Source organism: Amphibalanus amphitrite, unplaced genomic scaffold (assembly GCF_019059575.1).
Source record: "Amphibalanus amphitrite isolate SeventyFive unplaced genomic scaffold, NRLGWU_Aamphi_draft 002220F_arrow, whole genome shotgun sequence".
In the NCBI taxonomy this organism is placed as follows: domain Eukaryota; kingdom Metazoa; phylum Arthropoda; class Thecostraca; order Balanomorpha; family Balanidae; genus Amphibalanus; species Amphibalanus amphitrite.
Window position 1 is genome coordinate 1 of NW_024883710.1, and position 52,178 is coordinate 52,178.

Below are 52,178 nucleotides of genomic sequence, written 5' to 3' on the forward strand. Positions count from 1 at the left end.
GTGCACTTTGGAGCACTCTCATCTCTCTCTCTCTCTCTCTCTCTCTCTCTCTCTCTCTCTCTCTCTCTCTCCTCTCTCTCTCTCTCTCCTCTCTCTCTCTCCTCTCTCTCTCTCCTCTCTCTCTTTCCTCTCTCTCCCTCTCTCTCTCTCCCTCTCTCTCTTCTCTCTATCTCTCTCCCTCTCTTCTTCTCTCTTCTCTCTCTCTCTCTCTCTCTCTCTCTCTCTTTCTTTTTCTCTCTATCTTTATCTACCACCGTCCATCGCCGTCTAGCTGACCTCGCACCGGCAGCCATGCAGGCGGCAGAGGTGGCAAGTACCGTCCGTCCCGCCCAGGGGCAGCAGCAGCGGCCGACCCACCCCGCCCCAGGCGGACCGTGCCCTGCCGAGCGGGGTTCAAGGTGCCCTCTGCTGCCGGTATATACAGCGTGGCTGCCGAGTCCCTAGCGCGGCAGAACCGTCTGTTCCCGTGCACAGGTCAGGGTGGCGGCTCAACTCGTTACATAGACCGGAAACAGTGCAGATGTAATGTCTCTGGTATGGGAGCGGGCGTTTTTACCACCGCTGCAGCGAGGCTTGTTAGTTCAATGCCAGGTGATAAGTCAGACAACAGCGTGTGAAAACGGCACGGTAGTGCTGAGGAGGCTGTTCTGGAGTCTACTGAAGCGAGATAGGTGGGGATTACGGTCTTTTTAGGCGTCTGGGATCTGTTTAGAGCGTGATATAGGCTCTGAAAGTACATGTAAGCAAAGATCCTGGCTTCGAGATGAGGGATGACACCATCAATGTGTTACTTGACTCATGCACATAACACAGCTAGCAGGATTTTGCAAGAAAAAAAAATGCATGCCTTTTGATAGTGTGATAAAGGGCTTCCATTGTCTCTGCTCTTTGTTTCATCACGATCTAAACATGCTGCCTAAGTGAATGGAGATGTGTCCAAATTGTAGATAAGTAAAAATTATGTGACATTCCCTCTCTGATCGGCGTATGACGTGTAATCATTCGAGGCTCGCTCATTTTTATGATACTAACTAGTCGACATTACCTCAGTCAAAAGTTTACAGTCCCTTCTCAGCGTCCCTTGTGCATGTGCAGCTTTTTGCAACGAACTGTTTCAACAGAAGTCGGTTGCGTTTTTTGACGCATATACTATGTCACTATCGGTCAGATTGCACCACCGCCAATCTCTGGCCGTTCCCATCACACCCATCGGCATTGCCAGACCTGTTCTCCGGTCAAATTACCGAGACGTATTTCAAAACCCGCTCCCTGGGAACTCTAACAAGTCCCAATCGTCCCGATTGGCGAGGTACACGACAGTCGACTTGGCGTCGTTCACAGCCAAATCCCACCGGGTCTGTTTAGTATGAAGTCATTGATCAGGCGGGACGCAGCCGGAACGGTCCCTCCCGGCCCGTCTCGGTCCGCCGAACTTCCGCACCGTCTCGACTCACCGCGCCGGTCGTCTCCGCGAGAGTCGGACTCACCCAATGACTCGCGACTCACGCCCGGCCCCGCGGCGGACTGACTCAACTCACCGTGACCTTTGCCGGTCAGCCGCAGGGGGGCGCCTCAGGAGGAGAATGGCTCCGAGACGGGGGTGCAGACACCGCCCGTAACGAGTGCCGACGGTATTTCGGGCAGGGCACTTTCACTTGGAGCGAACGGACACGCCTACCCCGCCTACCGGCGCGGCGCGGGCGGCGGTGATGGCCAGGGCACGGCGACAGGGGCGACGGTGACTGGTGGCGATGGTGACTGCAAGCGATGGTGGCGGTGGGGGTGGGCGGTGGTAGTGGCGGTGGAGACGATGGATATCACAGCGGCAAGGTCGAGCACTGCTAATTAACGGCGTTCAATTAATGTTCCTACGTCACTCTCATTCGCATCAACTAGTTATGATCGCTAGAGAAGCACCGCTCTCAAGGCTTCCCACTCTCTCTGGAGAGAGGAGCTGCGCACGACTCGGTCATTAGCTGACCTTTGTGACCCGGCTGACCCTCTGTGACCTTTGGCTGACACCCACGCTGCCGCCACTCTCCCTTTCGCATTCGATCGTTAGGTGCCGGCGCCTGTGATGACAGTGTGGGCTCGACTGGCGATAGCTTGATGAAACGGAGATATCGTGAAAGCGAAACGGGCGATCGATAGTTTTCGCCGATGCTCACATGCTGGTAGCATCTGGATGAGCAAATATATTAGTCATGCAGCAAATTAAACTGCCCATGAGCTGATGATGAACGGACGTGCGATATGTAACTCCGAAAAGAAAAGAGGCGAGTCTATTTCCTGTTGAGGCTGGTCTTTTGGAAGATATTCGCGTTTTCTAAAGTGTTATTTCTATATTTTTTTTTATTGCATTTAAGCAAAAACATGCAGACAGCTGGCAAACTGTCTTCAGGTTTCAGTGAGTGCTTTGAGATGTCAAATAAAACAGCATTGGAAGAAAACATGTATTCAAAAGTCGACAACGTATGTACAACTCTATGTACAACTTCAGCGCTGCTCGGCATGTAATCTAGACATGAATGCATGCTTTCCTAAACTGTGTACATCTCAGGGCATACCGGATGACATATGAGTATTACAAACACAAACATTGCTTCATCTCTGCACCGACTCTTGCCATAAATGGAAAGACTTGGCAGCTCTACATGACGATTGCAATACTCACAACGGGTCAATTTAGAGGAACGGGGGATATCAAATTTTCCAGCTAAAGAGCGCGCACAAATATCATCTTTGTTCGGCTGCCTTGTTGTCGGTACCACCATTTGTGAGCACACACACACAGAGTCCACTTAGACAATGACTAGTAGTCGGGACACTCAGTGGTACAACAATGCAGAAAATCCTCGTCTAGACGCGCTAGTCCTACATCTGGCCAAGCTATACAATAACAACAGCGTCTGGGCGACGTATCGCCCCGTGTCAGCACCGCGGGTGGACGTTCAGTGTGACGTCATGGTGGCGTCACGTGAAGTCGCCGCTCCTCTAGCCCTGGCCCTGTCCGAAGAAGTTGATGGGCGCCGGCGGGCGGAACTGGCCCTGCTGCTGGGGCGGGGCGGGCGATCCGCTGAACTGGCCGAACGGCTGCGGAACGCCGAACCGCGAGAACACCGGGTTGGCCACCTGGGTGCCGAAGCTGACCTGCTGCACGGGCCGCGCGCCGCTCGAGCTCGGCGACGAGTCCGACTCCTGCTGCTGCGGCTGCGGCTGCGGCTGCGGGGACGGCTGCGGGCCCAGGAAGATGGGGCGCGGCTGCGGCTGGCCCGGCTGCGGGCGCGGCTGGTTGAACACGGAGAACACGGGCCGCTGCTGCTGCTGCTGCTGAGGCGGCTGCGGGCGGTTGTTGAACACCGAGAAGGGCTGGCGGGTCTGCTGAGGCTGCGGAGGCCTGAACTGCTGCGGCTGGCCGAACTGCTGAGGGGGACGGAACGGCTGGGGCGGCTGGTTGAAGGCCGTGAACGGAGGACGGGAGGACGGCTGAGGGGGCGGGAACGAGGCCAGCGACGGCCGCGGCGGAGGGGGACGAGTGGTGGGCGGGGGAGGAGGGGGACGGGTGGTGGGCGGCGGGGTGGGGCGCGGCGTCGGGGGCCGGGTCGGCAGGTTGGCGAACACGTTGTTCTGGAACGGACGCGGGGTGGTGGTGGTGGTCGGTCCCGTGCCGAAGGAGTTGATGTTCTCTCCTATGCGGATCTCGGTGCCCTCCGGCAGAGTCTGGACCAGGTCAGTGCGATGCTTGCCCGTGGTCGGGTCGAAGACGAGCTGGTGGTCGAAGTTGCCGCTGACAGCTGCCTTGGGCCGGCCCAGGGCAAAGTCCTCGTCTCCCTCGTCCAGGGGACGCGGGGCCGGCGCCGTGGTCGGCCGAGACTGGATCTCACTCAGGGCCTCGTCGAAGTTGAAGACGCCACTGATGGCGGGGCGCGGGGACTGCGGGGAGAAGGGACGCGGCTGCGGGGTGAACGGACGCGGCTGAGGCGTGAACGGACGCGGCTGAGGGGTCACAAAGGTCGGCTGGGTCGGCTCCGGACGGCGCTCGGGCTCGACACGGATGGTGGGCCGGAAGGTGACCGGGGGTCGCGGCGCGGGCCTCTGCGGCTCCTCCTGTGACTCCTGCTGGAAGGAGAACGTGGGCCGCGGCCGGAAGGTGACCGGCTCGGGACGCTCGAACTGCGCCTCGGTGGGCTGCGGGGCGGGCGCGGGCGCGGGCGTGGTGCGCCGGCGGCTCGGCTCGGGGCGCCGGCTGCGCACCGGCTGCCGGAACTGACGCAGCTCCTCCTCAGGCAGTCGCTCCTCCTTGGTCTGCGAGATGAACTGGGTGTTGGTCGGGATGCGGATCGGCTGGTCGTCGAGCGGGTCCACGCCGCCGGCCAGGCTGCCGTCCTCCTCCAGGATCGGGAAGCCCTGCTCGTCGAACAGAGCCTCCTCAGTGGCGGTCTCGTCGCACGGGTTGCCAGACTCGTAGGTGAACTCGCGCTTCACGCCCTCGGGGTCGATGTAGCCGTACTTTCCGCGCACCACGCAGTCCGTGCCGCGCGTCTCCTCCTTGAACGAGCCGTCCTCGGCCTCATAGCCGAACGTGAACGAGCCGTCCTCGTTGTAGTAGGAGTAGTTGCGGATCGTGCCGACCACCTCCTCCTTGCGGTTCAGCTGGCGGCCGCCGGACGAGCTGACGGGCTCGGCCGGACGCTGGCGGCGCGGCGCCGACGTCGGCGCGGCCACGGAGGGCGCCGCCGGGCGCCGCGCGGACACCAGACGCTGGCGGACCTCGGGCTCGGGCTCGGCGGGCCGCTGCAGGAACACGGGCTCGGGCAGCGTCGGCTCCGGCTCCGGGCTGAACCGGGCCGGCGCGCTGGTGGCCGCGAACGAGGGGAACGTGCGCGGCGCGAACGTGGTCACCGGCGGCTCGGTGGTGGGCGCCTCGGTGGCCGGCGCCGCCGTGGTGGCCGGCTCGGGCCGCGGCCGTCGGATCACCTTCACTCGCCGGCGAGCGCTGCCCGGCCGGCGCACCAGTATGCGCTTGCGGCCGTCCTCTCCGCTGTCCTCGATGGAGACGGCGCCGTCAATGACATCGGCCAGCCTCTCGCGGGAGATGAGCCGTGCCCTGGTGCGGCCACGGCCCCGCAGAGGGGCGTCATCCTGGGCCAGCGCCGCGCAGAGCAGCGCGCCCACCAAAACCTGCCGGGATGGAGGGGGTTGTCAGTCCTGGCAGCCTGCGGCGAGTGGATACCTAAATGCAGCTGTTGGAAATTTACAGGAGATAATGCAAATTGGTTTACAAATTATCTGCAGCACAGGTAGCAGTTACGCTGGGCAGTCCCTCATGCAGGAAAGCTTGGAGGAACTGAATTACGTTGTCGCGCTGCTCGTAGCTCGCAACATGACAGGTACTTGCAGGTCAAGCGTGGCGAAGAGGAAAGCTATGAAGCCAAGCGTGACGAGACCAGTGAGGAAGTGGTTGTACGCGGGCGAGACAAACGCTCAGGGAAGCGGAACAAGAGATCGATGATGGCAAGCCTGTCAGAAAGCCAGCTGCTACGCCTGGGATTGAAAATAACGACAGATATGATCACTCTCTCGTTAGAAGTTGCGTCACTGCTTCTCACCATCAAGGAGATACATTCAGCAAGTCAGGCTGACTGGCCGAGAACAACGACGAAATGGCCATTCACGGCCGCAAAGCGTCCCGTATTTCGTGGATGCAATTTGTGCGGCTGTTGCGCCGTCGTCGGGCGCTAGCCACCCTTAATTACTGACCATATCGGCGTGTGGTAACCTCGCGCCGGCGCCGTCACCTCGAGAAGTGGACCGGTCAGCCGGCTCTGTTTTTCTCAGGTGCACCGCTTCGGGAAACGCACAAGGTCGCGCCGGCACAAAGCCGCAGCCGGCAGCGGGCCCGCCGAGCGGCGCACACTTGCACTACATATTGCCGAAATTGCGCAACGGAAATTGTCAAAGGTGGCTGCGGACCTGCGCCCATGCCTCTGAGATGTATAGATAGGGTCCGTGTCGAAACTGGGAGCTGAGTGACCCTTGCGGCGCCGGGGCGGCCGATTACGTCACAGGTCACCGCGGGCCGCCGGCCGAGGCCTGCAGCGGCCCTGCCGGCCGAGCCCTGTTTACTCGGGGGTGCTCCAGTAACCTTGGGCGGGGCGCCCGAGCCGTCGCGACAGCACCAGCAGCTCGGGACCGGCCCGCCGGCTCCTCAGGGGTTGAGAAACGGGACTGAGAAACTGGGGCAGCGGCGGCGGGCGGCGGCCCCCGGCGCTCGGTCAGCGAGTGAGCCGCGGGCGCCCAGTTACACAAGACGCCCCACCGCCGTCGGCATCGGGTGTTTACGACCGGTGATCGGCCTTGACGGAACGGTAACACACACCTTCGCCGGACGCTGCCGCCAGCGCTTTTATGACGGCTCGTCAATGGTTTCGCCCGCAGGTGTAATCAGTGGCTGACACGTGCTGGCGTATCTGATTTTATGGTCGTAACTCGAGTTGACAAAAAGAGTTCTTCAGTCACATTGCGAGCTTTAAGAGAGCAGTCTAACGATTGAATGAGTCGAACATAGAATAGGATTGCAATGTCACATTACAGTCGTTCGAGTAGTTTCGGCACCCGACATTTGATGCTCCTGACGGGGATCGTTTCAACGATTTGTCTAGACTTCCATAGCCTGAAGACGTCTTTGCGTAAAATGTTATGCTATAATTGGGTGCGCTTAACAATGGGTTCTAAATTGACCGTGGTTGACTAACTACCATCAATTTTTTTGATCGGTTCGTAGTGTCAGATTGTTCACAAAGCTCTGTTTAGTGCGAGCTCGGAGTTTATCACGCAGTTCGTTTAAAGCATTTGATCTGAATTTAGGTTTAATCAAGGGCAGTTAAAATTGTTCGTTTTAGAACACTCTAAAGGTCTTATTTCAAGCTTAAGTAAGAATGTACCACGGCAATTTTGCTCACTGCATTAGCATTTTGATTACATAACACGGATGCTATCTAGATCCGCTCTAAAAAAAAAAAAAAACATTACGAAAGGTCCATAAACTGATCTTTCTTAATGAACGCTAAACATACAGCATTGTTGCCTTTTTTGTTAGTGGCTGACCACAATTATAAGCAACACAAGATTGCATCAATTTTATGACCATGGCAGACCGCATTTTATGAACTGGATGTCAACTAATCCCCGCCGACTATATGACTGTCAGCATGCAAATCAGCCCTTAAATTAGTAAAAATCGAGCTACCAGTGACGTTGATCGGCCACATGATTTGTGATCGGTCTCATGAGATTTCCAGAGGCAAACAATTTTGTCCCGAGCCAGATAATTTTCTATTGTGAACTACATATGGCGGAGCGAGCACGTCAAAGTCAGCCTGTCATTTGATAAGGCAGCTGAAATAATGATCTGTCGAGCCGTTTGGGTTAGTAGCATGACTTTGTTCAATATGCTAAGAAGTGAAGAACGGAATAAATAAGACACTTATTATCACGACACTTCTGTTACCCAATGCCTCACAATTCAATGTTCAAAACTTTTAATGCCAAATGAAGGAGAAAACTACAAGAAATGAGTAACAATTAGGAAATATATCTACACTCTGCGGTCTAAAATAAGATATTCTTAGCATATGATTTTGAATAGATGATGATTTATCTATAAATTTACGGTATCACTGTACCTATATTATAGCTATTTCCCTATATAGGTAGTTAGTGTAAGTAAAACAGGCCACATTAAAGGATCAGAACTGCGAAGGATGTCATCAGGGCCTCTTAAGATGCGTAATTCGCCACTAATCAAATGATATGAATAAAACAGCTCAATCGTTACATTTTGAAAGCAATATTCTTACTTTATGAAAGGGCTATTTTTGATACATAAACACCAGCACATAAAAGTTTAGCTGAAAACACTGGCAATTACTGAAAACATTTTAAATGTACCTATCAAATACAACACTGAAACTCTATGTTAATTATAACCCTTTTAAATTCAATACCTACTGTCCCTCAAACTTTCTACGTTATCCCAGATCAATCCCTCGGGTCATCCCAATTCCCAGGTCACTCCCTCGGGTCATCCCAGGTCACTCCCTTGGGTCATCCCAGGTCACCCCTCCGACTCACCAGTGCCAGGGGCCTCATGGCGCTGCCTCTCTGTCTCTCCGGTTAGGTGTCCGCTCTGTACCGGCTCTCCTGGGAGACCGTCCGCCGGCCGGTTGCCACTACAACTGGCACTGAAGGTCGCCGCTCGCCTTTATAGCGATACGGGCAGCCGCGCACGCCGGCTCACTCGCTCTCTTTCGACGACGCCGGTAGCAAGGCCGGCCGGCCGGCGTACGCGCGCGCTGCCGATGCGGCCACCACGCAGCCGCCGCCGGCGGTGCCCTGCCCGGCCCGGCGGCCATCGACGACCGCCGCGTGCCGACGGTGACGATGTTACCGCCACCGACAGTGGACGGGGACACGTCAGGGGGCTGACGCATGGGTGAGGCGGTGGGGCCCGGCGGGGTAGACGGAGGGGAACGGTGATCGTCGGTAGCGGCACACGTGGGACAAGCTGGAGGGATGGGTTCGCTTAGGATGAATGGAAGAAGTTACTGGCTCGTTCATTCATTCACTGAAAATACGAGTATACTTATTGGATTGGGATTGACGGATGTTACCACGGTATTTTGAGAAAGAGTCTCAATGCAAAACTTCCAATAAAATTTATCATATGAGATCGGTTTACCCAGAAAACGTTATTTGAAACTACGAGTTTATTTCATTGTAAATGAAATGCAAGCATTGATCAAAGTATTGCTCATAAAGTAGATCATGCTGTTCCTCTCTAAATGCTAACTCATTTAAAAAAATATCAATAAACAAAATAATTTACCGGCTGAATGACCGGTCACCGGTCCAACTGTTCGGACAGAATCTGACAAATAAACTAGGCTGCTCTATGTAGATTTTAGGCGCACAGTAGCATTAGATTGAAAATATTAACCCTATTCCTGGCGGGGGGGGGGCCTCAGGAGCCCCCCCCTGAGGTTTTTTGGTTATATCTCCCAAACGCGTTGAGCTAGGAAGCTGAAATTTTCTGACTTTTCCTAAAAGGCTTCTACGCAACATGTCTGAAAATTTTGAGTTGATCTGACCTCAGGTCAGGTCACCAGAGGCGGTTTGGTGACCCTACCTCAGAAAAGTTTGCAATCACGCCAGAGCTAGAGTTTTTGACCGATCAATTTCTTCTCTTCAGGGCTTAGTTAGGGTACCAGTATGTGCAATTTGTATATCTCGGAATTTTGATATCGGTGACCTAAGGTCAGGTCAATTTCGCGACCTCCCCATTATAAGTCAATGGGGGAAAAATCAACTCCCTGTTTTTACCATTAAAACGGGTCGGAATGGCCCCATATACCATACATGACTTCATATACGATCAACCTTCACTACCTTGAGGTCTGTTTTGCTGTTGGGCAGCTGTGAGGTCATGTGACGTCATCAAAGGTCACCAAAGGTTTTTGGCCAATAACTCCGTACAGGAACAAGATACAGACGCGTGGATTGTCTCATTGTGTTCAGCTCGTCAAGACGCATCGAATGATATACATGATGACCTCGAGGTCACGTGACCTGAGGTCAACCTTTGACCTTGACCTTTCGAGGTCAACATATATATCATTCGATGCGGATTGACGAGAGGATCACGATGATGCCCTTAGTTTGTTCCTATCTTGACTAATTCGAAAGTTATTCGAGAAAAACTCTCTCCATATCTAGTGCCGCCATTTTGACTTTTTCGACCCCTGTGACGTCATCTTTGACCTGACCTGAAAATGACCTTAGTAAAAATTGTAGATCTTGGCCGTGCGTATCCGATGCCGTTTACCGCTTGTCGCTATCTTGCTTCGTTCTCGAGATCTCAGGGGGGGGGGCCGAATCGGCCCCCCCCCCCGCCAGTTTCTTGTCCCGGCGGAGCCCGCCAGGAATAGGGTTAATGCTTCTGACTTTTGCAAGTTTACATTAGCCGTTTTCACGTTGGTTATCTGGCACACATTTGGTCACATTCTGTGATTTGATCAAATTAGGTTCATAGTTGATCCTCAGTAGTTTTCAGCTTGGGTTGCACTAAAAAACTACTGCGCCATTTAAAGTTACTTTTGTACCTTAATAATCAAATTATCAGACATAAACATTGAAATGAATTCATGATATGAAATGTATTTGCTGTAGGCAAAAGAGATTTGATTAGGTTTGGTCAAGTTTGGTGCATTTGCTAGATAACCAGTCGTGAAAACGGCTATTGTTTATCGGCGCACCTATAGCAGCATGTTTACGGTAAGATATAAATAGACTCACCGTCAGCGCCAGTCCCCGACCAGTCCTGAACAAACTGCACAGTTGTCGTTCCGAACTCGCGTGCCGTATTCACGAGTTCACACGTGAGCGTGTAGCCAACAACAGTGCAGTTCCACGACAGCTGCGTCATGAAGGTCAGTTTCATTAGCTTCAAGTGCACACTCATCGTTACTTTACCGTAGCAGTGGCAATGGTGTTATGAAAAATGAGCTAAATCATTGAAATTATCATTAACCCGCGCCGTGCTGGTGGCCTGAACTTTCCGCCGAGTGCTGGGGGGGGGGGGGGGGCGTTTTCACGCCCCCCCCCGTCTAACTCGGCTCCTGGGCCACGTATCGACATGCGGTAAGCGGCAATCGAAAGAGCGTCAAAAATAAGGACGAAAACACTTCGGTCATTTTTTGGGTCAGGTCAAAGGTCAGGTCACCAGAGGTCACCAAAGGTAAAATGTTGACTATTTCAACATTTTGGAAACTGCCAACGGCTATCTCGGGAACCGATAGAGCTACAGCGCCGCGGAAAAGCGCATTCGATAGCCCGTTTACAGACCTTTCTGAGTAATGTTCTCAGATTTGACCTCAGGTCAACGGTTTAGCCTCCAGAGGGCAAAAACTCCAAAAATAGCCGTTTTTACGAAAAACGTTTTTTCGTCAATAACTTTTGACTCATAAGCGCCATGACATTATTTTTGCCAGCATCGTGTTCCTCTCGTCGAGACGCGTCGAATGAACTATTTGTTGACCTTGAAAGGTCATTTTGAAAATTTGACCTCAGGTCAAGGTCATGACCTGACCGAAAAGGGTCATGTTGCATATCAGTCGATCCGTATCGTCGAGCTGAACACATCTGACGTGTTTTCACCGCTCTAGCACGTCTCTATCAAAAGTTATAGCCAAAAAACTGCTGGCGACCGTTCATGACCTGAGATGACCTCAGGGGCACACAGAGGGGTCACAGGTGCATTTTTCCTATTCAGTGTGTCATGTTTACCTATGAACCGATGTTTGAGAGCGTTTTGAACGATATTCGTCCAAAAGAGGCGCATTTCAATTTTCTCCCGTTGACTTATAATGGAGAGGTCGCAAAATTGACCTGACCTTAGGTCACAGATATCAAAAATCCGAGATATACATTTTATACATACTATTACTCATATCAATCGCTAAAAGTTTCAAAGTGATCGTTCAGTCGGTGTAGCTATAGCGAGCCTTTGAACTTTTTCTGAGGTAAGGTCACTTGACGTGACCTGGTGACCTGACCTTGAACGGCCTAGGTCTGAAATTTTCACAACATGTGCGGAAATGATGTAGAAACACGTGTACCAAAAACGGCGGCGCTGCGCGCCGCCGTTTTTGAGATATTCGCGAAAAACCTGAGGGGGGGGGGCGTAAAAACGCCCCCCCCAGCACGGCGCGGGTTAATTGGATAAACAATGGAGTGGAGGTATCTGTGAAGATCGTTTGAAAAAGAAATACACATATTTTATAAAGGCAAACGCTCTTCTCGAACACAGAAACAGTATTGGTTTCTTGCGACTAGCCCTCTAAAACTATCGAATAGGATATTGCAGCGGCCAAACATTATAGCAAATCAGGAGAGCTCCTGTTTGTTCCGACATGAATTCGAGATCTTCAGATCTAAAGTTTGTTATCCGCTATCCAAAACTGTATCGGAACATATCCCGGAGGTTATGGCCTTTATGATTTTCACTTTGAGCTGATTTACAAATGTGAAGAATTTAGTCAAAATACTACTTTCATTATTTAAACCACATAGTACTAGCGTGAGCACTACATGAGCAATGCTGTGCCAGGCTATCCACCCACACAGGTATGCAACCGTCGTCCCGTGAGAAGCTAGCCACAAATTCACATGGGTTTTCTCATCAAGACGTCTGAAATGGCAGTACTGAATTACGACGCACTGCACTAAAACACGGGTGTTGCCTCTAAGCTCTCTGAAGGTATTGGAAGCCGTGGGGTGAGTCTATGAGACTTGACATAACGCTACTGAGATGTTAGAAGCGTTATCCTGCAGGAAAAAGACGCTCAAAGAGCGGGGCCGTGGTCCGCGCAATCGCACGTCGTTCTCCGGCGCGCCAGGATATAGGGCTTTGCGGCACAGCATACCTGCAGGCGCTCTGCTCCTGCCATCTAGCGACAGAAACGGAAGGCTGCGTGCATTGTGGTGTGGTTCGCCTACACGTTCCACATAGTGTAAGTAAATCTATGCCAATTTTGTTTGTATCATCAACATCTTATCGTTATCACCAACATCACTTTCTTCCTCAGTTCGAGAGCTGCAGCGGTGGTGACCACATAAATGTTGCTAACTCTTGTCGCCCGGCCTCTCTATATTTAGGTATTTGTTAGATAACCCGGGACGAAGCCCAGCAGGCAGCGAATACCTATAGCGCCGGTGATGGACAAGAATAAAGTGGAGCGAAACACCAGATTTGTTGTAAGTGACCAGAAGTGCGTCTGGTCTGGTTGCTGGCACATCTACGAGTATGTATGCACATGTATGCCTCTCTGACTCTCAGCAGACCACGCTGCGTGTTGGTGCTGCGGTGGTTGGCACATTTGCCCCATTAAAGTCACCAACGAACGACACACGGAGCGGTACACAGGGCAGCATTGCGCCGCCAATCGGTGAGTTTCGTTCCCCGTGTTGAGTGGATAGGTGATGATCTTTCGACATTTACTGTTCAGCTTTGCTGAGGAAGCTGAGGCTCGGTCCAGTCACCAGTGGCTGTGCCGTCCACCTTCAGCGGCAGGCGAGGAAGAAGTGGACAGGGTATCACCGTAACTCAGCCCGGTCGGTATATACCCACAGGCGGCTCCAGCACGCTGCAGCGTGAGGTCTAGCAATCTAGCGATGCACAGCTCTCAGTTCACTTACACGGAGGTCAACGTTCCTTGCAGCAGCCTGGCATGGGAACCGAGCTGAAACAATCAATACCGCGTGACGGGCCCATATATAGGATTAGTTGAAATTCGCATGAGCGAGAGGTCAATGATTCGATACGACATGAACTCAACATATGTTTTCTTCTCTATTCCGGGTGAACTATAAGGGAACTTGGCGGAACCCACAGTTAACATTGGAATGGCATTTACTGTCACATGCCGCCTTCAAAAACATCAGCTTAGTGCCGCACCATGATGTAATTACTAATCAGTCGTGAGAGCGCTGCTATGCTCTTTGCGGATAATGAGTTTACTACAGGTTTACTCTTTGCATTACAATTTATGACAGGAAAATAGATAAAAGACGTCGTGCCTTGCCTTGCATCTGGATGAGTACAGCATTCATGCTGTGCTCTGGAGAGCTTTTGTCAATGCCTAACTAAACTAAGACCCGTTTATTTCATTGAGTAAGTATCATAACAAAATTGCTTATAACTTTTTTTTTGCCTGGTATTTTCAATCTATCAATGAACATTCGCTTGCAAAAACGGGTTGGTGCACCGTTTTTACTTTTCCATTAGTAGGTACAGATACTTTTAATAAGCATTCTATAAAAAGTTATACCTTCAACACATTTCCACATGTTTTTATTTTCTATTCAAAGTTTGTCTAGCGAACCGGATGTCTGAGACGGTCGGAAGCGGGCGCACCGCGCTGTCGGAAGGTCTGCAGAGCGCGGGTCACGACCCTTCCCACGCGGCCCGATCAGCGAATCACGCGACGGCGCCCAGTCGTGAGTGGAGGATGCGCCGCCATGGGACGACCGCGAACGAGAGCCGCGAGGAAGCAATCAGCCCGTGTCGCAACGGCCCCGGCACACAGGCGCTGGGGAGGAACAGACAGGCGGCAGGCATGTCCAACACTCGCTGCGAGAAATTCTAGTGAGAACATCGGGGTCATGCACACGATGGTAGGCTGAAAAATAAATCGTTGAATTGATCTTATTCTATTCTTAGCGCCTTATGATGAAAGTGTTGTATGGGAATCGTGCAGAGGCAACAGTCGATTCCTGAGCTGTTAGTGTCCGTTTCGGTTGCGAACATATTTCCAATTATTTGTTCTCAGTGAAGGTTTCCCGCCGGTGGCTGCAATTACGCCCACCTTCATCCGGCCTTGTCATTCGTTCTGCACTGCTTATGCAACTGATCAGCGCTGTAGCACCTGTCATCGTGAAGGCACGCCCCACCCTCCCCCATGCGCCACCCCTGATACAAATCACCGCATTCCAGCCTTCAGTCTGGCCTGAGTCAGAGCGGAGCCGAGCGGCCGCTCTCAGGGGCAGGTGGCCCCCCAGAGCGGGCCGGCCGCTCAGAGCGCGATGCGAGCCACGGTGTTCCCCGGACCCCTGGTCAGCCGCGGCGCGCCCATCTCGGCCGCCGTTTGCGTAAGGGGAGCAGGGTGTCGGTTAGAAAGGCCCGCGGTGCAGGCCGCCCAGCGGTGGCGGCGGACCGAGCCGTCCTTTCATGGCCCCCGGACGTGGCCCCGCGCGGCCGCCGCGGCCGTCGCTCCGTATACCGCGGCGGCTGCCATCGGCGCAGCTCTGCTCAGTTTGCGACACGGGCGGGGCCGGTTGGCCCACCGCGCCGCTGGACGATCAAGGTCAGAGTGGCCGTAGGAGCCGCGCCTTTCGCACGGCCCCGGCGCTGGCGGCGAGCCTCGAACGGAACGTGACGAGATGGACGGCTGGCGGCCAGCGAGCGGCGCGATAGTCCTGACGATTTCGCCACGCCCGATCCGCCCACCGGCACCGGGACACAGACAATAGTCCTTCGGCACAAGGCAGGACGGCAAGCTGCTTTGTGATCGTCTACGCACACTGAAATGCTTTCGTGGTAGGTCACACTCGTGAGAATATTGAGCTTACCAAGGAAAATATGACCAATCTTTATCAAAAACGAGGTAAGAGAGATAGGTACTGTCGAAAATGGCAAATAGTGTCATGGGTTTGTTGGAACGCTTGTTGAATAACGATGGTGTCATGGTTTGGGGCTGAGACCTTTCCGCATCCAGTTGAGACTTGAGTGATGAGTCGGCCAATGCTGATAGATCGTAACTGGTTAGAGCTAACAAGCCATAACTGAGCTGAATTAGAAATTAGGCGGTCATCCCAAACATATAAGTCTCATAACACCGAAACTAGCCTTTTCAGACACAACGAAAAGCATTGTTTTGGCTGCATTTATGCGGAGGACAAGCAAGTTCACCAAACCGTTTAGGCTTTTTATCAAGGCTCTAAAACTATGACTTTTGGCTTTTTACATCGGCATTATGATGTCGAGCTTGGAGGTGTGATATTTATACGTCCCGTGCGGTGTTGACATATTTTGCAAGTTCTTTTTCAAGAGCATGTTTCTTTTCATTTCGCTAGAATGACGAGTACAAGGCGTATGACTAGGAAATTATGGCAAATTGTAAATTTAAATGATCGAACGGTTTGTGACAAAAGGGGTCGATGACATGAGTCAATGCATAGCTACATTATTTACAACAAGTTAGCTTCATTGTACGTTTGCTTTGCAATGCTGCACATAACGCTTCATAATGAGACTGAAATCATTAACGCTATGCTTCAAAACATTGAACAGCCGAATGGTTGGAATTTTACTAAAGGAAACAGCTTTCGCGACGAAGTCAATAATTTCCAAATTTATCGGAATAATGAAGAAAAAGAAGTGAAAATATTTGATATGATTTTACCACAACGTGACGAAGAAATTCTGCTGTGGCAAAAGGCAGGGAACTATGTGGTACGTATCAATTTTATATTCAAACATATGCCATGCATTGCATAAACCATCGGCCAATGCCCAATGGCCAGATGTTTTTCACCAAACTGCGGTCGGTACACATTGGTCCCATTAATAAAAAAGCTTGCACGCATTTCATCAATGCTAAGGCATATATATGATGGAGTCTCACTTTCAAAGGTTACATTCCTTTTGTGGTATAATGGTATCGCTCCTTACGCAGATAAATTCAAGGGTTTTTAATTATATGTATAGGTCTAGGTACAGGGTGACACAAAAAAAACGGTCATCACCAAATTTCGAATAACTTCGGAAGTTTTATTCAGATCATCACCAAACTTCGGCCACTTAAGGTCACACCTATGTAGCATACATCCACCAAGTTTCAAGTCTTCACTACGAATACTTTTAGTACAGTGTGTGTTTTACTGACGCTCCACAATGTGCTCCAGGTGAGCGCCACGGCGCTGCAGGGCGTAGGCACACTTGCATCCGGCGGGCAAAGTTGTCGATAACCCGATAGCTGTGCACTTTACAGAGTGCAATGGCCTCTGGAGACAGTGCTCAGGGGGTGTGCTACCCCTGAAACGTTATTCTTATCGGGTTATCGGCAACTTTGCCCGCCGGATGCAGGTGTGCCTACGCCCTGCAGCGCCGGGGCGCTCACCTGGAGCACATTGTGGAGCGTCTGTAAAACACACACTGTACTAAAAGTATTCGTAGTGAAGACTTGAAACTTGGTGGATGTCTGCTACATAGGTGTGACCTAAAGTGGCCGAAGTTTGGTGATGATCTGAATAAAACTTCCGAAGTTATTCGAATTTTGGTGAAGACCGCTTTTTTTGTGTCACCCTGTATTATCTATACAAACGGCGAACACACCTTGTTGAGCTAACTGTAGGTAATAAGACAAATTAATTAAATTGCAAAATGAAACGTATGTCAAGTAGTGCACCTTAAAAGGATCTATGTGTTCCGCTATTCCTTCTAAGTCCAGAGTGATAAAGAGTGCCCTTCGCGTCAATACGGCAGTCCGTTTCGTTGCGTCTCGCTGCACTACCGTTTCTCACCACGGTCGCTGCCGCCGCCACCACAAATCATGACACTGTGCAAGGTCAGATGGTCGGCACCGAAGAGGAAGCGAAACTTCCAGAAAAGTTTATCTAATTGTTCCCTCTAGACATGAGCATTAAGCAGTGCTTGAGAAGTGTGTGTTTTAGTTGAAGCTACACCTATACCTGCATTATCCATTACATCTTTCAACGGCCCACAGGGACGGGATACGAGCTCCACAGATTCGGCAACTTATTGATCGAGAGGTTAACTAAGGGAACGGGCTATTCTCCACAAGCGAAATTCAATGGCACCCGATATAAAGGTCTATGTTCAATCCTTGACTCCGTAGCTAGGCATGTAGAATCAATGTCCCAAAGTCGTATTTTTGCGGACAATTTCCGAACAATAATCGCAGATGAAATGCAACAGTAACATACAGGACAAGCACGCTTGTCTTGTAGGACCTGTAAGATATTTTCTAACAGGTGCCCAAACGATACCTAAATACAACGCGTGCCCTGGCCCGATTCGTTGGTGCGTTTTGGAGACATCACCAAAGCGCTTGGGATTTGGGGCAGCCTGTCCGTCGTCAAACGGTATAGTGCTTGTACGCTCGTGAGTTTAACGAGTATCGTGATATCCGCTTCACACATTGAAGCCATTGCCAGCGCAAGGTGGCAGCACGGCCATGGGAGCCACAAAGTCCGCTTCGGTTCGACGCCATGTGTGACCTTACAGAATTGGAATGGGTCACGGCCGCTTCAGGTGACATTAGGACGAAGGTTGTGTCTGAATTAGCAGCTGTTGAGCAGTCATGCAGAAAGGTAGCATTGTAGGCTGTTAGTGGAATCTGCAATTGCAACGCAAAATCTGTTTTTACGGATTTATCCATCTAAATCATCACCTGCGATCTAGTTGTAACATACCTACTGTAACAGACTGGTAAGGAATGGAAGCAAAAATAAAAACAATTATTTTATTAGACATCATTACCCAGCCACACCGACAGAGAAAGCCGATTAAGTGGGAGGGTCTCACATCGAACATGATCAAAAAGCTTTCCCCGACTCATAGCCATCAAGATGAATGGAAGTAGGAAGTTCCACTAAACGTCCTGTCTTTACAGCAGCTTTTGCCCACATGCAATAATTAGCGCACAAGCTTATCATTGCAGAAGATATCATATTGTACCTGTCTAACCTGTCTACCTGACCCTATTATCGCCCAGAAGTCACCGGTATACCTATTGCCTTTTGATCAGAAGTCGGTGCACTCCCGATCGGCCTCAGTCTTGTGTAAGTGCGTCCTTGGCTGGCAGCGCCCCTCAGTGGCCGGCCCGCCTGCTCCAGTTCCCTGACCGTGTGTGAGGGAACATGGGATGACGGAAGAGCTGACTGGACTAGTTTGTACAGCGACGGATGCCAACCGGTGGCGCAAAGATAGTGACATTGGCCGGTACACCGTCAACGTGAGAATTGTCCTGACCGGACGTCAGTATAGTAAAGATTGGTCACAGAAACCTGACCGGATTGGTGACTGTGACGACTTGCTAGTTAGCGTAATCGCAACAATGGAACGGAAGCGCAATGCAGCTGTTGCGTCCAGCTACGCTGGCGAGGAGAGTGGTGTCAGATGTCTTTGTCACCAAGACATGGCGAAAATGATTTCGGTTTTTATTGGTGCCTTGGCAATGTCAATGACAGCATTATCTACCCATATTATATATGTAGGTTTACATGACTACCGATTCATCGGAAGGGAAGGGAAACTGAATAGCATCGAAAGCTGGCAAAGGAAGACAAATGGGCTGTACCAATTATCATGGATGTGAGACACAGGTTATAGCGCAGTCATGACGCTGTTTTCATACATACGTCTTACGAAACTATTCGCATTACAGCAATGACAAGAATACTTGTACCGAATACCTACTTAATTTAAATACTTCTTACGACCTAGAAACTTTTCTTCTCGCACAGAGTGCACGGAGCAGAATGTCCAGTATAACCCATAAGCCAACCAAATACTGATAGTGAAGTGAGCACGGACGTTCCGATCGCCTATGTCTCGCCTGTCGGTTACGGTTACGCACGCCTGCCGATCTCCCGGGTGATCAGCAGGCAGGTAGCTCCCGATTCTCCGCCCATCAGTCACACCTATCTCGCCGTTCCAGGCGATCCCGTACACGTTGGAGCCCTCTCTGAGCGCCGCACAGCGCCGGGCCATCCCTGACGTCCTCCGCTCCATCGAGGTCGGCACGTGCATCCGCTTCACGGCCCAGCCCGGCCCCTGCGACCGTGGCGGCGCCAGCGGCGGCGGCGCGAAACTCTGCTTCCGCTCCGGTCCTGAGAGGGCAGCACACCTGGGTCGGCGGCCGGGCGGACCCCAGGCGGTGACCCTGGCGCCTGAAGATGGGCCCTACTGGGTGCTCCACCTGGTGGGCCATGTGCTGGGTCTGCCGCACCCACACACCTGTCTGAGACCTCAGCAAGACGCCCAGAACACTACCAGGTAGGCATGAATGAAACGGGGCTTCATCATTGGTCAAAGCTAGTTTCGTGAATAGGAAGGGTTCCCTTTCCCCATTCAACCTGTCGACGCATTTCAGATACAAACTTGAAACGGTACGGTGCCCTCAGAGACCGAGTCCTCGAACTCTCGCTAATGAGAGCTAAGAGCTAGCTGGGTGTAGCGAAACGGGTGGGGTACCTACAGCCGGCTCAAGAAACGAGGCCGTAAGGACTATTCTAAGTGTGAAAGCAAAGGACACTAACACGATCTTTACATTTTAGATAAGCGATAAGTGAAAACTCGGGCGACTGTGGAAGTTTCCAGCGCGTAAACAACTATGAGCGAGATAAGTCACACTTAGGAAAGACGACCTCTTCCGGTTTAAAACACATGAATGGAACGGAACGCAATGCTTCTACAAGCGGAGAGAGGGAGCGAGAGAGAGAGAGAGAGAGAGAGAGAGAGAGAGAGAGAGAGAGAGAGCTCCTCTCCTCTCTCTTTATCTTTTTTCCCTCCATAGTTCCTCTCTTCCCTCTCTCTCTCTCTCTCTCTCTCTCTCTCTCTCTCTCTCTCTCTCTCTCTCTCTCTCTCTCTCTCTCTCTCTCTCTCTCTCTCTTTCCTTCTCCTTTATTACTTATTCTCATCGAATATGGCAGAATTCGATTAAGAAATCACTGACAGGTCATGCGCTAGAGGCAGCTTTCGTATTCCGTGCGTCTCGATAATCTAGTATTGATCTGAGTCAGGTAAATGGTAATGGACAGTAGACGGACAGTGGACGGACCAATATTCCACAATAGGCCCACCGACATCGCCACCAATACCTATACCTACCAGTGGCCTTCAAACCGCCGCGCTCCGACAAAATGTGATACGGTCCTTTCACTTTTGTCTGTAATAATATCACTTGTGAACGACTGACAAAACGTTATCGACGTTGTACCAATAGGTTCTGGTGCATTTCTATATTTAACTTATCGATCATTCTGGGCACGTCCGGTCCAGCATAGATCGATCAAAAGACTCTCGATGTCTTCCTCCGACCGTGACAGTGCAGATATCAGTGATGAATGGACGCCCTGGAATCTCACGAGCAGGGGCGCCGCCACGGATTTTTGACTGGGGGGGGGGGGACGGACTGACCGACTGAAAACCCAAAAGTAGACATTCTTACCGTGGCTTTTTCGGTCGGATGCATTCAACGTTTAAAGCAAATATGCCACTTTTAACATAGGGTTTTAAACTGAACTAACAGTTTTGTAGCTTGAGCTGAGAAAATCCTTTTGCAAATATTCATTATTATTTATTTCCTGCTCATTTTAAGTCTAAAAACTCAAAACTGTGGCAGAACAACTGGTTCGAGGAAAGTAGTTTAGGTTAAGGCATTTCCTTAAAGTGGTGGCTATTGGCTATATACCGCATTCCCACCGAGTACCTACCTATATACACATCTGATGTCCGATTCAGTTTGACACGGCAAAGCCTCGTGTTCTATCACGGTATAATTGCTGATGTATGCCACTAATATGATCGATAATGCATATTGCATAGGTAATGCATATTGCATACCCGCGTGGGGGAGGGGGCGTTGTATAGTCACAAATCTCTCTTTTTGGTTTGTGCACGAATCGGCGCGAAGCGCCGCGAAAATTGGCAAAAAAAAAAAACATTAGGCAAAACTGCTCCAAAATACGAATTTTGCAGCCCATGTAACAAGCTTGATACCAGAAAACCTTAGGTCAGGAAAACCAAGTCAAGTAGTCAAGTCGCCTCAAAGTTTTGTGGTCCTGTCAACCGTATAGCTTATTTCTTAGAAGCTGGAAATTTAGTGTAGCGTGACTGCAGAAGTGTGGGGTCGGAGCCGGAATCAGTCGGAGTTGACTGTTTTGGCCAGAGTCGGAGTTGAAGTCTTCGAAAATGTTCGGATTTTGACTTCGAGGTCGGATTGGTGTAAAGTCATGCTCTTGGCTGGTTAGACGAAATATATTAGGCCCGTGTTCGGCCAGTCGTGTTATACGACACACGTTGATCACGATATCAAAAATCGGCAGTTCCGCGATGACAGGTCGGATAAGAGCTGGAGATTTTGTTGGTTTTGTTTTTGTTTTGTTGGGTTAGGCCCTTTCGGTCGACAAGACCATTGCAGAGCCGGAAGGTTGATAGGAATTAGGGGGAGACATTGGTCTGGGCAGGCATCCTAGTGAGTCGCCGGGGCTGAGCCCGTCCAGAAGACAGGCCACCCAGCCCCAAGGCACTCACTGCACCCGGCTACGGGGTGCGCTCCCTCGGGAGCAGCGGTGCCGCTCCAAGGGAGCAGCCCGCATGAGATAAAGTTGCCTGTCCAGCCCGGAGGGGGGTTGTGGCGTGGAGGAGAAGGATTTCAGTATCCTGAAGATAGAAGCACGGATAGGTGATTTTGTTGGCCGAAGTGGCAGGGGTCAGACCAATACATGTAGGCCCACACCCCGAGTATCTAAACCTCCTGGACCCTCTCAGATTCGGCACCGGCCGTTCCATCTCTTCCATCCTCAGGACAGTCAAATCCTTCTCCTCCACGCCGCAACCCCCTGCTCCGGGCTGGACGGGCAACTCTATCCCATGCGGGAATGGCTCCACTGGAGCTATAGTCCTTTGCCGGGTGCAGTGAGTGCCAGTGGGCTGGGCTGCCTGTTCAGTTGGTCGGGTTCATCCCAAGTGGCTCACTGGGGTAGCTGCCCCGACTAATGTCTCCCACTCCCACTAATTCTTTCATACTTGCGGCTCTGAAATGGTCTCATTGGACCGAAGGGCCTAATCAAATTTCGAGTAGGATAACAACCAGTAAAACGCCTTTTGGGGCGACCAACGGAGCGAGCGAAAGGGTGGGGTGGGCCTTACACGTGCGAAATTGCGAGGGGATACCTCCAACTAACTTGTGCACTGCACCCTTCTAACCGGTCCCTAACGATGTGCCAAATTTGAGCGCAATCGGCCTAGCCGTTCTCGAGATCTGGAAGCGGCACCCTGCACGTGCGCACGTGCAAAATGGGTCCCAACTGACTTTTGCACGGCGCCCTACTAACCGGTCGCTAACCATGTATCAGATTTCAGCACAATCGGTTCAGCCGTTCTCGAGATCTGGAATCGACCCCTGGATGTGCGCACGTGCAGCAGCACCCCAACTGTGGCACACGGTCCACGGATATGCATTGCCTAGTGGGTATACCTATTACCTACCTACATGCCAACTTTCAGCGCAATCGGCCCAGTAGTTGCCGAGATAGGTATTGAAATTGTTACAAAACTGACACCTCTTCGTTTTTCACGTGGCACGTGCATATGGGGTCACTCACATGCATCGGGAATAGTCCGATGCTCGTTAGAAGGAATGAATCTAGTGCTACCCTACAAAAATTACCGCATGTAAATCGGTCAAGTGGTTGCTGAGATATAAGCCTAGCAAAAGCGTAACCACGGCATGCTCAGAAATTTCCGTTAACCCGCGCCCCACTGGGGTCTGCGTATAACACGCCCTACTGGGGGGGGGGGGCTATTCATAGCCCCCCCCCTCCTAACTCCGAAACTACTGGGCCGATCGTCAAAATTCAAACGGCGTCTGATAGCCCCGGAAAAACTGTCGAGCTAAACCTAATTTCATTGACCTCAAGGTCACCGATGACGTCACAGGTCAGGTCAAAGTAAAAATTATTAGCATTTTGCTTGTTCACGTTTTGGGCTCTGGCCGCCGTCTTACAAGTCAGATCAGGCTCATTTTTGGATCACACACTCGTGAACAGATGCTCTAGATACCCCGAGGGTACCAAACTTGTACTTTGATTTTCAGGTCAAGGTCAGGTCATCACAGGTCACGAAAATATTATATCATGCGTCGGTCACGTGACACATGTTTTATGGTCCATTTAGGCCAGAGATTTCGAATGTGATGTCGTCTGTGTCATTTGAGGTCATTTTGAGTCGAATTTAGCTTAGGTCAGGTCACTTTCAGGTCAAAAAAGGTCAAATTTTGAAGTTGAAATTTTTCAACAAAAAAGGTGTCTATTGGATGCAGTTTGAGCTCAGGAACACGATGGTGCTATTTATATTGGCGTACGATGTCAAATACGTGCTGAAAAATTGATTTCAAAAATTAATAATTGTGAATTTTTTGCAATAATGCGTAAAACTTGACCATTTTTGAAGATATTTAGCTAAAACTTGCTAGAGTTAGTCATAATAATGCGTTCTATCACATATATTCCGGTTTTTTTTCGAAAAGTCAAAAACTTTTTGAAAAAAATGGAAAAATATAAATTTTGGATTTTATTATATCAAATTTTCGAAATTTTCAAAATTTCGAAAAACCGAGATAGCAGTTTGATAGCGCAGTCTATTCTGAGTCCTCTCATGCAAAGAAATTGGATCTAGCTTAAAAACTGAGCTCTTGGGAGCGATTGCCGTGGTTCAATGTTTTGCGTCGAAATCGGCCGAACATGACGTCACTCTGACGTCATTTCCGGCCGACCTATGGTAGCTACGAAGTTTAAATTTTGACACAAGGTGTCAAATTGATGCAGCCGAAGGTACTGAAAGTTTGGCGTCGATACGTCAAGCGGTTTGGAAGTTATTGCAGAAAAACGGGAGGGGGGGCTATAAATAGCCCCCCCCCCCAGTGGGGCGCGGGTTAACCTACGAAAGACTACGCTCGCTTCGCTCGCTCCGTAATAAGTTTGGGGGGGACGTCCCCCTTCCATTCTGAGAGTGGGGGGGACGCGTCCCCCCGTCCCCCCCGGTGGCGGCGCCCATGCTCACGAGCCTGGCACACAGGCGGGTCTCCTCCCGGTCACGACACGCGGCTACTATACATAGTACATACCCCGTTGCACGGCGAGCGACTCCGCCTGACTCACTGTGAGCCAAGGCCGCGTCACTCAGAGTACGCAGCGGCCGAGAGTGGAAGGGTGAGCAGCTGGGTCGTTTCACGTCACGGCGTGACACGCCGGTCAAAGTGCAAAGACGTAGCGCCGAACCCAGATGACAGAGCCGAGACGGTGTCCCTGACGGTGTCCCCGCTAATGGAGGAGCCAACGAGCGCCCGCTGCACGCTCTGTGACGCTCAGTCACGCGGTGCATGATTGCCGCTTTTGATGAACCAGAAAAAATAACACTGTGACATGTGAGCGTTGTCTGCAGACTGCAGAGCACGCGCTGGTCAGTCCGTCCTGGTTCATTACATGTCCAGCTGATGTAGAGCACAAAGAGCACAAGTTTTCTACAGGACCTTCTAGGCAGAAGCGAGGCATTGTATACGACGGTAGTCGTACAATATCGACATCGGGTGGTTGAATAAGAAACATGCGAGAGTGACGTGCACTTAGCAAGAACCCGTAGGTACATGCAGCTGTGGTCGCCTGTGTTGGAGATCCTGTGGCTGTACAAAAAAAAAAAAAAAAAAAAACACGCTGATTCAGGGACGTAAGGCACCGATCGATCAGAAGGCATCGATCGAGCAAATGTTCGTGCACGGCTGGTTATCAGCAAAATAGGAGCAGATAAAGACATCCACTTTACATATCTAGCCAAACGAAGGGTGGATATTGGGATAGTCAAATCGAGGATAGATATCATTCGTTTCGACGGGCGACAATCCCCCTCAACAGTCAACCATAACATATACAGATGGTGAAATACTTTTACTTGTCTCAAACATAATTAAGTTCTTTTGTAAGTGCAAATATGATAAAGAAATTACGGAACGTGGTCGTGCACCTTTGTTACAAACGCTATGACTCGAATCACGTCAAAAGTCTCCTAAGTCATTTTATCGCTGACTCGTGTGTACCCGCAGGAAAGGCTGCCGCTCACGCCAGTGTCCCTGGCGACAGTTCGACCCCGGCTCGGCGCTGCACCTGACACCTGAGGAGCTCGGCCTCTGGGCACCGCCTCACACCACGCGCCTGAGCTCGGCGTCCGCTCTGCTGGCGCTGTGGCGGACCCGGCGTGCGGCCCGACCCTCGCACTGGGACCTGCTGGCGCTGCACGAGCTGTACCGGTGCTGGGAGGGACGCCCCCGCTGCCCGCCGCGGCCCTGCCGGCACGGAGGGTTCGCGGACCTCCGCTGCCGCTGCATCTGTCCCCCGGGGTTCAGCGGTGACGACTGCAGTGTCGGGATCGGGCCGGCGCAGGACTGTGTGCGCTATGTGGAGGTGGAAGAGGATCTAAACCTGTCGCCGATCGGACTGCCCGCACAGGGAGCTGCCGGACCGGCGGACCAGTGCGTGGTTCGAGTGAGGACTTCCTCCCAGCGGCTGCGGGTCCTGGTGAGGGTTACGGGGGAGTCCAGGATGCCGCCAAAGCAAAGTGTAATGCTCTTCGCCGACGCGTTGTTGTGCAGTGTTAAGATGTATGTGTTTTACAACGGAAGCCAAGAGAGGATCTTCTGCATCCTGGATTATCTGGCAGAGCCGCTGTTATTGAACGTTGCAGGAACGTTTGCTGATGTAGTGTTTCATGCGAACCCGTCACAACTGAACATACACCAGACATGGAAGCAAGCGAGAGTCGTGGTGCGTTCGGCTGATACGTTGTCCAAAAACCTGTCAGAAAACGTAACGTCGACACCCACCACAACCTTGCCAACTGTCACCTCTTCATTGGGACCACAGCATTATGGAAAAGGTCAGATGCGATCGGCAGTTGGCGCCGTTCCCTCAATGAACCTGCTCATTTTGCCGCCGATTTTATTTGCTTTGATGGGCTTCAACTTCTTGGTCGTGTTCGTCATCAAGAAGTACTGGGAGTACCGCTACGGCACCGCGGGTATTTACCGGGGCACCGAGCGAGCCGACTGGATGGACCAGGATGAGGAGGAGCCCGAGGACTACCAGATCAAGGTGGAGTACTCCAACAGCTTCGACGCCATCAAGCCCGGCTGGGAGGGCATGACGAGGGAGACCTCGGTACCGCAGGCCGAGATGACCGACCTGGAGCTGTTCCGCACCATGTACGGCGTGCCGGCACGACCTCAGCCTGACGATACCGAACAGGAGCCGACGCCGCCGGCCCGCGCACAGGTACCGGCAGAGGGGGAGGGTCCCACTGAGAGAGACAGGGCGGGGTCACCGACACCGGGCAAACAGGAGAGTCTCACCGTACCCGCTGAGGCGAGTACCGGTGTATCGGGAAAGAAGAGCCTCACCAATACTGGTAAACCAGACATCAGCAAATCCAATGACAAGAGACCTGCAAGTGTCGATAAAGTGAAAACTGCTTCATCCGTCCATGCTAACCTCGGGCAGACTACCGACATAGAGGCGTCCCACTCGCTGGAGGGAAAAATGAGCGACGGCTACCTGAAACCATTGGACCCACTCTCAAAAACAAGGAAGCGAGTCAGTTTTAGCGACGACATCGGCGAGCCGCTGTCAGTTCACGCAGATCTTCCAACTGAGAAGAAAGGAGAAAAACCTCAAACATCCACAGCCTCAAAGAAGCCATCTGAACCGAAAGTGGCGACGGACGTGTGTATCGCTGTCCCATTCAGCGGAGACGCCCAGCCACAGTCGACGACGGCTAACGATTCTGACAGCGACGACGACTCGGACGAGTCTTCCTGCTGCGATACCTCGTCGTCAAGTTCCTACCATGAGGATGACGACGACCTCAAGAAACCAGAGCCTGGACTTCTGCAAGGATTGACGCGATGTTTTCAAAGGAAAACAAACAACGATTCGAGCGAAATACAATGACACAGCAATACGACTTTTCAGAGGTTATGAACGGCATAGGGTGGTGGACGACGTACACGCATCACGATCTGGAGGGTGGCAGAGTCCATATATAAGATGCTCCTCATAAGTCGAAAAACCGCAGCCATCAGCGATAACCTTATGGATAATCACAAGATCATAAGATTGCACTACCACACACCATATGCATCACACTGTGGTTGGCTGTTTAGTTCATTTATTTACCTCACATATGCATACAGCAAGGTCGCTCTAAATACTGGCTTTTTGTGGCTTTACAAGTCAATAACCAATATCAGGTATCGGTAAAATAACCAAACCAATCAAAGACAAAGGAGAAAATGGCCATCAATAAAGCTGATACAAATCCCATAACACTGCTGGAGACGAAATTACTCCAATTAAACTGAACGACCCTTACAAGATAGCCCCAAGGTCAAAGCAACGACCATTCATACAACAATGCACACAGTTGTGAACACAATATCAACCTAAAAGCGCTAGGAACGAGCGCTTCAAGCAAACCCAAACGCAAAACAAATTACAAATGAATGCTGGATTTTGCTAAGCGTAGTTCAGTTACTGGAAATAATTGTACGATTCTGGCTCACACAAAATCCATTTAGACTGCTGGTAAACATCAGATCCATAGCAACATCCACGGCAGCGAGGCTGCTTGGGCTCACCTTATTAATGCCCATGACTGTTTGAAAGCACAAATCCATGCGCTCACTGAACGTTAAACAAATATTAGGTGACATTTTGTGGCATTACTGCAATTATTACATGCACACTTCTCACCCAAAGCCTTTCACATCAGCCTTCAATATATCTTGCTGACTGCTTGTTGACCGTTGTCTTCAACCTCAAATGCACGATATAGGTACTTCACATGGGTTATACAAGATACAGATTTCACAGAGGACTGGTAGATAATATAGCTCATCTCTGTCATGCAGCTAGCCAAAGCTGATCCTTGGTAGTTAACTGGTAGGCGGGATAAGTAGGCATCGGGAAAGACCACATCACGCCTGCATGTGGGCGAGCCTCAAACCGGGTCGTTGGCAGCGGCACCACACGCCAAACGCCCCCGCTCTAGCCGTTGATTTCGCCGAAGTGGGAGTAGGCCAGTGCGCCGTTGCGGCTCCGGCGGCAGTAGATGAAGAGTCCGATGGCGCAGAGCACCAGCAGCAGGGTGAGGGAGACGGCCAGGGCGATGATGGTGACCTCCTGAGCGGTCGGCGTGCCGCTCGGGGGCGGCGCGCACTCGGCGGCACCGTCCTGGACCCGGACCGGCGCCGTCAGGTCGCGGAACGCCACCCAGGGGCAGCGGCCGGTGCAGTTGGGCAGCCGCAGCTGGTACGGCTCCACGGCCGTGTCGTTCCGGTAGAACAGCTCCACGAAGAAGGCGCCTGACGCGTCGCGGTGCAGCTCGACGATGACGCAGCTGGCCAGCGGCGGCGCGATGCCGTTGTAGACGCCCAGCGCGCCGAGCAGCGCCGCCACGTCCGAGTCGTGGCCCGAGTACATGAAGAGCTCCCTGTTGGGCGGCGACAGGGTGCCCGACACCTTCTGCGAGAGGTGCTCGGTGATGTCTGCGAGCAGGGCGCCGCCGCCCAGACGGCGCAGCGCCGCGTCGTAGCTGAGCAGGTCGAACGCCAGCTCGTTGAGCGGTTTGAGCACGTCCGGGTAGACGGTGGCGTTGTAGGGCGCCAGCCGGGCGGTGGCCCACGCCGGCAGCGTCCAGTTGCGCGCGTCCTCGATCAGGAGGAGGTCGAACAGCAGCATGGCCTGCTCGAGGTCGCGGACGGGCGCGCCGCAGTGCTGGCTGAGGTACTCGTACAGCGGCTGGTTCTGCTTCTCCACCAGTCGCAGCGGCGTCGTGTTGAGCACGCGCTTCAGCTCGATGGCGTAGCGCGGGCAGGCGGCCATGAAGTTGAGCAGCCTGTCGGAGGTGATGGGCTCCGTGTGGACCGGGATCGGCTGCCACGCCAGGTCCGGGTTCCACACGTCGCGCCCTTTCGGCGGGTACAGACCGGCCAGGTTGACCTCAGCCGACATCAGGGTGCGGTCCACGTCCGAGGCGCGCACCAGTGTGTAGTTCTCGTGGTACTTCTCGCTGAGGAAGCCGTCATAGCGTGTCCGCAGAAATTGTCCCAGCTCAAACTGCATCTGCTTGCCCTGGTTCGTGAGCTGGCCGAGCCCCTCGTCCAGCCAGAGGTCTCGGTGCGGGTCAGTGGGGCACACGACCACAGGGGTGCGCGCGCCGTGTCGGAACAGCACCTGCACTAGCTGCAGGGTGCTGTTGTCGCCCGCGGCACACACAGACAGCCAGAGGCTGGCCGACAGCAGCAGTGGCCACAGGTGACCCATCACGGACAGGAAGGAAAATGTATGAGAAAGCACTCACGTGAGGATGATTTCTGCTGGTTTCTCTTCTAGGTGTTCGGACCTCTTTACCTGCAGAAAAAAAGTTATAGTCTGTTTTTCGTATCTTCTACCTTCACTCAAAGACGGTAAACTCTCTAATCACGTGCTCCAGCGAACATCTAATTAAATCAACACCGCTGCAAAGTCAATTTTTATCTCGAACGCAAGATCGAACGTCTGTCCCCTTGGCCTATCTCGTTAATCAAAATGCAATGTTCTTTGTCAAGTGAAATGCATTTGCATAAAAAGGTGTCATCATATTTTCATTCTGGCAAAATTATCCCTTTCTAATTTCATTATGTTTTCAAACAACAGAAGGGCAATGGCCTTGGTCTCAGACAAGACAAAATGATCGTAACGTTTTCTTTCAACGTTTCAAAGCAAAAGAAATGTGGGTTAGGTGACTGAAATAAGGCGGTGAAGAAGGAGCACAACCAACGAATATCGCCAGAATAACGAACTTACTTCCTTGGATATCAGAAAGAAAAGTGTTGAAGGCGCGGAGATACACCGATGGTGTTGGCACAGTTCAACTCCGTCATGCTTTCAGCGCAGTATAATACGAAAAATGGTGTTATTGTTGTTATTACCTGCAATCATAATATAAGCCCTAAGGCGTTGGTGATTGCCAGTGGTCAAAAAGTCATGTCAGATGATAAAGATCACCAGCAGCTTTCGACAATACCTAATAGCTGCTAGAACTAAAAATGTTTCGACGGCGCTGTAGTTCAATCGGTTGACAAGGTTTGGTCAGATTTGTCCAAACATGTTAAGCTCGGGAGTTTTTTAAATTTATGACCTTCAGTGGCCTTCACTATTGACCTCAGCAAAATGCGGTATATACTATATACGTATACTGCTGAAAGTAATTGTTGAGAGCTCTATCGATTCTTGCCCGCGTCTTCGTATCTTTTTTACTTTTCGGGATGATTGCGTGAGGCAGATAGGAAAACTGTAAGATCAAGCAAATCTGCCTGGGGACCCCCAAGCGGGCGTGGGCTAAGACAATTTTGTTATTCGTCGGTGTAAAAGTTATCGCAACGTAAATAAAGCAAAACATAAAAGCATTTGGAAAAAATATGGCAGAGCATAAAACACATTTAGCTTCTTTTACCCAATGAAAAGGAAGTGCAAGGTTTAAACTTTAAGCAAGAGCGCTTCGCACAATGCAAGTACCTATGAACAGCAAAACGTCCTTGTGTATAGGTCGGTAGTCAGTACCAATAAACCGTGGTAACGATAATACAAGCGATACTCTAGCTTAACCCTCGCCCGCACATGGGGGGGGGGGGGGTGGTTGCCACCCCCCCCAGGCAGTCTTTCTGCTCTGCACTCAACATTTTTAGAGCTAGAAGGCTGATTTTTCGTATAGCTGCTCGTCTATCCTTTCTTGATGTCCACTGAAAATGTCAAGTTTCTATGATTTTTGGTTTCGGAGATATGACCTTGTTTTTCAGGTCATGTCATGACCCAAATGGCCAATTCTCAACATCTTGCGTTTGCCATGGGCCTTGTGAGCTTTTGACACCCTGATTTCGGCCTTTTTTGCCAGTCTTACCTCCCACCTATCATGGAACATGTTGTTCGACGATGTACAGGGGTCAAGGTCAGGGTCAAGGTCAACCTAGGTCATCTAAGATAATTGCGTTTTAGGCAAGCTGAATTTACTTTTTGTGAAGTTTTTTGACTGCATTTTTGGTAAAAGCTTCTCAGATCATGATTTCATGTGATATGGACCCAAAAACAATCGGTGCACACATCAGTATACACACAGACACACACAGACATACAAACACATATAATTGACCTTGACCTAACTTGACCTGAAATGACCTCAGCAGCAAAACTCTGGTCGGATAGTGTGACAAAGAGGTTCTAGCTGGCTTGGCACCAGAAAACAGCATCGTCATCGGTATTTGATAAGCAGCGCACTTGATATCCAACGGTGACCCAAAACAGCAACATTTTTTAGTTTGACCTGACCTGGAAGGTCAATGACTGACCTGAGAAGGTAAAACTGGGTATCATTGGATTCGTCTCTTCCCAAAGAATCTTTTTGGTCTTTACTGCTAAGCTCTATCTGCAACAGGAACGAAATGGCGCGGGGGGGGGGGTGGCAACCACCCCCCCATGTGCGTTCTAGGATGGGAAAATGGCATGTGCGGGCGAGGGTTAAAGGTTTCTTTTCCGACTTTATCTGCGCAGCGAAGGCGAACTCCAACACGAGCAACAAACTCTTGCAATGAGTGGTGGGCCATGCGGTCAAGATTTGAAAACTATACCCAAAAAACGTGCTGGAGGGGCAAAACATCTTTGAGTGAAGGTAGAAGATACGAAAAACAGACTATAATACACTGTTAGCAATGAATAATTACGGAGCGAGCGAAGCGAGCGGAGTCTTTCCTTAGATTAACGGAAATTTCTGAGTATGAGCGGCCGGCCGGCCGGCCGGCCGGCCGGCCGGCCGGCCGTGCGGACGCTTTTGCGAGGCTTATATCTCAGCAACCACTTGACCGATTTACATGCGGTAATTTTTGTAGGGTAGCTTCATTCCTTCTACCAAGTATTGGACTATTCCCGATGCATGTGGGTGACCCCTTATGCACGTGCCACGTGCAAAACGAAGAGGTGTCAGTTTTGCAATTGTTGCAATATCTCGGTAACTACTTGGCCGATTGCGCTCAAAGTTGGCATGTAGGTAGGCACCCACTAGGCACTGCATATCCATGTGCCAGAGTTGGGGTGCTGCTGCACGTGCGCACGTGCAGGGGTCGTTTCCAGATCTCGAGAACGGCTCGACCGATTGCGCTCAAATTTGGTACACAGTTTGGGACCGGTTAGTAGGGTGCCGTGCACAAGTCAGTTGGGACCCATTTTGCACGTGCGCACGTGCAGGGTGCCGCTTCCAGATCTCGAGAACGGCTGGGCCGATTGTGCCCAAATTTGGCACATCGCTAGAGACCGGTTAGTAGGGTGCCGTGCACAAGTCAGTTGGAGGTACCCCCTCGCAATTTCGCACGTGCAAGGCCCACCCTCTCGCTCGCTCCGTTAGTCGCCCCATAAGGCGTTATACTGGTGATACTGATATCAATCAAAGCTAATTATAATGTCTACCGGGTGGCCCAGAAAAAAACGTTCCGAACTTTGGAGGCCTATATATCAAATTCGAGTGCAAATAACGAGCCAAAACTTTCATCAAGTTTGCGTCATTTCTTTGCGCATTGGTATGCCAATTCATAACACTATACCATCATTTTAAAGCTGGCAATCTTGAGTTGAATTAAGTAAGACGTTTTTGTTTTTTTTTTGCCGATGTCAAACGATAGTGATGATTGGGTTAGACGTCCCATGTTATAAAAAAAAGAAAAAATAGAGCACGTGAATGAAACCAACACGTAGTATGTAAATATTTTTGTCTCACTTATGTGCCAAATATTTAAATACTGAGCCAAAATGGTGCTCATGGATGCCATTCGTTTCAACACCAAATCATCTTTCGAGCAGGAGTGGCACGGTGCATGGATTGCTGCTGATTACCCTCCTTTCAGTAGATCAGACAGTAAATCGACCGGATAAGGAAAACAAACTAAAGCAGACCATGGTTCCTGTACCAGAAGACCACAGAATAGCTTATGAAAAACAACATTGCCAGCAGATGACAAAAAAAAAAAACTTGTTGAAAAGCTACATTTTCCCAGGAATGTCAGCCAGGAAAGCATTTGAGCCACAAGATGGTTAGAAAACTGGAAACTTCTTCCGATGCCGCTGGCACAGAGCCATCGTGGTTGCCTGAGGGAATGTGTCATCCTGAGACCCGAACCATCAATGAGACTAGCTGCCAGTAGCAGTCATGTCTCTAGGCCGCGGTGCCGCGGGGTGAAAGTGACCCGTTCACTCACATTTTTGAGTAAACATCGGAGCAAAAAAGTAATTTTTACATGGCATGCTTGAAACACAAACCGTTTAAAAAGTAATTTACCGAACACCCTGAAAATCACATCATTTACTGAAAATGTGTGCCGCATTGACTACTCGAAGTTTCAATATTGTATCTTTATCACTTTCTGAGAAATATTGATTTAAAGTTGGGAACGTTTTTTCTGGGCCACCCGGTATACCTGAGACATGAAAACAGAGGGCTGCTCAGGTCCCTGCAGCATAGATCTGTGCTGCGTGCGTCATACTTAGATGACGTCAACCACCTGGCTCCGCCCACTCTCCGCCGGCACGCCACGGCCGAGAGTCGCTGCAGCCTATTTCAAACACGGCGAACCGTTGCGCGGGTGAACTGGTGATTGTCGCTCAAATAGCGGTTAAATTGGGTTTAAATGTGGTTAGTAACAATGTGCCACCGAAAACAGTGATAATGATACCCAAAAAACAGCATACAATCTGCCAACAATAAGAAATATTGGACGGCAAACTTTAATCCGCGCCACTTTCACCTCCTGCAGCACCGAATTTCTGGCTGCAGGAAAACGAAGCATGCTTCAGTAGGTGACGTCACACAGGTGGTGACGCAGTGGTGTCGGCTGCTGGGCAGGACTAACAGGTGACGTAGTCCTCACTGCGCATGCGTGCTGCAGCATATTTCATTTTGGCTGTGCAGACAAACAGCCCTCAAGAAGTCTTTCAAGTCTGTCAGATTACCCAAAGTACACATAAAGGTACCTACTACACAGTACACACACCACAAAACAAGCCATTGGAATGAATAACTATGCACATACATGGATGAACAGTATATTCAAGAGCAAGATGGCATTTTCAGCTAGCCAGTGTCACAGGAATTGGCAAGGGAATTGGGGCTTCATGCAGGCTTTTCATGTAAGTGCTTGAAAAGACCTTGATCTGTAAAACCTACGCTTTCACTTTGACTTCGTTCTTCTAAAACGTTGGGCAAACTAGACCTTTGGAATCAAAATATGGAGGCATCAAAAGATTGATTCCTTATGACCATATTTGGGCATAAATGCAGACCATTTCTAACTTACCAATCACATAAAAATAAGAGAGTGTTTCAAGAAGGAGCATGCCTGATCTTGAACAGAAATGCTGGAACTATCTCCTAAGCAAAATAATATTGCTCCTATCATAACAATTTGAATTCTATAGGTAGTCAAAGGCAATCAAGAAATTGATTCACTTCATACAGATAATCATAATATTGATTCCCCATCAGCTGGCTAATCATTATTTTGATTCACAGGTAATGTTAACAGATAGGCAACAATGACTTGCAAGAATACAATATTTATCTTGCTATTATTCTCATTTAGTGGTATCCTCAGCACCACAACAGATACCTATAGCATTGTTGTACTTTACCTTCACTACGTTTGATAACAATTCACAATTTTTAAAGGTCAAGAATACAAAAACTGAAGCAACAGGTAAAAACCATATAATAAATATAAAAGCACTAAAATAATGATAATTAGGGGTTTGAAAATTTCATTTTGCCATTTTACACAAATACTGATTAGTTAGTATGTGATTCATGATACAAAAATAACATACAGTGTGATTTCCTCAAAACAGCTCTTACGTGATGGACAGTGGCCCTGTCTTATTCCCATTCACAAGGCCAAAGGGACAATTTCTTAGTTTTGGGGTAACACTTTTTGCAAACCTGCATATTTACGTCTGGACAACGAGTTGCGGGGAAAAGTGCCGATTGTGTTGCAGTTTTAGGAGCCGGTGATTAGGCTGGATTTTTGGGTTACTTTTTCGTTCCGATTCATGTATGTCATAGTGTTTGGCTTTTGAATATTTTAGTTCTTTCAGATAAATATTACTTGCCTTACAACTTTTGTAAAAACGTTTCATTTTTTTATAAGCCGACGTTCAGAGTCCTAAAAATACATCAGCACTACAATCAATGTAAACAAACAAATGGAGCACCACTTGGCTCTGCTCCAAGGCCATTTTTTAGTTTATCTGGTGGTTTTCTTGCTCTTGTACGTCGTTTTGTTGGATGTTTTGAATCCCTTAAGATTGACTTATATCATATTTAAGAAGCATGTTGACTGAAAACAATCTGAAGTATCCAGGAGGCTGACAGAGGTCCTGACTACTGAGTAATATCAATATCAAGTTGAACAAGTTATGAAATTTTGGTTGATAAACGCAAGTTGATCGGGCTCATATATCAGCAAGAAAAAGTAAAATTAAAAGAGCTTAGGTATTGTCCAAAAACAAGCTATAATATTGCAGACCTTGGAGCAATACTGAAGAGCACGCTGAGCAGGATCATACCAGAAAATGTTGACTGATGAGCGCATATTGATGTATTGGTATGAATATTGAATGATAACTTACAACAGCAAGATAAATTAGTGCTAACTATCAAGTTAAAATCTAGAATGAATGGACTTGGGCAGTTTTACTATGCTTAGATGCTATGCAGATTGTAATGTGCATCAGGTACTCAGTGTCTGGCAAATGAAACAGGAGATCATTCCATTGCTACTGGAGGAGAAAGCTTGGATCACTAAATCCACTTTATGTTGATTTTGATGTTAATCATCATAACTGTATTTCTTGAAAAAAGGATTGTAGTAAAATTGTCAATGTGACAATCCATGCAACAATGTGATCATATTATGTGTTCATAGTCATTCGTGATAGTCATTATTGGTCCAATATACAATGACAAAGCTCTCAGTCTCAGCGTTTCTTCCTGTGGATGGCCAGCAGTGACTCAAAGCTTAAAAGTATTAGTTTTCTTCACAGGGCTGGGATAAACAGTACTGAGGGTAATCTTCCACCAAGGAACTCCACTCTGACATGGTATGAGATGTAGGCACAAGTAGGTAGGTGCTCAGTTCCTACTTCCTATAGTCAGTAGTTGTGTATGTTTACCTAAGATCAGATTGTTAGTTTTTTAATTTGCCAAATGTCCATAAAAATGTGACCTGAGCAATGAGCATACCTGAACCTGACTAACCTGACAGCTGACCTAACCTCAATCATCACACATATTTGCAGCCTACCCAAGACCTGCATGGCAGTAGCACCCAGTTATAGGTAGGTACTCACCCTAACTCAATCGTACCTGCTAACCTCCAACTTGCCAAAAGTTAGCTCACATTGCCACGCTGTGTCCAGGGAAACAGTCAACTGAGGAACTGGCTCATTGGGTGGCTGGTGTGAGACTGTGCATTTAAAGTGTTTCTTCTCTGAAGCTGCTCTGCACTGCTGTATGTCATGTTAGATGCTCAGAAAATGTGGGAAATGATTACTAAGCTACTTTAGTGCTTTGTTAATGCTCGAGACATGAACAAGTACAGATCCTGCAGGGTGCAGCTATGAGTTAGGTGCTAACTGCTAGGTGAGTATGTTATGTGAATGTGCTGTTCCCTGTTTGACCTTAAGTATACAAACAAGCACAGGGTCACAGTTATATTCAATCTCCACATAAACATACAACAAAAACGGCCATATAGCCTAACTCCGAACACACCACAGATAACTTAAGCCTTTGAAGGCACAAAAATGTTTTGATTAACAGGACAGGTTTACAATATATCCTCTGTCCTTGGGGGATCTTGCTGCCAAGTTGAGGTATGATGACTGAACTTCAGGATTGATCAACCTTTTCTTAGCCACTGCTTATATACGAGAAAGACCAAATGCTTGTTTGGTTTGATTTACAGGACATGTATACAATATATCCTCTGTCCTTGGGGAATCTTGCTGCCAAGTTGAGGTACGATGACTGAACTTCAGGATTGATCAACCTTTTCTTTGCCACTGCTTATAAACGAGAAAGACCAAATGCTTGTTTGTAAACTGCGTTGAAAATTTAATGATCCACCTTCAATTCTGACATGAAGGCACAAATGAAATAGTTCCCTCTTCTTTTGGAATACACAAAGCAAAATATTTAATAAATTTTAGTGGATGGACAAGAGCAATTAGTATAGCTTTCCCTCAAGTTAACTTCTGGTGACTTCTGGCACTGTTGACTTTTTTTTTTTTTTATTTGCTCGGTCGGCCTAGTGCCATACCCGAGCAGGGGGCAGTTACTCCGGCAATTTTCGCCGGGCAGCAAGTCTTACGTTAAACCGGTTTATGTGAACCCGGTAGCAAAAACAACGTGGGATCCTATCTTAATGTGGAATCAAAGCTAAGGGAGGTACTTACGTGTATAGCCAAAGAGCCGAGATGTCTGGAGTCGCAAACACAACAGTGGGAATGACTTTTATTAACAATACATAATAGGCATGAACACTTGTGAGCTGGTGTCAGTGTAATGGAGCCGGGAAGCTTTCATCGCACTGACAGAAGGTATAAGACCTTCTAGGCTCCAGCCCCCCGGCGGGGCCTTGTTGTGGGGTGTAATGGTCGGGAGAAAAAGTCCTAAATAATAAAAAACCCGACGCCTAACGCAAAGGGCAAAAACCTCGCACCTAAGCCAAAACGGCGCGAGGGAAAAAGCCCTGTAACCGCGATTAATTAATGTGTGAGTTTGGGGGTGAGCCGGGAGACGAGGGCTCTGATTAGCGTTTTAGGGGCGGCAGCCGCGGCCCTAACACGCTAAAGGCTCTTGATGATCCGAGCGTCGGCGAGAAAGACGAACAGAAGGTCGTGGATATCCGGATGAGTGTCGCCCAGGAGAGTCGGAAGGTCGAGAGAGAGTCCATGTGTGTTAATGTATTGTACTATATGTCTGCGGTGTTGGTGTAGGTGTGGGCAGTGGAGGAGGAAGTGTGAGATGGTGTAGCGTGGGTGGTCGCGGCAGTGGTGACATATGGGTGGAGGTGCTCTGTCCAGGATGTAGTTGTGGGTGAGTTGTGTGTGGCCGAGCCGGAGCCTGGCTAGGACTCTCTCTTTGATCCTTGTGTTTTGATGGGAAGAGTAGAAATGGCAAAGTTTCGGTTTAATGGAGAAGAGATGTGGTGTATGATCATCTATCCAGCATTTTTGGCGGTATCTCTGGAAGGCACGGAAGAGCGAAGACAGAAAATCCGGAAGGGGGAGAGCGAGATGATTTCGAGATGGGAGATGAAGACCTTCTTTGGCTAGCTTGTCCGCTTTTTCATTCCCCTGTATTCCAACGTGGGACGGAATCCACAGGAGAATGACGTGTTTGTTTTCATCGGTAAAGCCAATAATCATCTTTTTTATTTTATAAACGATTTCGTTTTTTTCCATTTTTCTGTGAGCTATTGCCTTTACCGATGAAGCTGAGTCTGTGCAGATCACAGCCTTTTCTATGTTTTTCGATGAGACATATTTGAGTGCTGAGTGAATGGCTATCAACTCAGCACTAAATATGCTATGGTCGTCGTGTAGCCTACTTGTTTTGTTATGATGGTCAGATGTGACAGCGGCTGCCGTCCTCCCGTCACAAACTGAACCATCTGTATATATGTATGCATAGTCTTTATGTTCTTCTTTATGCTCATAGAAAAGTTGAATGCTTTCTTCTTTTGTGACTTTTGATTTTGCCTCTGCGTACAGGAATGCAATATTCTCTATGGCTGGCAGAAAGAAAGAAGAGATGGGTGGCCGATGAAAAATAGATGGAAAATCCAACTGGAAATCACTGAGTGTCCTTTCTATGCGATAGGCGATTATCGGGTATTTGAGTTGGGCCGTTGTGGGAGGGTCGTCCGTATATCGATTGGAGACAATGCGGTGCGAAGGCGAATAAGGGGACAAGAAAGTGCGCGCATAGAAGCGAAGGAGTTGGAGTTTACGGCGGTGAGAGAGAAGAGGAATATTACATTCTGCGTGGAGAGCCTTGATATTTGTGGTGCATTGGGCTCCTGTAACTATACGCAGGGCCTTATTTTGTATAACTTGAAGTGATTCGATCTGATTAGAAGCTATATCATCAAATAGAAAACTGTTGTAATCCAGGATAGGACGGATTAGGGAAGTGTATAGGTTAAGGAGGGTGCTGCGATCAGCACCCCAATCCTTTCCTGCTATACACTTAAGTATGTTGAGGCGCCTAGTGCAACGCATTTTAACGTCTTCAAAGTGATGTTTAAAGGAGAGTCTACTATCTAGTGTGATGCCGAGGTATTTGAACGTTTTAACGTATTTGATAGTTTGGTTCTTTACTTTAAGTTCGGTATCAAATTTAAAACGGGACTTATGGGAGAATATAAGTGCTACTGTTTTGCTGGGCGACAAGACTAGGCCCCATTTATCGCACCAGCTATGAATATCCTCCATTGCGTTTTGAACGGAGGCAAAAGCCGAGTCAATGTTTCTTCGCGTTACCCAAATGGCCACATCATCGGCAAAGTAGAATGCTTAAGGCTACTAGGTGGGTTTTGAAAAAGGTCGTTAATCATAATAAGGAAGAGGGTTGGGGAGAGGACACTGCCCTGAGGGAGGCCGTGATCCTGATTAAGATTGGGAGAAAATGTGTTACCGCATCGTACGTTAAATGTTCTATCTTTGAGGAAATTAGAGATATAATGGGCCATGTGGCCGCGAATACCTGTCTTATGAAGTTTGATCAGAAGGGCTTGTTTATTTACTTTATCAAAGGCGTTTTGAAAATCAATGAAAACTGCAAATGTATACATGTCATTTTGGAAGCCCTTCTGGATGTCATCAATGAGGTGGACTATATTGTCTGCCGTGGAGCGGCCGGACCTAAATCCTGTTTGATGTGGAGAGAGGAGGTAGTTACCTTCTAGATATGCCCTAATCCGTCCATTGACCATATGTTCTGTCAATTTAGCAGCGCAACTGGTTAGGGATATAGGTCTATAACTAGAGGGGGAGGAGGGTGGTTTGGAGGGTTTAAGGATGGGGACGATGGTACTGTTTCTCCAGCTCTCGGGGTACAAATTGTTTTCCCATAGATTATTGATTACTATCAAAAGGTTTTCAAGGCCGGATTCAGAAAGGTTTTTGAAGAAAGGATAGGCTATCTGATCCGGCCCTACCGACGTTTCACCACATCGAGATATGGCGTGTCTAAGTTCGAACAAGTCAAAGTGCTTGTTATAATTTTCAGTATTTGCTGAGTCGAAGGAGAGGGTGTCGAGTGTTGTGTTAAAGCTGTCATGTTGTACTTGTGTGTATTGTTGAGCAGAAGATATTCGTGCGTAATGTTGGGCGAATTGTGTCGCAACTTGAAGGGGAGTGGTGTAGTGGGTGTTGTTAATGTAGAGATGAGGAATTTTGTAAGTTGTGCTGCGCCTTGTCGAAAAAACTCTAATTAGCGACCAGATTTTAGAAAGGGGAGTAAATCTATTAAAGCTGTTAGAGAAGGAGTGCCATCCTTCTTGTTTTGCTTTAAGTATTATTTGTGAAGCATCATATCGGGCCTTCCGGAGGGCATTTTCATGGTAATCGCAAATACATTTGTTAAAGACTCGTAAGGCACGCTTCCGCAGAGCTACAGCTCGATTGCAGTCAGCGTTCCACCAAGGGGCAGCTTTGTTTTCACGTGGGGGGTGGGTATGGGGAATATTTTGGTGAGCAGCAGCGAGAATCACGTTTAAAAAGGTGTTGATGTCAGGGGGAGGGGTGGGAGTGTGTTCATCTATATGTTTTTGAAAGGAGGCCCAATCAGCTTTCTTAAAGTTCCAACGAGGAAGAAATGTGAAATTGGCTTGTCCTGAAGGGACATTAAGTTGATAGTGAATGGGATAATGGTCGCTAAACAGTGTATCATCTCCGACGTGTTGAGTGAAAAGTGTCGCGGTGTTAGTGTCTGTGAAGGCCAAGTCGATGACGGAGTGTATGACTTGTCCTTGGTTGCGTCTGGTGAAAGTGGGTGTGCGGTTGTTAATGCAAATGAGATCAAGTGAATCCATTATCTTATCAATTAGTGTTCCGCGCGCGTTGTTCGTTGTTGAGCCCATAGGCGTAGGAACAGGGGGGGCCGGGGGGGCCATGGCCCCCCCACTTTCGGAGGTGGGGGGGCCAGCAATGTTAACTGGCCCCCCCCACTTTTTGCTGACTTAAGTGTCTGTCTGTACCTAACCTACCACCCGGTAACTTGACAACTATTCAGCTTGCCCTTTAATGAGGATTCCTTTTTGTTTCTACAGCGTTATTGACCGCAATTTCCTTCACTCAATGAAGGAAACCATATCAGAGACAAGACTGTGAGTCCTGGTGACAGCATTTTGTTGAATACGAGGCGCGGGACAGCGAGCACTAAAAAGGTATAGGCAATACCAAGACAATACTAGCACGGTGCAGGAGAATGCATATACAAACGACCAACGCTTGACCTTATCTGCTTGGGGTCGGCATAGTTCGTCAAAGGCGTACTAGCTGGGGGCCAGGGTGACCGTGCCTCAGCCTCCTCGGTTCAAACAGGCTGGGGGCCAGCAATGTCTGTTTCTGCCCCTCCCCCTTCCACTTTCAGTGCAGTGGCGGTCGCAGAGGGGGATCAGGGCCATGCCCTTCCCCCCTCCAAAGGCTAATCAGGGGGCCATCATATCATTTGGCCCCCCCCCAAACAACCAATGGGCCCCCATGGGCGTATGGGGCTCTGGCTCTTATTCGATTGTCACGAGACTCAAGAATCCCACGCTAGCTATTAACAGCTCCCAAACCAGTCTTTGAGGGTCCTACACTGATCTCGGAGGGCCCTTCAGTGGCGGTCAAGCGCCCCCATTGACCGCTGAGAACCCACATTGACCTCATTTGAGGGCCCCTAAACCGGCCTCAAGGGCCCAGCCGGCGTCTGAGGGCCTCACACCGGCCTCTGGTGGCCTCATTTCTGTCTCTGGGGTCCCAAGACTAGCCTTTAGGTGCCTTTGAGGGCCCTGCACTGAATTCTGAAGACCCGATGCCGGCCTCTAAGGGTCCGCATCGGCCTCTGAGGGTCCACCTTGGCCTGAGGGGTCCAACGCCGGCCCATGCCGGTCTTAGGGCCCCACACTGACCTCTAAGGGCCCATGCTGACCTGTAAGGACCCACATTAGCCTATGAGGCCTTGTACGGGATTCTGAAGACCTGATGCCGGCCTTTGAGGCCCATCTTGGTTTTTGAGGGCCTTCTGCTGGTCTCTGGGTTCCAACACCGGCCCATGCCGGTATTTTAGGGTCCCACATTGACCTCTAAGGGCCCCGCACTGGATTCCGGAGATCCGATGCCGGTCTCCAAGGGTCCGCATCGGCCTCTGAGGGCCCACCTTGGCCTATGAGGGCCCTCCGCTGGTCTCTAGGTTCCAAGTCCCGCCCATGCCGGTCTGTTACGGCCCCACACTGACCTCTAAGGGCCCATGCTGGCCTGTAAGGACACGCATTAGTCTCTGAGGGCCTTGCACTGGATTCTGAAGACCCGATGCTGGCCTCTGAGGCCCATCTTGGTTTTTGAGGGTCTTCTGCTGGCCTCTGGGGTCCAACACCGGCCCATGCCGGCATTTTAGGGTCCCACACTGACCTCTGAGGGCCCATACTGGCCTGTAAGAACCCACATTAGCCTCTGATGGCCCAAGTCGGCATCTTAAGGTCTCATCCTGCCCTTTGCAGGCCCTGTACTGGTCTCTGAGGGCCTTAACCCTCGCCGGCGGGGGGGGGGCGGGTGCCGCCTCTCCATAGGTTTTTTTTCGCGATAGCTCCGAACACGCCGGCGATAGAGAGCTGAAACTTGGCATACCTGACCTTTGAATCAAACGGGATCTTTTGACACCAACCGCATTTTCGGGTCAGATCAGGTCACTGACCCATGTGGTCATAAGTGAACCTCTGCACGGTCTTCAGATGTCGCAACTTCGCAACGCCCTCACTGCCAGAGGGGATTTCACAGGGAAATGAACCTTGGAGGACCTAGTATCCAATAGGAGTCTCTCAACTTGTATAATGTTTATCTCGGATTTTTCCTTAAGTTCATATGAGGTCAGGTCATTTTCGTGACCTCACCATTAGGTATAAGTCAATGGGGATAAACTGAAAACTTTTTCTGGCGCCGGGAACGATCGATCTCCAACTATCTCAAGCACACCGAATCGTGATTTCATGCACTCCTTGCAAGGTTCGATGCGTCACTTTTGCAATGTTGACCTTGCGCGACGTCATTTATGAAGTTATAAGGGTCTTATTAGTTTTTCGTCAATAACTAGGTACCGATCAAATTGAGCTAGCGAGTCGGGAAAGCCACCTATGGAGTCAAGAAGACCTGCCGAATCGAATGATATGCGACATGACCTCCTTCGACCAATTTCGTGACCTGGGGACGCCGACCTGACCGTGACCCGAGGTCAACACCCTAAGTTTACCTCACCCAAACAAAAAGTATATCATTCGACGCGCCTGAGAGAGGCGCACACGATGCTGGCAAAATCGCGGCTCTGCGGCCATTTTTGGCGAAGTTATTCACCAAAAACGGAACCGTGCATTGAGGCACTTGACCTGACCTCAGAGGTCACCGGTTTTTGTTTGTTTTGTTGGGTTAGGCCCTTTCGGTCCAATGAGACCATTTCAGAGCCGGAAGGATGATAGGATATAGGGGGAGACATTGGTCTGGGCAGGCACCCTAGTGAGTCGCCGGGGCTGAGCCCGTCCAGACGACAGGCCACCCAGCCCCAAGGCACTCACTGAACCCGGCTACGGGGTGCGCTCCCTCGGGAGCAGCGGTGCCGCTCCAAGGGAGCAGCCCGCATGAGATAAAGTTGCCTGTCCAGCCCGGAGGGGGTTGCGGTGTGGAGGAGAAGGATTTCAGTATCTGAGGATAGAAGCACGGAACGGTGTCAGAGGTCACCGGTTGACCTAGGACCATAAAATCGGGTATCGATCTCTGCGTCTCGTAACGGCGCACACGCTCGTTTTACCGCGACGCGCTAGCTCCACCTGGGGCGAAACGGCGAGGGGGGTCGTACCCGCCCCCCGCCCCCTCGGCCAGCGCGTATGTAGAAAACCTATAGGACCGGGCCGTGGAGGGTTAAACTGGCCTCTGAAGGCCCAGACCGTCTAAAAGTCCCACACCGGCCTCTGATAAGTGATAGTCAATCAGCCCAGTTGCAGTGGTCGCTGATATAAAACCTCTTAAAAACGTTATAGGCCTGGCTGAGCCTAGCTGGGCCGTCCATGCTTATTTTTATAGGTATATTGAAAAGACTCGCTTTGCACGTTTCACGCTTGCTCGTAATGAAAAAGTTGCTGGATGCCTCTGGAATTTGCATGGGTGCCAACGGCTGCGGAGGACAGAGGAACGCGTCCATCAGTTTGAGTTTATGGACGGGAGACTCCCTGAAATTTCAACCAATTTTTTTTCTTTTTTTTTGTCTCGATTTTTTTTTTACCTCTGAGCATGTTTGCGAAAACAAAGTGGCCGAAATCCGAGGAGAAATCGGATTTTGGGGGTAGGTTAGGTTTTGGACCTCTGGGACCCTGGCCCCCCCACTTTCGAAAACGTTCCTACGCCTATGGTTGAGCCCCAGGATCTGTGGTGGGCATTAAAATCTCCTAGTATTAGGCAGGGGTGGGGAAGCTGGACAAACAATTGGCGGAGTTCAGAGGAGGAAAAGCGGTGGCTTGGGGAAAGGTACAGGGAAAGGATGGCAAGGTCATGTTGCGCTATTTTGACTTGAGCTGCGACCGCGTTAAGCGTGGTGCGGAGCTGAATTTCGTGGTGCAAGAGGTTATTAGCAATATAAAGGGCCGAGCCGCCTCGGCGGGGTTTTTCATTTACGTTATTTGTATATAAAGTATATCCACGTATGTTAAAGTTGTAATTAGAGGAATCTGAGTCCAGAAAATGGGTCTCCTGAATGGCGGCTATCAACGGTTTTTTATTTAATATATAGTTCTTGAATTCGCCCCAGTGGCTCACTAGAGAGGAAGTGTTCCACTGGAGGACGAATTCATCAGATCGATGCATGTTTTATGTGTGTTGAGTGTTAAACAGATTTTTCACGAGCAGCCGCCGCTGCGGCTCTGGTCTTCATCCCCTCTGACGGGGTTGGGGACGGGGCGCGTGTCGTGGCTCGCGGATGCTGAGTGTCTGCGTTTACATCCTGGCTCGCCGCTGGGGCGGCCTCATCCGTCTCTAAGTCGGCGGGCGGAGAGGCCACCGGACCCACGATTGTAGAGACGGTCTCTGTGTCAGAAACGTCTGAGTCCGCCCCTGTGTCCACGATACTGTCGACCCATGACTCCATCACCATGTTGCCGGTGCTGTTTGGAACCGATTCGTCGTCGCCGCGGTCGCACTGCGCCTGTCCCGGGGTGACAGCCGGAGGACCGGCCGACGTCTCCGTCTGCTTTCCGTCCGGGCTGAGGGGCGATTCAGTCACCCGCTCCGGCTCAGACGCGGGGGTCTCCACAGCCTCGGGCGCGCTCAGCTGTCGACGGACAGGGGCTTTCGGGGTGCGACTCTGGACCGGCGGGTTTTCGCGACTCGGTACGGTGTCCGTGAGTGAGGCCCTGCGTGGAGAGGGCGAGAGCGCCGGATATTCAGAGGCACCTGACTCCGAGTAGGAACTCGGCGGGAACGGTGGGGGCGGGGGTGGTGGTGCCAGCTTGGCTTTGAGCTTATTTTTTTGGTACTCCCATGCGGGGCACATCCGATCCCAGGCTGGGTGCGGGCCACCACAGTGGCCGCACCTGTAGAGATCCCGGTCGCACTCATCGACCTTGTGGCCGGATGTGCCACACTTCAGGCAGTTCAGTCGCTTTGACCTGCAGGTCGTCTGGTTGTGGCCGAAGCTGCCGCACTGTCGGCAGAGGCGGGGGCTGGGCTCCCATTCCCTGACCTCCAAGATTTCATATCCCGCGTATATAGCCGGTGGGCAGGTAAGGCCCAGAAAGTGGATTTTGATCCTCGGGTTTGGGGTGGGGCCACGCGAGCGGAGTCGAGTGACGAGGGTGACCCCCTGCGGCCGCAGTTCGTGTAGGAGCTCCGTCTCGTCCATGTTTTTCAGTGATGGGGCAAATACAGTGCCGGCCACCGAGTTCAGTTTGGTGGCAGGGCTGGCGGCGACTTCGTTGCCAAGGAAAGTCTGGATCGAAAGGGCCAGCGAGGCCTGAGCCTTGTTTTTAACCCGGATTAGAAGAGATCCCGATCGGACTACCTTTGCGGTGACAACCGGGCCGATTAAGGAGTCGAGTTCTCGTTTGATTCGAAACGGTGACAGACCCTGGAGGGACCGATCAGGACTAGTCAGGATGATAAACGACTGCCCGTCAGGCACGTCGTCTAGCGGCTCCCAGCCTCGACCAGGCGAGCCCGGAGAGGAATCTTCGAGGAGGGGGCGGGTCAGGGGAGGGCGGGGGCGGGACAGGGGAGGGGCCATGTTTAGAGAATGTAGATGGTTGGAAATGCGCCGAAAAAAGCGTGCCAAACGCACGAAGAGGGTTGAAAAACGAGATCTCACAGGAGGCACACCCAAGAAACGAGTATGAAGGAAACTTTGATGGAGAAAGAAGCAAATTAACAAAACAGAGACGTAACAGTAAGGAGAGAACAGAGAACCTTACCGGTTTGTTCAAATCACGATTTTCCAGGTGGGAAAATGGCCGACACTAAACCGACGCGGACCGAGCGCGGCGCAGCACCGCCGCCGCCAGAATTCAGCAGAAATTCACAACGATGAGCGCCAAAAAGAGAATACCGAGAATGATAATTTCGAGAAAGTACTGGGAAAGCTAGCCAGTAGCCACGCAACAACAATCGCTTAAGATAGTGCGAATTACACTGACGCTTATTCGCTTCATATTTTGTAACAAACGCGCTAAAACTGCAATATAACAGCACTATATGCTTTTTGACAAAATGAAATAGTATTAAAATTTTGCCCTGATGGCATTCATTCTTGGTGGAAACGTAATTACAAAATATTTTGTAGTAACTATTAAATTCCGGCCGAAAACAGTGCACGATTTAAAAAAGAATCATTCCAATGGCGGTCCATTCTTGCGGTCCTGAAATCGCCACTATTTCCGGCCTCTCCAACGCAACTCGTTGTCCAGACGTAAATATGCTGCAAACCTACCACATTTTTCTACCTTTTTAGAGAAAAATCTCACCGTCATGGGCCTTTTTTCAACCGTAACGATACATTTGAAGTCAAAAGTGTACCCAAATGAATCAAAAAATTGATTCCATGCCCATATTTGGTCATGGCTCCTCCCACCAGAATCAAATTATTGAGGCACCAGAATCAAATTATTGATGCCTCCATATTTTGATTCCAAAAGTCTAGTTTGCCCAACTGCAATATACCCACTCACCAGTTAATCACAGATTGCGTACTCTGAATTCAACCAACCAGCCAAATGAAGCTAACAATCCTACTCAAATGAATAACTAAATTAAATAAACAAGGCCTCGGAGGTTGACCTTGTCCTCCATCAGTGAATTGTTATTGCTGTTCAGGAAAATAGTAGCAAATGATGCTGCTAGGTGAACACTCCTAGTTGCTAGGCAACTTGCCATTTAAACCGGGGGTTGCTAAGCAACGACTGTCTGTGCCTAAATTTTTAAACAGAGATTGATAACGCTTTGTTTTACTGAAGTTTTTACTGTTTTTTCCAAGTTTTTACAAATCAAAGTTGAAGTTCAGCAGGTGTTGTCCATCTGAACTGCACAGTCACGTGACCCATTTGACCTTCGGATCCAATTCTGGTAGTCAATTCTGGCGCTTTTGTTACCATAGCGAAAAATGTAGCCCCGTGTTCACAGCTTTCCTGACGACGAAGATTCTGCGTAATCTGGCCAATGGCGTTCGAGAACCGCGGCCAAGCCCCGCTGATCTTGAACATGATTGGTCGGACGGCGTATACAATCTTCGTCGTCCGGGAGACTGCGAACACGGGGTAAGCCAAGGGGTAAACAATCTGTGCGTGGAATGGGGAGTGGTGAATATGTAAGGGCGATGATAGGCTGATTCGTCGGTTTTTATTTATACTATTATCCTTATTATACATTCTGATCATTTTGTTTATGTTCAGGAGTTTTCTCTGTTGATTTAACATCAAAAACTTTGTGTTTTACTGTTAATGCCAAGTGCCATGTTGATATTGAAATTGGGTTACAATTCAACATTCACCTGTTTTTCTATGGCCTGTTGCGCATCATATTATTGGTAATGTGAATATAGGTACTCCATACACTGCTATTTTCGGGTATATATTAATGTCTGACCTGATTTTACTTCACGTCTTCACTTCACCTTATATTTTCTTGCAGCAACAGTTATCACACCATTATTGTTATTGTGCAAAAATAAGGGTGGTGTTTCGCGACACTTGCCAGCCACTTTTGACTTCCATAGAGACATCAACAAGCCTATACCTCCAACATTACCAGAGGTTGACGCTAGCTCACAGAATGCGCTGGCAGCGCCAGCGCGCCCGTGAAACACAGCCAGGGGTTTCCTCTGTAACGTCATTGTTGTCTAGGTACTTGGACCTTCATCAATTGTTAACAGCTACAAAAATTGGAATTAAAAATGTTCAGGTATTATGAGCATCAGCCAAACAGGGAAGAGAATTTGGCTACAGCCCATCTTGCAACGCCTCAATGAAATTTAACGAGAAACTTAAATTGAGGGAGCAGCTACATAACTGAGGTAAAGCCCATCAATCCTTGTGGATTTACCTACATAACTGAGGTAAATCCACAAGGCACTTTGAGTTCAAACTATGAAGTGACTCCAAGCAAAATCCAACAGAAATTGGGACTTCGTGGAGCTTAGAAATAATCTGCTTAGTGCTGGATGAATGTTTTCACTTAAAATAAACACCACCATATTTGAGTCATGAAAAAGTGTTTGGTAAGCATAAGCTTGTAGCATTAAAGATGTTTGTGAAATGTCACTAGATTTTAAAGTGTTAGTCTCTGCACATTGATTCTCTGATTGTTTGAATGATGAAGTCTCTGCACAGTCTCTGATTGACTGAATGAGCTCTGCAGTCACCATAATGAATTTCATTGGAAGATATTATTTGTAATAAAAGAATGTAATATTTTGAGTTGATTTTACCTATTCTGTGAAGATCATAGCATGTTAACAGCATTCCAAACAGGGCATGTCAAAGGTTGGATGGATCTTGCGATTTCCTTGAAGTGTGACTGTTTACCATATGTTGTTTTTTTATTCAAAGTTATTGTAAAAGTCAACCAACTTTTGCAACATTGAGGATCATACTTTAGCTTTGGAAACAAGACATATTATGTAGTTATGCTGATCTTCTTTTCCAGCCTTTGATTATCACTTAATTTCATTCACTTTTTATGTAGTGAAATTCATGATCATTTTAATGTCAAGCTACATTTGAAATGTATTGTTGCTCCCTTTTTTACCATGCATATTTTTGTGTCTTGTGAGGTCTCATATCAATATAGCAATAACAAGAGCAGTAACATGTATAGTTTGCTTGTGTTGTCATAACTTTGTACAATATTTCCAGCTTTATAATATGCAGTTACCTCACATTGGGCATCACACATATATTTTTTCCTGCAGGAGGAAAGACACAGAGCCAACTAGTGACTCATGTTTGTGCTCCTATCACTTCACCCCTGGGGAATCAGTGCCTACACCCCTTGAGTATAATGGTCACCGAGGGGTCCTGTCCTGACATGTTCACTTTCTGTTGAGAAGGTTAGAACAAATACCATGTGTGTCATTTAGTTGCATATATAATACCTGCATTAAGTCTGAAGTCTGTAGCCACCCTTAATCCTAGGTTGTTGTGGCCTTAATCTAGCCTGGGTGAATATCTTGCTGTACTTAAAGCACAGACTGCGCTACGCCCCGGCACGGCGGCCGGGGCGCCTCCCCTGGAAGAAAACGGCACCAGGGAGGGGGGACGGACGGCGAGGGGCCGGGGAAGGAGCGCGGCACCGTCACCCCACAAGCCGCCCGCAGCACCGCCGTTATTCTTGTGCCTCTTGGGCGCCGCCGACGCCCTGCGGTTGGGGAGCGCATCCCAGACGGGCGGGAGCCGGGACGGCCGCCTGCTCCACCCGGCCGGCGAAGCAGCAGCCCGGCCAGGCGCGGCGGGCGGCTGGGTAGCGGCCGGACTGAGACGAGTCCCGAGTCGCTCCATGTCTGTCCCTTGCGAAACTAGTACCGCCGCCGCCCAGCCTTGATGGGTCACTACGAGGAAAAGGCGAGCCCGCTCCCAGTACCTGGCGTGGAGCTCCCGCGCGGGTACGCCGCCTCACCGATGGCCCCTGGTCTTCTCTCTCTCTCTCTCTCCTCTCTCTCTCTCTCTCTCTCTCTCTCTCTCTCTCTCTCTCTCTCTCTCTCTCTCTCTCTCTCTCTCTCTCCGTCTCCGTCTCCGTCTCCGTCTCCGTCTCCGTCTCCGTCTCCGTCTCCGTCTCCGTCTCCGTCTCCGTCTCCGTCTCCGTCTCCGTCTCCGTCTCCGTCTCCGTCTCCGTCTCCGTCTCCGTCTCCGTCTCCGTCTCCGTCTCCGTCTCCGTCTCCGTCTCCGTCTCCGTCTCCGTCTCCGTCTCCGTCTCCGTCTCCGTCTCCGTCTCCGTCTCCGTCTCCGTCTCCGTCTCCGTCCCCGTCCCCGTCCCCGTCCCCGTCCCCGTCCCCGTCCCCGTCCCCGTCCCCGTCCCCGTCCCTCTCTCTCTCTGTCTTCTCTCTCTCTCTCTCTCTCTCTCTCTCTCTCTCTCTCTCTCTCTCTCTCTCTCTCTCTCTCTCCTCTCTCTCTCTCTCTCTCTCTCTCTCTCTCTCTCTCCCCGACGCCAAAACCGGCTCACAGCGGCGTTCATGTCGGCCGGGGCGAAATGATTTGATGAATTATTTCATAAAGGCATTAACAGTGACAAAAGACAAAAGTTCCACAAATTCTACGCATGAATCATCCAGTAGGTACTGGCGTCGAGAACAGTTAAAATGAAGATGCACAAGAAATCGTAATTTCCCAATGACATGACATGGCTGTCGCAATGCTTAGCCGCAATCACCTCTTTTTGTTGTTTAAATGGTAAGTAGTTTTTGAAATTATCCGATAAAAATCTAAAATTGATACCATATGAAAGACCAATCAATTCTACACATGAATCAGGGTGTATCTTGTGAAAAACTTGAAAGTTTAGGTGTGATAAGAAAAACAAATAAAATGAACCATTTCCCCATAGACTTTACATTGGCTCCAAAATCGCATGGATCCAGAATTTCTGGAAGTGCCCTCGCCACAACTGCACGTGCGCTGCGCCTCGAAAATGATCACGTGACCAAATCCAGATGAGATCACCGTATTTATAGTCAAGTTCAGCATCAGTGGCGATCTACGTTGGGGCAAAATGGGCAATTGCCCCCCCTAAACGGAAAACCTCTGGGCAAACATATCTTTTTGCCCCCCCTAAAAAACTACAACTTGAATACTAAAAATATGGTGTTTGAAAAGAAAATGTGAAATAAATGGAGGAAATAAATGGTTCGGTGAGGATAAGTGATGAGTTCGGTGGGGATTAGTGATGGGTAAACAATGTGGCAGTCA

General features: G+C 49.7%; 3 protein-coding genes across 13 annotated transcripts; 1 reads left to right on the plus strand and 2 right to left on the minus strand.

Moving 5' to 3' along the window:
• Positions 1-2,438: 2,438 nt before the first annotated feature.
• LOC122376639 (extensin-like) lies at positions 2,439-8,242 on the minus strand. Its single transcript, XM_043356529.1, has 2 exons — positions 8,134-8,242; positions 2,439-5,181 (listed from the first exon to the last, which is right to left on the minus strand). The coding sequence occupies exons 1-2, from the start codon at positions 8,149-8,151 to the stop codon at positions 2,995-2,997; spliced, it is 2,205 nt and encodes a 734-aa protein (XP_043212464.1). The 5' UTR covers positions 8,152-8,242; the 3' UTR covers positions 2,439-2,994.
• A 7,246-nt stretch (positions 8,243-15,488) lies between these two features.
• LOC122376640 lies at positions 15,489-27,368 on the plus strand. Its single transcript, XM_043356530.1, has 3 exons — positions 15,489-16,069; positions 19,299-19,636; positions 25,461-27,368. Exons 1-3 carry the CDS (start codon positions 15,788-15,790, stop codon positions 27,358-27,360), a joined length of 2,520 nt encoding a protein of 839 aa, XP_043212465.1. The 5' UTR covers positions 15,489-15,787; the 3' UTR covers positions 27,361-27,368.
• A 192-nt stretch (positions 27,369-27,560) lies between these two features.
• On the minus strand, positions 27,561-48,094 carry LOC122376641 (prostatic acid phosphatase-like). Of its 11 annotated transcripts, none has more exons than XM_043356534.1 (3): positions 35,339-35,434; positions 30,256-30,380; positions 27,561-29,820 (listed from the first exon to the last, which is right to left on the minus strand). In XM_043356534.1, exon 3 carries the CDS (start codon positions 29,731-29,733, stop codon positions 28,456-28,458), a length of 1,278 nt encoding a protein of 425 aa, XP_043212469.1. In that variant the 5' UTR covers positions 29,734-29,820; positions 30,256-30,380; positions 35,339-35,434; the 3' UTR covers positions 27,561-28,455. The 11 variants fall into 11 exon arrangements, with proteins under 11 accessions (XP_043212469.1, XP_043212468.1, XP_043212466.1 ...); XM_043356533.1 differs by lacking the exon at positions 35,339-35,434 and adding an exon at positions 34,636-34,650; XM_043356531.1 differs by lacking the exons at positions 30,256-30,380; positions 35,339-35,434 and adding an exon at positions 47,952-48,094.
• Between the last annotated feature and the right edge of the window lie 4,084 nt (positions 48,095-52,178).

Excerpts from the sequence above, each read along its gene's own strand:
- LOC122376641 (XM_043356531.1), bottom strand. The coding sequence starts at position 29,733 with ATGGGTCACCTGTGGCCACTGCTGCTGTCGGCCAGCCTCTGGCTGTCT.
- LOC122376640 (XM_043356530.1), top strand. The coding sequence starts at position 15,788 with ATGCATAGCTACATTATTTACAACAAGTTAGCTTCATTGTACGTTTGC. Across the intron at positions 16,070-19,298 it reads AAAAGGCAGGGAACTATGTG|GCGATCCCGTACACGTTGGA; the intron begins GTACGTATCAAT and ends TCGCCGTTCCAG. Across the intron at positions 19,637-25,460 it reads GACGCCCAGAACACTACCAG|GAAAGGCTGCCGCTCACGCC; the intron begins GTAGGCATGAAT and ends GTGTACCCGCAG.